Here is a 72,089-nt window from a genome sequence, read left to right as displayed (position 1 = left end):
GTAAAGGGAAGTTGAGTTCGAAAGTATCTCTATGGCTTTACCGCCAGAACTTGAGAAAATCCACAATGTATTTCATGTTTCTATGCTTCGGAGGTATCGATCAGATTCATCAAACATAGTTCCAGTTGAATCAATTGAAATTTAACCTGATTTGTCCTATTAAGAGGAAATGGTGGTAATTCTAGCCTGAGAACTAAATGAGTTGAGAATAAGTTAGTTCTGTTGGTAAAAGTTCTATTGTGAAGTCATAGCATTAAGATGCCACTTAGGAACCCGAAGAGATGATGCAATCACAATATCTTCAGCTCTTTCTAGGTAAATTTTGAGGATGAAATTTCTTAAAGGAGCGGAGAATTGTAAAGATCCAATTTTAGCCGGTGTTGAAAATTACATTTTGAAGTCAAATTTCTTAAGTCAAATTAGTGGAAATATTAATCGAGGACTCTACGTATCAAGTATAAAATTATAGTGTTGGTTTATTGAGTAATTAAATTGAGAAAGTTGTTGCTTATTGTACAGGGACTAACTTACAAAGTGGTTGCATAAGTGATATTTGATCAAGGAAATGTTTGAGGCCTTAAGTAACAATTTAATCAATGACCCAAATGAAATGAAACCATGATTAAGTGATATTAGTGGCATAAGTTGATCATGGCCATTCATTTTCATTAATGCTTATGTTTAAGAATGATGGCCATTGATCAATTTAATTAAAGGCTAATTAACTAATTAATTAAGATTATATATATGTTATGAGTCCATTGATCAATTTAATTAAAGGCTAATTAACTAATTAATTAAGATTATATATATGTTATTAGTGGGAGAGAGAAGATGAATGTCATCTTCATCTTTTCCTATCCAAAATTGTAGCTTAAAAAGGGAGAAAGAATAAGTTTTCTTTTTCATTTTCGACTACAAATTTCTTAAAGTAAAATGTTTTTTTATTATAATTTTTAATGGATTCATAATCACTTGAGCTTGGCATGTTGAACCCAACCATTAGATTTTTCTATAGTGAAGTTCTATTTAATATGCCATTGTTGATTTCATGGTGAAATGGAAGCTTGTATATTATGGATTGATGAGAATTAAGTTAGTTTATGTTAAGATCATGTTAAAAATCTAGAGGGAAGTGTTGATTTAAGCTTGAATTAAGTTTAAGCTATATGGTTATTTATTTGTTATTAGATACCAAATAGTAAAAAATGAAAGCTGATAGAAATAAATGCTATAGATCTATAGTTTGAAGTCCTTAGAAAATAAACACGAAGTCAGATTTAGATTCGATTGGGTATGTAGAGAATTATAAGCATTTAATATATTAGGCTTTGGAGGGACCTAATTGAATATATTGCATTTCATGTTTAATTAATATGTTTCTACATTTGATATGTGAAACTAATAAGTTTTTCGTTATCAAATTTATTGAACGTAGCTAAAGAAGATGTTGGGATGTCAAAGAATAAAGGAAAAGCTAAGGTCTTAGATGAATATCCCTATTTGGTTTGTGCTTTCATGATTTACTTTCAATCCATAGCTTATTGAATAGTAACTTGAATAAAGTAAAAATAATGCTTGATCTTATGAATGGTAAGTTAACTTGTGATTGTATGAATTGTTGAACTACTGAATGTATATGTATGTGTGATGCTTATGACATAGATAAAAGTATGAAAGTATAAATAAAACATATGTACGATATATGAATACATATAAATAAAACATATGGATGATATATGAATACATGTATATTATCATTATGAATCACCTATTAAACGGTCTCAGATAGAGTTATGGGTATAGTTGGCATGCCATAGGATTTGTTATCCAGGGATACTTTAGCACCAGATGCATATTACTTCAGGAGCAAATCTATTTGTGTTGGGAACATATTACTTTAGTACGTACCGATGAGCATTAGGTGCATATATAATTTAACGTCGAATGCATATCACTTTTGTAGTTCTCTAGAGCACTAGGTGTTCATAAGATCATATTGATGAGCATTTGGAGCATTTTAAGTATGTCAGTAGATTAATTTGTGTAAGTGGTCTTATGTTTTTGTTTGGTTAATAAGGGCGATAAATACGATTATAACATGTTATAAAATATAGAAATGAAATGTGATATTGATTGTGAAACTTGAATAGCATTTGAAAGACCATGCTAGATTGTGAGTTAGAGCTCCAAGAGCGTATTGATATGTTATTAAACAAGACATAAGTCAAATTGCGATGAATTTGAGAAAGTACTAAAGAATAATGTTTTGAAATAGTAGTATTTAGTAATAGCATGTTTATTTACTTATTATGTATATACATTGTTATTAAATTATGTAAGAATCACTAAGCTTCTTTGCTCAGTGTGTGGATTTTTTTGTTTCTATGCACAGGTGTCAACTTAGTTTTGGATTGATCGAAGAGTGATCGTAACATCAAAATCTCACATCTTAACTCAACTACATCTCTATAATGTTTCTTGTGTGTTTTGTGTTGTAAACGGCATGTACTTAGGTAAGTAGAGGGTTCTATAAGGTCCATGGAATGGCATGGATTGTTTATGGTTATGTTGAGACATATTTTGGCCATTGTATGGTCTTTCATGATGGTTTATAATATGGTATGTATAAGTTTTGATGTTGCTAAATAATTAATCTTGTATATCTTTGTATGATGCAATGGTTACTATGATTGTAGGTGTTTGTGATATGTTTTTGGATGCCAATGTGATGCTTTACAATTAAATGAGACAATGGTTGCATATAGGTATGATTTGGAGTCTTTAATTCTTGAAGTAAAGTTGTATGTTTAGCAGTTTTGCTATTTGGTCTTGAGACAATAAGGTTATTATCTCAAGATATCAAGAACAAAATGTTTGTTCATTGAAGTTTTGGGTATTGGTCTTGAAACTTGTTGAATATGTCTCAAGACACAAATTGCCTTGTCTCAAGACCCTTAGTTTCAAGACAAGTAAACATGGAAGTTAAATTAGATTTACCATGTTTCATGTCTCAATGCAAGAACCATTTTTTTCTCAAGACATCTAAACATCAAACTTAAAGTTCAAAATTTTTTAAAGAGTTGATGAAAATTTCAAAAACGTTTGACAAGACCTAATTAAAATTTTCAAAAATTTTGAAGAGCTTAATAAAAGTTTCCAGAATTTTGGGGGCAAGGCCTCCATTACCTTTATGGGACAATTACACGTTTATTAAACTATGAAAAGTTTTGTTTATTAAAATATGCTCTAAGTTTATGTACTTTTCGTGCATTTGAAATTTAGTCCCTTTAGTTTTATTTTAAGGAATTTATTTGCTCTATTATTTATACAGTTAAAATTATTTTATTAAATCTAGGTTCATTAGAACATCAATTTTTTATTTTAATGGCTACTGAGTAAGAATTTTTTTTTTTAATTTTAAAATGTCACATCAATAAATTTAACAAAAAAGTTAAAAGTGTTTAACAATTGGAGATGAATTTTAAAATTTAAAAAATAGAGCAACTAAATTCTATAAAATAAAAGTTCAGGGATAAAATTTCAAATTTATGAAGAATAAAAAGATTTATAGCCTATTTTATTTTATTTTTTTGGCTAAAATGAAAAATTACTATTTTAATCTATAATTGGAGTCTAGGATCATGAAAGCTACAATTTCATCATTAATATTTACGAATAAAGAGAAACTTTCACAAATTAAAGAAAAATTAATTGATGGGGTTAAGGCATTAAGCTGCATTTAGAGATGATTTAATTAATGTCGCTACTGCTGTATTTTTTACAAAGTTGCAAATTTAATCCTCAAAAAAATAAATCCTCTTGCATTTCAATTGAAAAATTATAGTTTAATAATTGTATTTATATTTGGTTAAAATTTACTTATTATCAAGTATGCTTTCTTTATAAGAAAATCATGAATCATTATGAACTTAATTAGCATATCAATAACATGGTCGAATGAAGTGTTCCATCAAATGAGGTGTAATGATTTTTTTCATCTTTAAAACGAAACAAAAATTCAGTTTCTTTCAATTTGGAAAATAATAATAAAAAGCACCGACCGACTTATGTTTTGTCCAATGAGAGAGAATGAATGTCATGTTGTTTTCCTATTATTAATGCTTTGGTCATTTTCTTCCCATTTCAACATCATTGAAGAAATTTAAAATATAAAATAAAAGCTTCTACTAAATATCAAAAGGAGAATTTGAGATGCAAATTTATTTACGGAACCTAAATTTTAGGGCTTTTTTTATTTTGGTCAAATTCTTATCTTAGTCCTCCTATTATGTTTAAACTTAAATTTTGTTTTATATATTTTAATTTGACATAATTTTGTCCTTTACAATTTTATTAATTAATCTAAATAGTTTATGACGCTAATAATTCCGGTTAGAATAATGATGTTTTCTTTTCTTAAGAGGTCCAATTATGAATTTCATCCTTCTACTTCAAGAAAATTTGAAAAGTTAAATCCTTTTATTTTAATTTGTCAGAATTCAGTCCGTGTACTTTATGATAATTGAAAAGTTAGTCCAACTGAGTCACATTGTTAAACTTTGTGTTAAATCACTAACCAAAAAATTAGCAGTTTAATAATTTATATGCAATGAACTAACAAAAATTCAACAATTTAACAATCAATATGCAACAGATTAGCAAAAATCAACATGAAAGGACTAGTTTCTTAGTTTTCATAAAGCACAGGAATCAAATTCTGACTAATTAGTGTAAAATGACTAACATTTTAGTTTTTGTACAGTAGAGGGATTAAATTCATAATAAGACCTCCTTAAAACTATTCCTTCCATCGCATAAATGTAAGTATTTTTAAGAAAAATCCATGTAAGTATTTTAAATCAAATAGTTAACGATGTTAATTATTTTGTGCTAGCTAAAGGTATTATAAAAATAAAGGGGCCAAATTGTGTCAAATTAAAGTATGTAGATTAAATTTCAAATTTTTTGTAACTAAGGTATTTTTAATATCCATTTTATGGCCTACAAAGACTAATCATTTTAGGATTCGTGATTGTCCTTCCTAATAACGTTATCTTTAAAGAGCCAGAATTTTCTCTATAAGAATATAACATACCTTACCGATACACTCAATACTTGTTAAAATTAAAATTTAATTTTAAACATAATACCACCACAATCATAATTTGACCTTTTATTTATCATCTTTTCCTACGACCTTTTATTCAAAGAGTTTAAATAAATATTTATTATATTTATTATATTATCATTCTTTCAATTTGCTTTACCAATGTGTCAAAAAGTTGACCAAGCTTACCCACTAGTCTTTTGTTCCAAATTTCAAATTCAACATCAGAGTAGAATTCGTCGATCATCTTGCAGTTGGAAAAAAAAGGGGCACACCAAAAGTGAGGAGCCAAAATTTAATTTAATTAGTCAGTATAACTGTGCATTTAATTTGAATACAAATTTAGAATATGTAGGGAGAGTGGTGCTAAATAATTTAGGGGAATGGATTATAGGTTTTGAGCATTCTTGAAACTGAGTTATGAGGCATTTTTTATGGTTGACCATATCACAAGATAGGGGCTTTGATAGAATTTTGATCTAAATTGATAGTCTGGAGGCATTCCAAGCAATTCAAGGAAGAACTTCACCAAACCCGATTTTAGCATTGGCCATGCAAATTTTAGAAGCTGATACAGAATAAAGAACATTAGGTGGTAAGCCATATATCTAAAGAGACTAATCATGTTGTTGATCGTATTATAAAGATGATTACTGTGAATGAAAAAGGGGTACATATTGTCGAAACCATTTTTAAGTTTTGAAAAACGTGGATCGACTTTAAAAATGTAAATGGAGTTGCCACCAATCTTTTCCAAGGTGAGATTGGGCCACCTTAAAATCAATTGTTTTAATAAAACATTTGGGCCTATTAAAACAATAATTCTTTTTGGTCTGCTAAGTTTGAGAAAATGGGCTCGGGAGTCGATTACGTACGAGGAAGGATTAGCACCCTCTTAACGCCCAAAAATTGGTACCTATTTGATTAGTTAATGCCTTGGTGTCAAAATTTGAAAAGACTTTAGAGTACGATCCTTTTATTAAAAAAACCGGAATAAATTGAATAAAATGTAAACACCTACTCATCTCGAAGGTGGAAAATGCCATATCCAGTAAGTTAGAGTTTAACATTTCAGACCTTCGGGACTAAGCTGGTTTTTGATTTTTAAAATTCATGGATGAAGGTTCAAGAGAAGGATATTCGGTCCTCCGGGACTCATGAAAAATTAGAACTCAGTAAGTTAGAGCTTAATCTCTCAGAACTCCCCAAATACCGAAGGCTGCCTTGATTTTGGAAATCACTATCCTCAATATAACGCGATGCCACACCTAGTAAGTTAGGGTGCAACGTCCCGAATTTCAAGAATAGGTTTTCATTTGAACCTCATACAATTAGATTTAAGAAGGGTACTCAATTATTTAGGTTCAACAAGGAAAATTGGAACCCAGTAAGTTAGGGCACAATCCTCCCGAGGATCCTAAATATCGAATATTGCCTTTATTTTAAAAACAATCGAGGATAATCTTTGAATAAAAATGAATTTGGGGCGGTTGAAACTTAACAAAAAAATGATAACATGCAAAATAGCCAAACAATAAACTTGACAGTGTATATATTAATACCCAGGATATAGTAAATATAAGGAAAATCAACAATAATTATAACAATAGTAATAAATGTAATAACATAACAAACATAGCAATAAAGATATTAATGATACGAAAAATGCATAATAGAAGTGAAAATAATATGTCGAATGATGATGTATATATAGTAAAATGATAGTAGTGAAAAAAATAAAAAAAAATATGAAAAAACTATATTTAAAATAATTAATAAAAAATGTATAGAAGAAAAATAATAATAACAATGTGATACTTTAAAATAAATAGTACAGAAGCAATAATTATTAGTAAACATAAATAGTATAGCCAATGGATATAAAAGATCAAAATAATTAACTTTTAAAAAAGGATTAATAGTAATAATATAATAGTTTAAAATAAAGTGTAAAAAAAAATTATTAGGGGAACCAAAACAATATACAAGTAATATAATAGATATAATGGATAATAGTATAATAAGAATAATAAAATAAATGGTAGGATAAAAAACTAAAAAAATAATAGGATATAATGAAATAAAATAGAAGAATAATATTACAAACAAAAAAATAATTAATTTTGTGCTAAAAGTGTTTAAATAATCAAAATGGGGATTAATTGAAATTAAAATGGGAGTTTTTGGGCCAAGATCGGAATAAAAAAAAGGTTAGGGGGACCGAAATGTGACGCGCGTCAATGATTGGGGACCGAAAAGGCAAATATCCCAAGCCTCCTAAACACAGCGTTTCAGCTTGTACCAAATTGAATCGGTGCGCAAATATTCAGGGCCAATTTTTTTTAAAAAAGAAAGAAGTACAAAAGGGCCCAATCAAGTGACCACACAACTGGGGAGGACCTAATGCGCAATAAAACCAAAAAAATGAAATGGAGTTGTTCCCCTTGCAATTAAAGGCGGAATAAATGATGGCTGTTTGCCATTTTAAAACTAAAATTAAAGAAACCGCCCCCATTTCTGTTCACTGAAATTGAAAGGAAAACAAAGGGACTTTCACCCTTTTTCTTTTGCTAGGGCCATGAACCATGCCCATCATCACAACCTTCAATCGCTGCCGCTCCACCACTGGATTTGGTGGCCAGCAGCACGCACAGGAGTCCAGGTAAGGCCCTCCTAAAATCTTTTTATTTTTTTTAACTCTGTTTTTCAAAAATGCAAGATAGATCCACAAAAAGCTCTAAAGATAAAAAAACTAAAAGAAAAGATTGTAACCACCTTATTCTATTCAAATGTATGAAAGCTTTTACTCAAAACTTGCTGTTTTCGTATATTTCTCTCTGATTTTTTGTAGTAAACAAAAACTGACCCCTTTACATTGTTTAAAATGGCTTTTATAGCCTAGAAAAACAAATAAAATCTTCTATTGGTTGCTATCTGTTTGCTTCCTGTTACAAGTGTTGTTACGGATATCTCGGAAGCACGAGGCGTGACAAAGAGGGACTGTTGGTAGCGCACGTCTCGGAGGTGCGGTGGATGGTGGAGGCACGTACGATGTGGGGATTGGGATATTGAGGTGAATTTTGTTTTGGTTTTGGGCTGTTTTGGGTTATAGGATTGGGCTAGTGGTTAATGGGTTTGATTAGTGGGCTAGGCAAAGAAAATTGGTCCAACAGCTACCCCTCTTTGCTCATTGTCGTGTAACGAGAATAAAGCAAAGACTTAGAAGGGCCAATTTTGCCTGGCCCCATCATGTCTTGATTTCTTGATTGCCTCTTTTCTTCAAGTAGCCTCGTTTTAACCCCCTGCATCCTATTACTTCCAGATGCTTCATTGCTACTTTGTAGATATACGATTTATTGAGACTTGATCCATTCCATTCCTGTTCAGTGGGGTGGGATCTGCTGAAATCTGATCTGCTTCGCTCCTGCTCAACGAAGATAAGATTTGCTATAATTTGATCTGCTTCACTCCTGCTCAGTGAAGATAAGACTGGTGGCTGAAATCTGCTCCATTGTCGATCCATGGAGATAAGATTCACCAAAATTTGATCTGCTCCGCTCCTGTTCAGTGAAGATAAGACCTGGTATATTTAGCCTGCTCCACTCCTGCTCAGTGAAGATAAAGCTGATGATTGGAATCTGCTCCATCGCCGGTACGTGGAGATAAGATTCTCCAAAATTTGATCTGCTTCACTCCTGCTCAATGAAGATAAGATCTGGTATTTAGCCTGCTCCACTCCTGCCCAGTGAAGATAAGGCTGATGATATCTGTAATCCTGCTACCTTGTCCACTGGGAATCCATCTGTAGAAGAGTGATATGCTTATGCTAGATGATTAGGTTGCCATGATTAATATGAATCAAATGCTCCTAACTACATGTATGATGGATGTTAAATGCACAAAATGCACAATGTCATGAGAATAATCCATTTTAACTTTTGGGCTGTCATCACTTGTTATTTACTAAGGTAACATCCCTGACATATGCCTTTTTGTTCAGCTCGGTAAAAGAGGACTTGAAGATGCGGTTAATCAATTATTTCTCACACGTTTCTAGCCCTTTTAAACTCGGTGAGTTCTAAATAATTATCCTGTTTCAGGTTCTCGTATTGTTTAGAAACCTTTCAGAGTAATATGCAAAACCTTCTTTTGAGAGCATTATTAGTTCATTAATCATTATTTCAATAAAAATACTCGAAAAAGATTATAATGATAGGTAGAACTGAAATTTATTCGAGTCAAAATTTGCGAAAGATGTATCAACAAAGAAAGTAGACATTGTTTGAGATATAAAAACGGATGAAAAGGAATAGAATAGGTGCCCCAGATTTCACAGTTTGAGCTTTCCTGTACGAACTCCTCGAGGACCCTTTTAAACTTGGCACACTCTTAAGGGATCTATAGCATTTTGTTGATGCCCCAAGATGTAGCTTATCGCTTCTTTGTCGATTCAAGTGTAGTGAGACTGCCGCTTGCCCCAGTTTGGATTGAAATTTGAATTGCCCTTTGTGGGTTTTCAATTCAAAAACCCCTTTGGTCTCAAGGCGCCCTTTTACAGGTTTTCACCTTGGCCTCTCCCTTTTTTTTTGCGCCCTTTACGGGTTTTCACCTCAACTGCTTCAAGCAAAATATCTTTTGACAGAATCCGAATTTATCGGGTTAGGCAAGCTCTTGCCATCCATCTCTGCTAGTATTAATGCCCCTCCAGAGAAAGCCTTTTTTACCACATAGGGTCCTTCCCAAATTGGCATCCATTTCCCCCTGAAATCTTTCTGCGTAGGGAGAATCTTTTTCAATACTAAGTCCCCCTCATGGAATACCCTAGGGCGAACTTTTTTGTTGTAGGCTCGCATCATTCTCCTCTGGTACATTTGACCATGACAAATAGCCTTCAGCCTCCTCTCTTCAATCAAGTTTAGTTGATTGTAACGAGATTGGATCCATTCTGCTTCGTCTAACTTCAGCTCTGATAAAACTCGAAGAGAAGGGATTTCGACCTCAATAGGTAAAACTGCCTCCATCCCATAAACTAATGAGAAAGGTGTTACCCCAGTAGAAGTTCTGACAGATGTCCGATAAGCATAAAGGGCAAATGGGAGCTTTTCATGCCAATCTTTGTAGGTCTCTGCCATCTTCCCCACAATCTTCTTGATATTCTTATTAGCTGCCTCAACCGCCCCATTCATTTTCGGGCGGTATGGTGACGAGTTGTGATGTTTAATGTTGAACCGGCTGCAGACTTCTGCTATTACGCTATTGTTCAGATTCAACGCGTTGTCAGATACGATTCTTTCTGGCATATCATAACAGCATACGATCTCTTTCTTCAAGAACTTGCTGACCGCCGACTTTGTGACATTGGCGTACGAAGTAGCCTCTACCCATTTGGTACAGTAGTCAATGACCACAAAAATGAATCGATGTCCATTGGAAGCCTTTGGCGAAATCGGCCCAATGATGTCCATGCCCCACATTGAGAATGGCCATGGGGAAGTTATAAAATGGAGGGGTGAAGGAGGCACATGGATCTTGTTTCCATAAATTTGACACTTATGGCACTTTTTAGCGTAATTGATACAATCTCCTTCCATTGTAGACCAGTAATATCCGAATCTCATGATCTGTCGAGCCATTGTGAAACCATTGGCATGTGTCCCACAGACACCATCATGGACTTCCTCTAGAATTTTCTTTGCAACAGCGTCAACACATCTTAGCAACACCTGATCTTTTCTCCTCTTATGTAGGACCTTACCGTCTAGGACATAGTCACTGGCTAACCTCCTCAATGTTCTTTTATCATTTTCGGTTGCTTGATCTGGGTACGTACGGCTCTTCACATATTGTAAGATATCATGATACCAAGGATGATCATCTCTCTCTTCCTCTTCATCGATATTACAGTAGTGAGCTGGAGCCTCATAGATACTCATTTGAATTGGCTTCATATCCTCTTGTCTATTTACTTTGATCATGGAAGCTAGTGTAGCCAAGGCGTCAGCGATCTGATTCTCGTATTGGGGAGGTAATGAAAGGTAATGTCATCAAACTCTTCAATTAACTCCAGGATTAGCTTTCGGTAACTGATCAATTTGGGATCTCTTGTTTCCCACTCGCTTATAAGTTGATAAATTACCAATGCAGAATCTCCATACACTTCTAGTACTTTGATTTCGCCTTCTATAGCTGCTTCAATTCCCATGATACATGCCTCGTATTCTGCCATATTGTTTGTGCAGTCAAAATCCAGCTTGCAAGTGAATGAATAATGATCTCCATTTGGGGATATCAATAGTGCCCTAACTCCATTTCCAACGGCATTTGATGCTCCGTCAAAATTTAATTTCCAAGAATGATCTTCAGGCATGTCTCCTTCAGCGATTGCTACATACACTAGATCTTTATTGGGGAAACTGAAATTCAAAGGTTTATAGTCCTCCAAAGCTCTACTGGCTAGGAAGTCTGCTATTGCAATCCCCTTCACAGCTTTTTGGTTTACATAGACTATGTCAAATTCAGAGAGTAGAATCTGTCATCGGGCCATCATTCCATTTAAAATGTTGACTCCATCATGTATTTGAGAGCGTTTAGCTTTGAGATTAGCCAAGTTGTATGGTACAACATGTATTGCCTCAACCTTCGTGTTGTCCAAAACAAAGCACAGCAGAGCTTCTCAATTGGCGGATACCTCATTTCACACACAGTGAATTTTTTACTGAGGTAATATATCGCTCTTTTTTTTCTCCCAGTCTCATCGTGTTGGCCGAGCACACACCCCATCGAATTATCAAATATTGTTAAGTACAGTATCAATGGTCTACCAGGGCTTGGTAGTGTTAACACTGGAGGACTGGACAAATATTGTTTAACCTTTTCAAAGGTTTCTTAGCATTCATCATCCCATACCCCAGGATTGTGCTTTTTAAGAATACGAAATATGGGGTCACACTTCTCAGTCAGTTGTGAAATAAACCGTGCGATATAGTTTAGTCTCCCTAGGAAACCTCAGACTTCTTTCTGAGTTCGTGGCGGAGGCAGCTCCTGTATAGCCTTGACTTTATCAGGGTCGACTTCTATTCCCTTTTCACTGACTACGAAGCCGAGTAGCTTTCCGGACATAGCTTCGAAGGTGTATTTTGACGGATTGAGCTTTAATTGAAATTTTCTCAACCTCAGGAATAATTTCCTCAACACTCGCACATGCTCCTCTTCAGTTTGGGATTTTGCAATCATGTCGTCAACGTAGACCTCAATTTCCTTGTGCATCATGTCATGGAACAAGGTTACCATGGCTTTTTGGTATGTGGCTCCTGCATTTTTCAACCTGAAGGGCATCACCTTGTAGCAAAACATTCCCCATAAAGTTATAAATGTGATTTTTTCCCTATCCTCATGATGCATCTTGATCTGATTGTACCCGGAGAACCCATCCATAATGGAGAACAATGAATAGCCTGCCGTATTATCCACTAGAGTGTCTATGTGAGGCAATGAAAAGTTATCCTATGTGAGGCAATGAAAAGTTATCCTTTGGGCTGGCCTTGTTTAAATCTCTGTAATCTACACACATCCACACTTTCCCATCTTTCTTAGGGACAGGGACAACGTTGGCCACCCATTCTGAATAATTGACCACCTGTAGGAATCCAGCATTAAACTGTTTATTGACTTCTTCCTTTATTTTCATTGCTACATCGGGATCTCATCCTTCGGAGCTTCTGCTGAACTGGCTTGCAATCATTTTTTGTAGGGACACGGTGCATTGCGACATCGGTACTTAGACCAGGCATATCCTAGTATGACCATGCAAAGACGTCCTTGAATTCTTGCAACAGTTCAATGAGGTTCTGTCTTGTTTTCTCGTTAACGCAAGTGCCAATTTTGACTTCCTTCCCCTCTTCCAGGGCCACAATCTTAGTAGTCTCTTTGTGTGGCAGGATCTGTTCCTCTTCTCGCTCCACCATCCTTAAAAAATCGGGAGATAAACCACAATCCTCGTCCTCTTTAAAATCCTGAAATCCCTCAAAGCACATGTCTCGCTCAAAAGGAGATTCCGGGCTCACATCAGCATTACTCATGACGTTGACATCCGGTGGCCTATTATGAGTATAAGAGAATACCCAAAGAAAACGAAATGAATAATTCCTTTGTATGGTATGATTGTGTATGAAATGAAAAAGAAGAAAGAATAATTGCTCGAACCGATATATGAAAATGCATTTTTTATTGAAAATAATAATGTTTGAACATGGGCCTATTTCACAAAAGATTCTTATTGTCCCTAGGCTAGAAGACAACAAGTGGGTTTTGAATATTACTCTGTGTTAGCTCTAAAGATTATAGGAATTTCTTCCTCTGTCCAGTTATCCAAAACACTCCCAGGCTCATACGGGCAAATTCCTGATAAATTTATTTCCATTGATTCCTCTTCAAACGTGGCGTTGATGTTCCAAATTCCCATCACATCCTCGACCATTCCTTCTTTTATCCTCTCCTGTATAGAATGAATAAACCCTCCAGATACAAATGTTTGAGAAATGTGGAGGAAGCTCATCGGTTCCCACCTAACTTCTGTCCCACTCAATCTCGCTCTCCGCTGTTCTTGTTTCCTTTCAAACTCCTTCTTCACTGGCCTGAATCCCAAACCGAAGCGATCCCACTTGCTAACCAAGACTGGCACTCTAATTTGTCCACGGAGGTGCCTCCCGAGTCCTCTGCCAGGTAACGCTCCTTTCCCAACTATCAGCTGCAGGCTCATTTTCGTAGCCATTGATATCTTAGGTATCGAAATCCTGCTTTCTTCAGCTATAAATGTTGCGTTTACAAACTCTAACGATCTAAATAAACATTCAACCACTTCGTTGTCATTCTCTACGTAGGGTGCATCACTGGTAACTGACGCAATAATGTCCTCATCTGCATTTATTGTTATTAGCTGACCCTCAGTAACCATCTTTAGCTTCTGGTGCAGCGAGGATGGCACTGCCCCAGCTGAGTGAATCCAAGGTCTTCCTAATAGACAGTTATAGGAAGGCTTAATATCCATAACGAGGAAATCTACCTCGTACGCATTTGGGCCAATCTGAAGAGGTACCTCTATCCTTCTAATTACTTTCCTTTCTGTGCCATCAAATGCTCTTACTATGTTCTGACACGTCTTCATATGGGAATTGTCTATAGGTAAACGGTTTAACGTAGCCCAAGGTAACACATTCAATGCGGACCCATTATCAACTAGCACTCCGAGTAGCGTATACCCCTTGCAACGTGTAGTAATATGCAGAGCCTTAGTAGACCCCCTACCCCCTGGCGGTATCTTCTCATCACTGAAGAAGATGAAATTGTCAGCACTTATGCTGCCGACAAGACGATCCAATTTGTTAACCGAAATGTCATCCGCAACATAGGTTTTGTTCAACACTTTTATCAATGCGTTGCGGTGGACCTCTGAATTTAACAGCAGAGCCAATACCGATATGCGATCCGGTTTTTGGTGTAGTTGTTCCACAACACTATACTCGCTGTGTCTTAGGAACTTCAAGAACTCCTTGGCTTCATTTTCTAGTACTGGCTCATTAACCAGTGGTTCTGATCTCTCGACTTCTTGCTTGAGCATGATGGGTTTCTCTTTTGCTGATTCGGCCTCTGTGTTTAGCGTGTCAATCGAACCCTCTTTCTCTGAAACTGCTATACTACAGTTATAATTCCAAGGCACCCTACGACTATCTTTATAAGGGGGAGCTATTGGCTTCTGGATTACAACTCTTGGTGTGACTCTTGCTTCTACTTCACTAACTCTGGGCTTCAAAATAATTATCACTGGATGGCTGGCTTTGCAGCCTTCTTCACTTGACTCTCCTCCTAGAGAGCATACATCCTCCTCTTCGACAGACTCGAGGAACTCCAATTCCTTATTATCCATTAGACCCTGTACTAGGGCCTCTTTGTATTCTGACTTGTGTTAGGCTCTCGCCTTGGTGTGGCCTGCTGGCATATGACTATCGTTCTCGATTGATTAACAGTGACAGGTTTTGAATAGCCTGAGCTCACGTTGCTTACCTCGTTTTTCTTTTTCTTTGGGGCTGACCTTCTCGTGCTTTCTCCTGTTTCTATCTTCCCGCACCTTATTACATTTTCTATCATTTCGCCAGACATCACTATGTTTGCGAAACTCTTAGTTGCGCTCCCCAACATATGATTAATGAAAGGTGCCTTCAAGGTATTAATAAAACGCATAGTCGTTTTTTTTTCCAGTAGTGGTGGTTGGACTTACGTAACGACTTCCCTCCACCTCTAGGCTTATTTCCTGAAGCTTTCACCTGACCTTTTCTCCATGTTCTGTAATGTAATCCTGTCAGGTGCTATATTAGTCATATGGCCATACTGTTTTATGAAGGCCTGCGCCAAATCCTTCCATGATTTGACTTGAGCACGGCTCAACTGATTGTACCATTTCGCTGCAGCCCCACTCAAACTGTCCTCAAAACAATGGATCAACAGTTGATCATTGTTGACATACCCCGTCATCCTTTGACAAAACATCGTAATGTGAGCCTTAGGGCAGCTAGTTCCGTTATATCTTTGAAATTCTGGCATTTTAAACTTTGGGGAAAGTATTAAGTCCGGGATCAAACTCAGTTCCTTTGCATCGATTCCGCTGTAATGATCAGCATTCTCTAACTCCTTGAACTTTTCCTCCAACCTTTTGCATCGATCCTCAAATCGTTTTGAGACCTCAGCCTTTATCTTTTCCACCTCTGCTGCGTCATCGAAGTCAGGGACCTGAGGGTTTGCTAGATTATCTCCAGGGTTGGTGCTCGATCCTGTTGGAAAGTTTACTGGTACCGAGGTACCAGTTTGATAAAGAGGTTGGACATTAACAGACACCCTTGGTGGTTGTGTTTGCATGTTTACTGGCGCAAAGCTTGTAGGACAAGCGGAATCCTCATTTTCATTTCCCATGACCCCCATAGGGCCTTTTCCTTTGTCAGACCCTCCCTTCAACAGCTGTGTCAGCTGGCTCATCATGTTGTTCTGTGACTCCAGCATGTTTTTCTGGGACTCCAGCATTTGATCCCTCATCTACTGCTGGATCCTAGCTAGCTGTTCTTGCATCTGAGCTTGCAGTTTCTCCTGCATCTCCTTTTGCATTTGTTCTAATTTCTCTAACCTCTGATCCATATCCCTTATTTTCCTCCGTGTATAGTAGCGATTTTCCAGGGTAACTAGATAAATTATCACTAATTAATAGGGTTCTTTTGTGCAACTTAATGTTTATGATGCTATACAATGCAAATGCATGACATGAATGCAAAAAGGTGTCAATCTGATTCAATTTTATTTAGAATAACTTTACTAAAAGACAAAATCTTTTACATAAAAAATAGACTACATATACGGCCTAGCCCTTATGCCTAGAGCTCTAACTTTTTAAAGAAGTTCAGCCATCTCTTAACCTCGGTTCGATATTGACTCATATTTTATACTTAATACATCAGCTTGGACTGCCAGGATTTTTAAATGTTCCGCCACTTCTCGAATCTGAACTATAGCTTCTCCCATGAGGTGATCTTTATCTCGAACCTTATTCTGAGACCGATGAAGTTGTTCCTCCAATTGCTTACGATTTGCTTCTAGTGATTCAATTCGGTGTTCACAATCCTGTAGCGCAGCCCCAACTTCTTCTATCTTCCCATTCAGATTCTCGATCTCACTTAAGCTAGCTTTTAATTCCATTACAGAGTTGCGACTATGATGCTGATGCAATGTCTTTTCTAACTCTGTTATTCGAGCTCTTAACGTCTCATTTTCACTTTGACTCTCTGATGTAGTTCTTTTAAGGACTTCCTCTTATGCTCGAGCATCACATAACCTTCTCTTCCATTGATCGGCCTTAGACTTTTCTTCTTGGATTTCTTGTTGCCATTGCTTCGATGTTTTTCCTAACCCGGTAGTTCTCATCGACATATGCAATTCCTTGTAATCATTCTTCAGACTGTCCAAGTCTTCTTCAGCTTTCCTTTTCCCCTTTCTCAGTTTCTCGGCGTCTAATTTCTGGACGTCAATGTCTAATTTCAGATATACCTTCTCCTCTTCGAGTTGCTCTATCTTTTTCCCCAACTCTAAACTTCTCTTCTCAAAATCCTTTTTTATAATTTCCAATTCAGAGAGAACTACTCGCAAATACTCCTCTATCGGTTGAGCACCCTCTAAACTTGACCCAGAGATATTGTCGTTAACTCGTTTACTCAATCATCCATCATACTCAGGGGTCGTCATCGGATCTGCAGCCAACCCTTCCATTCGACGAATCTGATTCCAAGCATTAGAAATCTCTTTAACCCTTTTCCATACAAAAATTCGCATTGAGCAAGCCCATGGGTTACCGGTATGAACTGTCTTACTGCATATTGCCTCAGCACGAGCAAGGGAGCATATCCAATGGTTCCCCAGATCCCAAGCAAAGGGACCCAATCAAAACTCCCACATCAAAAAAGAATTTTGTTAGGCATCCACCAAGGTGCTTTCCACTCAATGTCTTCTCCTTGGAGATTCCGCAGGAGCGCGATCCAGTTTTCTTCCGATATGTCATCTCTTCTGGATGTAGCTACTATCTCCTTTAATGGGGAATAATTCCCAAAGAAAGCTTTATAATGACCTTTGTCTATCTTCCAAAAATGACTGTGAAACCATACTAACAATAACTGTGCACACCCTATAAATCTGCCCTCGCCGGTCTTTCTACACACGTTCAAGGACCTGAATGTCTCAGCTAAAATTGCAGGAACTGGTGTGTCTCCCTTGTCTAGTCGGTCGAATAGATCCATGACCGCCTCATCAACATATCCCAATACCCTAGGGAAGAGCATCAACCCGTAAATACTCAAGGCAAAGACGTCAACTTTCTTCTTCATATCAGGATATGTTAGGATCAAATCTCACAAATTCTTCCATGGGATACACTTACACTTCCCTTTCTGCTTGATCCTTGCCGTAACCCACTGTTCGCTCATTCCAGTAATATTCATTAACTTTTTCGAAAATACCGGAACATGAGCAGCTCTCGAATAGGCCTTATCGACTTGTACCTTCGGACAATTTAATAAAGCTATATACTCCTCCACTGTAGGTACTAAATCCACCCTCCCAAATGTGAAGCAGCTATATGCAGGGTTCCAATACTGAGCAAGGGCCCGGAATAAGTGTTCGTCTATTTCGATACCAAGTAGGTACGGTAGATCTCTATAGTTGCAGTAGAATAATTGTTTAACCTCATCATCCCACTGATCCCATATCTCCTTCAATTCCCGATGATTATTTTGAGTCACGCTAATGCGAGTATAATCCCATAACTCAGATTTGTATCCCTTGGCTAGGCTGTCTCCCTTTTCTAATTGTGTTATCTCTGACCATTTACGGACAGCTGCATTATTTTCTACCTTATCAAGGAATTTGTCCCCCATGACGAGCTTTCTAATTCAGAAAATTGAACACGAATTGACACCTTTCAAATGTGGAATGACATGCAAATATGGCAAACAAAACACAGCAAGTTAGTATCATATATCAGAAACATAACTCAAAGTGAAGAAAATAAAAAAAAGCACCTATTAAGGGTAATCACTAGGGTTTAGCATAGTTCTTCCAAAGGTGGGCCCTTAGGGTTCCTCTATATGTGGTTTGGTTCTAGAGTTGAGGTACCTGAACCAGCAGATTCCTCGATCCTCACCCATTATAGGCTCATATAGACCGAGTTCAGTTCAGGGGGATACATTTCCCTATGGCTGCACGGAGGTGAAAACCTCACGAAGACATAGGTACGGATTTATCCCGAAAGCAATCCACTAACCTGCACAGAGGTGAAAACCTCACGAAGGAAATAGCTTCTCACTCCCACTTAAGAGGTGTGACTACAATGGTCATGCAATGCAATGACAGAAGATATGAAAGAACTTTGGGAAAAAAAATGCCAAAAAAAATATAACACCAAACAGATGAAATGCAATAAGAGGATCGTAGACTCAAAACCAACTTCAACTTTCGACAAAAGACAAAAAGTAATCAAATCGCGGCTTGACTCTCTTGTTGGTCCTCAGTGGAGTCGCCAAGCTGTCGAAACCATTTTTAAGTTTTGAAAAACGTGGATCGACTTTAAAAAAGTAAATGGAGTCGCCACCAATCTTTTCCAAGGTGAGATTGGGCCACCTTAAAATCAATTTTTTAATAAAACATTTGGGCCTATTAAAACAATAACTCTTTTTGGTCTGCTAAGTTTGAGAAAATGGGCTCGGGAGTCAGCTACGTACGAGGAAGGATTAGCACCCTCGTAATGCCCAAAAATTGGTACCTATTTGATTAGTTAATGTCTTGGTGTCAAAATTTGAAAAGACTTTAGAGTACGATCCTTTTATTAAAAAAGGGAATAAATTGAATAAAATGTAAAGACCTACTCATCTCGAAGGGGGAAAATGCCATATCTAATAAGTTAAGGTTTAACATTTCAGACCTTCGGGACTAAGCTGGTTTTTGATTTTTAAAATTCATGTATGAAGGTTCAAGAGAAGGATATTCGGTCCTCCGGGACTCATGAAAAATTAGAACTCAGTAAGTTAGAGCTTAATCTCTCAGAACTCCCCAAATACCGAAGGCTGCCTTGATTTTGGAAATCACTATCCTCAATATAACGCGATGCCATACCTAGTAAGTTAGGGTGCAACGTCCCGAATTTCAAGAATAGGTTTTCATTTGAACCTCATACAATTAGATTTAAGAAGGGTACTCAATTATTTAGGTTTAACAAGGAAAATTGGAACCCAGTAAGTTAGGGCACAATCCTTCCGAGGAACCTAAATATCAAATATTGCCTATAATCTTCGAACAAAAATGAATTTGGGGCGGTTGAAACTTAACAAAAAAAATGATAACATGCAAAATAGCCAAACAATAAACTTGACAGTGTATATATTAATACCCAGGATATAGTAAATATAAGGAAAATCAACAATAATTATAACAATAGTAATAAATGTAATAACATAACAAACATAGCAATAAAGATATTAACGATACGAAAAATGCATAATAGAAGTGAAAATAATATGTCGAATGATGATGTATACATAGTAAAATGATAGTAGTGAAAAAAAATAAAAAAAATATGGAAAAACTGTATTTAAAATAATTAATAAAAAATGTATAGAAGAAAAATAATAATAACAATGTGACACTTTAAAATAAATAGTACAGAAGCAATAATTATTAGTAAACATAAATAATATACCCAATGGATATAAAAGATCAAAATAATTAACTTTTAAAAAAGGATTAATAGTAATAATATAATAGTTTAAAATAAAGTGTAAAAAAAAAATTATTAGGGGAACCAAAACAATATACAAGTAATATAATAGATATAATGGATAATAGTATAATAAAAATAATAAAATAAATGGTAGGATAAAAAACTAAAAAAATAATAGGATATAATGAAATAAAATAGAAGAATAATATTACAAACAAAAAAAATAATTAATTTTTTGCTAAAAGTGTTTAAATAATCAAAATGAGGCTTAATTGAAATTAAAATGGGAGTTTTTGGGCCAAGATCAGAATAAAAAAAAAGGTTAGGGGACCGAAATATGACACGCGTCAATGATTGGGGACCAAAAAGGAAAATATCTCAAGCCTCCTAAACACAGCGTTTCAGCTTGTACCAAATTGAATCGGCGCGCAAATATTCGGGGCCAATTTTTTTAAAAAAAAAGAAGGAAAAAAGCACAAAAGGGCCCAATCAAGTGACCACACAACAGGGGAGGACCTAATGCGCAATAAAACCAAAAAAATGAAATGTAGCTGTTCCCCTTTACAATTAAAGGCGGAATAAATGATGTCTGTCTGCCATTTTAAAACTAAAATTAAAGAAACCCCCCATTTCTATTCGCTAAAATTGAAAGGAAAACAAAGGGACTTTCACCCTTTTTCTTCTGCTAGGGCCATGAACCACGCCCATCATCGCAACCTTCAACCGCTGCCGCTCCACCACTGGATTTGGTGGCCAACAGCACGCACGGGAGTCCAGGTAAGGCCCTCCTAAAATCTTTTTATTTTTTTTAACTCTGTTTTTCAAAAATACAAGGTAGATCCACAAAAAGCTCTTAAGATAAAAAAAAAACTAAAAGAAAATATTGTAACCACCTTATTCTATTCGAATGTATGAAAGCTTTTACTCAAAACTTGCTGTTTTCGTATATTTCTCCCTGATTTTTTGTAGTAAACAAAAATCGACCCATTTACATTGTTTAGAATGGCTTTTATAGCCTAGAAAAAAAAATAAAATCTTCTATTGGTTGCTATCTGTTTGCTTCCTGTTACAGGTGTTGTTGCGAATATCTCGGAAGCACGAGGCGTGACAAAGAAGGACTGCTAGTGGCTCACGTCTTGGAGGTACGGTGGATGGTGGAGGCACGTACGATGTGGGGATTGGGATATTGAGGTTAATTTTGTTTTGGTTTTGGGCTGTTTTGGGTTATAGGATTGGGCTAGTGGTTAATGGGTTTGATTAGTGGGCTAGGCAAAGAAAATTGGTCCAACACATATCTTACAAAAAGGCCCGACAAAATTACTTAAAGCCCTTGATAATGATAATACTAGTTATACTTTTAATTTTGTTAGTTTAATTTAATTCTCTATGATTTTTCTTTTTACACAAAAAGAAGAAAGAAGAAGTAGTTATATTTAGTAAGCTTGCAACTTAGAGAAGATATAGAAATTTTAAATATAGAATTTTAATAAAGAACAAAGTCAAACTTTTGTAATAAAGGGGGTGGGATTGAATAAAGAATTTTTGGCGGTGAAGATAAAATTTTGTCAAATTTTAGCTAACAATAACTATCACATCTAATTAGATTTATTAAATGAGCGCATTGAGTTAATTTTGGATGAAGATGATTTGGATAAATTCAATTCATGTTTTATTTTTTTTAAAATAATATTTAATTTTTTTGCCACATTAGTGCAGGTAGTTTTGGGCTCACTTTATTTTCAGTTTCTATCAATTTCAAGTTCAAATAATTTCAAATTTAAATTGTTTGGAGCTTGAATAATTTAGTGTTTAAGATCGTTTTGAGTTTGAGCCACTTCAAATTCATTGTTTTTTATGTTATCTATTTGGATCATTTTGTGTTCAGGTTCAAGTTCAAATTGTTACATGTTTGAATCAATTTCAAGTTTAGTTAGATTAGATTCAATTTAATTTAAGTGTGGGTTGAATGTGTTTGGATTGTTGAATTTTATAGTCAAATTAGGTTGCGTCAGGTTTAGGTTTATGAAGTCTGATTTTTGAATTCAAGTTTTAATTGACTAGTTTACTTTGATGGAACCAAAGAGGACCAAAGTTCCTATCTACTCATGTAAACCACATTTGAATAAGGAGATGAAATATATTTAACTAGTAATGTATGAAATTAATATTATAGTGTGGCTATAGGCTTTTATTAATTTGAAGTCTCGGTTGATATTAGGCTAGGTTTCGAATTTGAGCAACCCACATCCCTTTCCTTTTAATGACTTGATTTCAAATTTTTAACTTAATTTTCATATAATTATTGGTTGTATGAAGATATGTTCATTTTAGGAAAAAAAAAGTGGAATATGAAGGTCTAGATGATTTCTCTGTATATGGAATGTATCAACATAAAATTAAACTATTCTTGAGGAAGAATGCTAATGAGGCAAATTCGATGAGTGAAGGGACTAGGGTAGGACATAAAGGTGATAACATTACATTTGGTGCAAATAATCGATTTTCTCCTTGTATGATTGCTTGGAGGAGACAAAAGCGTTTCAACAAATTAAAATCTGCAAGTGCGACATTGCTATCACATGAAAACAGATTGTTCAAGATTTTTATAATGAGTGAAATTGAGGAGTTGTAACTAGTTGACTCAGTAAGAGTTAAAATGGAACCGAAATAAGGGTAGGTTGTTCTATAGCCTTTGAAGGATGCTTTTGGTGGATCTTCTTCAATTTGATCTAAAGTATGGAAAGGAAAATTGAAAGTGCTTTCTAATTGTTAGAATTAAGTGACTTGAATCCTTCTTTAAATAAAATAAAGTGGTAAAATAAAATAAAAGTAAAATCCATATAGAACTACACTTCTTTTATTTTATTTTAGAATGAGGTTTTTAAACCTTATTAAACTCCATCTATTTGATATTGATTAAAATAAGGTGTTTCAATCTTACTACGCTTCTATTAGAAATATGGTTTTAAAAGCCTATAATAGATATAGTCTACTCCTCTTCTAATCATTCGACTTCAACATAGTGAATTTTCTTCTCCTCTGCCCGTGATTTTTTTTGAAAGGGTTTTCACGTAAAAATCTGTGTGTTCTTTATTTTTATTTCTCTTTTCTTTGTGATATATTGTCATTGTCGACATTCTATTTATTCTACAAATTGGTATCAAAGCTTCCGAGTTGTTCATCTCGAACATGGTAATGGCGTTTTTGAAGTATGAAATTTTGCTGTTAGATCGCAACACTAGATTTATGTTGTAGCAGATTAAGATGCAAGCAGTTCTTGCGCAGATGGATTTGGAGGATGCCTTGCTAGGGATAGATAAGATGCCTTTGAAATTAACAGATAAAGAGAAGAAACGTAAGGATCGAAAAGTGTTAACACAATTACATCAGCATTTGTCTAATGGAATTTTGCAGGATTTGATGGAGGAGAAGACTGCCGCTGCATTATGGAAGAGGCTAAAATAAATATGTATGTCAAAAACTCTAACCAGCAAGTTGTATATGAAGCAGCGTCTTTATGCTCATCGTTTTGGAGGAAGGTGCTTCTATGCACGAACACTTAATAGTGTTTAAAGAAATTATCTCAAACTTGGAGGCCATGGAGGTTCAGTATGATAATGAAGATTTAGGGTTGATTCTACTTTGTTTGTTGCTCCCGTCTTATTCAACCTTTAGAGACACGATTTTATATAGCTGTGAGTCTCTCACAGTTGATGAGGTTTATGATTCTTTGACCTCGTATGATAAAATGAAACATGTTGTGGTTAAACCCGACTTTCAGAGAGAAGGTCTCATTGATTGTGGGAGACAAGATTGAAATGCTGATGATGATCGTAAAAGAACACAGGAACGAAATCCTCGCAATAAATCTAAAGGTAGATCAACGTATTCAAACAGAAGAAAAACTTGTAACTTCTGTAAGAAAAACGGGCACATTAAATCTAAGTGCTATAAGCTGCAGAATAAGATCAAAAGAGAGGCTGCGAATCAAAAGGGAAAACCACCAGAAAAATTCGGTGAAGCTGATGTTGTAGAAAACTACAGCGATGGTGATCTTTTAGTCGTTTTTATCAACAATTCTAAAGTGAGTAAGGAGTGGATCCTTGATTCGGGCTACACCTTCCACATAAGTCCCATCGGGATTGGTTTACAACTTATGAAACAGTGTCTGAAGGTGTTGTTTTGATGGGAAATAATGCTTCATGTAAAATTGCAGGTGTTAGAATGATTAAAGTTAAGATGTTTGACGGAGTTGTTAGAACACTTAGTGACGTGCGACATGTTCCAGAATTGAAGAGAAATTTAAGTTCATTGAGTACTCTTGATTTAAAATTGTACAAATACATAGCTGAAAATGGGGTTTTAAAGATTTCCAAAGGTTCCCTTGTTGTGATAAAAGAGCAGAGAAAGACTACCAAGTTATTTGTTTTACAGGGTTCTACTGCTACTGGTGATGCATCTGTCGCTTCCTCTTCTTTGTCAGATGATGATATTACTAAACTTTGGTAGATAAGGACAATGACATGACAGAATTGAGCAAAAGAGGACTTCTTGATAGATAAGGAATTTGCAAACTAAAGTTCTATGAGTATTGCGTTTTTGAGAAGCAAAAGAGAGTTCGATTCACTAGAGGAATCCATAACATGAAGAGAATGTTGGAGTATATTCATTCTGATCTGTGGGGCCCATCGAGAGTGCCTTCGAGAGGTGGAGCGAATTATATGCTAACTTTTATTAATGATTTTTTTAGAAAAGTTTGGGTGTTCTTTCTGAAGCAAAAAAATGATGTGTTTTTCGCATTTAAGTCTTGAAAAACTATGATTGATAAACAAATGGGAAAACAAATAAAATACCTCTGCACAGACAATAGCTTAGAGTTTTGTTTTGATGATTTGAATAAATTGTGCAAATCAAAAGGGATTGTGAAACACTTGACAGTTTGTCATACTCCACAGGAAAACAGTGTTGTAGAACGAATGAACATAACGACTATGGAGAAGGTTTGATATATGTTGTCAAATGCCAACTTGCCAAAGTCATTTTTGGGCCGAGGTAGCCTCTACTGCATTTTTTGATTAACTAATCCCCATCTATTGCTATTGATAAAAGGACTCCACAAGAGGTATAGTCTGGTAATCCTGTTGACTATTCTGATTTAAAGATCTTTGAGTGTCCTGCGTATATTAATGTTGATAATGGAAAATTGGAACTGAGATCCATTAAATATGTATTTCTTGGTTATAAAGCCGGTGTAAAAGGGTATAAGTTATGGTGTCTTGAAAATATAAAAGTTATGATTAGCAGAGATGTTTTTTATGAAATTGCTATGCTACCTGACTTATCTCTTAAAGACTCTTCCAATAAAGAAAATCAAAAGTAGGTAGAGTATCAGATTAATCCAGAATCTACAGCAGAGTTGACTCCTAAAGCTTATACAAAAGTTCATAATAGATTTTCTTCTTCACTACAATACTTTATCGCCAAAAACAGAACTACAAGAAAAATTAAACCTTCAAAGAAGTATGCCGAAGCTGGTCTAGTTGCTCATGCTTTAAATGTAGCTGAAGATATAGATGCAAACCAAGAGCCATCTAATTAATCTGAGGCAATTAGTTGTGAAGACTCAGAAAAGTGGATGTTTGCTATGCAAGAGGAGATAGAATCACTCCACAAAAACAGCACATGGGATCTTGTAAAACTTCCTAAGGTAAAAAGGTTGTTCCTTATAAATGGGTGTTTCAAAAGAAAAAAGGGACTTTATGAGTTGAAAAACCCAGATATAAAGTGAGGCTTGTTGCAAAGGGTTGCAATCAAATTTCAGGAGTGGATTTCACTGATATGTTCTCCCCAGTTGTGAGCATAGTTCGATTCGAGCTTTGCTGGGTATTATGGCCATGCATGATTTGGAGCTTGAGTAGTTAGATGTAAAAACTGCATTTTTGCATGAAGAACTTGAGGAGGATATTTACATATAACAACCAGAGGGTTTTACAGTGTAAAAAAAAGAGGACAATGTTTGCTTGCTGAAAAAGTCTCTTTATGGTTTGAAACAGACACCAAGACAGTGGTATAAGAAGTTTGATTCCTTTATGACTTCTCATGATTTCAAAAGAAGTAGCTTTGACAGTTGTCTTTACTTTAAGAAAAATAGTGATGGTTTTTTTGTATATCTACTCCTTTATGTTGATGACATGTTGATAGCAGCAAAAGATAAATGAGAGATAAGAAAGGTCAAAACCCAACTAAATGAAGAATTTAAGATGAAAGATTTGGGACCAGCAAAGAAGATACTTGGTATGGAGATTTTCAAAGATAAAAAAGCAAGTAAATTCAACAGGCCTAGGAAAGAAAGAGAACTGAATCATCAAACTTATTCGTAATAAAGATATAGAAACCAGGGAAAGGGGGCTTAGGGTTTCAACGTGCCAAATCCCATTCCTTCCTCCGTAGAGTAGAGTACTCGTATCCTATCTTTCTGGCATATCTCTCTTTTTGTGCCTAGACATCTGATGATGGATGCCCATTCCCGGGATTTCTGCCATGATATTGAGTAGAATAGCGGACTTTCTTTCTGAGGTGTGGTCTATCCGAATAGCTAGAAGCAGAGCGATAAGAAGAAGAGCGGTGGGTTTTCAAGAACCGGAGATGGTGTTCTCTTGGTTATCCCGAAAAGGGACTCCCTCCAAAAAGTAGCTTTTGACTAAGCATATGACGAAGGATCGGCCTTAGCTAGAGCTAAGTGGCTGGGTCAGGGTAAGTATTGAAAGCATTGGTCGACTTAATCCGGATTGGTTCATTTCGTGACTAACAGCCTATAGACTGGATGGAAATTCCCATGGAGACTTTTTGGTAGTACCGGTGAACCAGATGGCCGCGACGATGGAATCTGGGACGGAGGACTCGTAGTATCTCTCTAGATCTGGCAAAAGCGAAAGACCCCCTAACGTAATTCGAATGGAGGCTGACCGCTGAGCCCGCTCTGGCCTCGCAGGGCGGGCCCTTGTGGTTGCGAGCTGGAGCTGCCATAACTTATGGCTAGAGTAATGAGAGGGGCCCCAAGGAAGGGGCCTATCAAGACTAGAAGTTTTCGGGACCACATAGCCTTTCTTTGCCCTTGTCCTTTGACATAATGGGTACCCTTTTTTGGAAGTACTATGGGCAGCAATAAAGAAAAGTAATCAGGAGAGGAATCGGGTGACGAAGAAAAAGATAGGGACATAGATTACCTCAGTCGGATGATGGTCGGAGCCGAAGACCGATATCCTCCTATTGAGAAGGAATGCCTCGCATTAATGTGAGCAGTACAAAAGTTGCGACATTACTTGATGAGCCTTTTGTCAGTATTTTCTTTCGCTTTTCCAGATACACCAGCGGGAGCTTCAATCAATCGCAATCGTCAGAATCAGAATAAGCGTATTGGCCTATATGAATCCCAAAGATAGAAAAGCAAGTAAATTGTGCTTAAATCAGAAGGGGTACATTGAGAAAGTTCTTTGCAGGTTCAATATGCAGAGTGCTAAGCCTGTTAGTACTCCTTTAGTTGCCCATTTCAGACTTTCATCAACTTTGTCTCCACAATTAAATGATGAGGTTAAGTACATGTCACATGTTCCATACTCTTGTGCAGTGGAATCTCTCATGTATGCTATGGTTTGTTCCCATCCAAATTTATCATATGCAGTCAGTGCAGTTAGCAGATACATGGCAAATCTCGGTAAAAAACATTGAAAAGTAGTTCAGTGGATTTTAAGATACTTACGAGGTACTGCTGATGTTTGCTTACAGTTTGGAAGAACAAGAGATGGACTCATTGGGTATGTTGATACTGATTTTGCTGGAGACCTTGAAAGAAGAAGATCTCTTACAGGTTATGTCTTTATAATCAGAGGTTGTGCAATCAGTTAGAAAGCCACTTCGTAAACTACAGTCGCTTTGTCTACCACTGAAGCTGAGTACATGGCGATTACTGAAGCTTGTAAAGAAGCTATTTGGTTGAAGCTTGTAAAGAATCAATACACTATTTTGTATCAGTTAGAGTGTCATCTTCCTTACAAAAGATCAAATGTTTTATGAGAGAACAAAACACATTGATGCTCGGTATCATTTTGTTCATGATATTATTGCTCGTGGTGATATTGTTGTGAGCAAAATTAATACTCATGAAAATCCTCTAGATATGATGACTAAGTCACTTCCTATAACCAAGTTTGAGCATTGCTTAGACTTGGTTGGTGTTCATTGTTGAAGTTAAACCCTTAAGGGGTTTTATGGAAGAGGTAGAGAACTTGTTCGTTGAGAGTTCGCAATGAAGAACTTGTTTATTGAGAATTTGTGTTAAGGTAGAGATTGTTAGAATTAAGTGACTCGAATCCTTATTTAAATAAAATACAATGGTAAAATAAAATAAAAGTAAAATCCATATAGAACTACACTTATTTTATTTTATTTTAGAATAAGATTTTTTAAACCTTATTAAACTCCATCTATTTGATATTGACTAGAATAAGGTGTTTCAATCTTACTACACTTCTATTAGAATATAGTTTTACAAGCCTATAAATAGACATAGTCTACTCCTCTTGTAATCATTCAAATTCGACATAGTGAATTTTCTTGTCACTTGTCTTAGTGAATTTTCTTCTCCTCTGCCCGTGGTTTCCCAAAAGGGTTTCCATGTAAAAATCTGTGCGTTCTTTATTTTTATTCCTCTTTTCTTTGTGATATATTGTCATTACCGACATTCTATTTATTTTACACTAATATTACAAATTGTTGTAGTGTTTAGTGTATGGACACATGGATCTTCTACTTTATCATTCAATACGGCAGTTTTTTCATATTCTCTTCCTATGTATTCACCTTTGAACACAATGAAGGATGTTAAATTACTCAATTTGAGTGGGTTGGATTCTATTCTAACTCAAGTTATGGATAGTTGGAATCAGATTAATGTAGATTGTTTGAATATTTTCGAATTGGGGGTAATGGGATGTCTGACATTAATCCAAGTCCTGATTTTTAATTCGGGAAATCAAGTTATGGTTGATTCAAAAGAACTTAAGATCAAGGATGATGAAGAGGTTAGAATGGGAGATGATTGTTAAGTTCTAACTCATTTTCTATCTCAATATAAGATATTATTGTTGAATGCTAAGGGAGTGAGGAAATGGAGGTAAAGATTTTTTTAGGTACATTTTTTTCTTAGTTAAAGCTTATAATCTTGAGCTAGTTAGTAATATGGAAACAAAAATTGCCGAAGAAAGAACAGATTCTATATTAAGATGATTGGTTTTTCAAAATAGGGAATGATGGAAAAACATGGCTTTGTAAGGGGAATTTGGTTTTTGTAGAGGGATTAGTAGGTCGATTAGTAATTGAAGGTAGCTTAGTTCAAGCTTTCATTGCTTCTCTTAATAGGAGAAATCAACCATTTTTGGTGATGATAGTTTATGGTAGTCTTATCCAATATGTTTGATAGAATCTATGGGATTATATGATTAATCACTAATAAGGTATAGGGAGCATGGATAATTGGGAAGGATTTTAATGAAATTGTTACTTCAACTAAAAAATTCAACACTAAAATTTCAAATTGTCACAAATGTAGAAAGAAGTAGAAATTGCTTGTAACACCCTACACCCGACCTAAAAATCAATCAAATCCAAGAAATGCATTTGTTTTCGAAGCAACTAAAACAATCACTTAACACAATCATCAAATAAAAAAATAAAACAAACATGGAAAGTAAAAATAAAGGATGTTATGATTTTTAAATGCATATAAATGAAGTCTATTGTGCCCGGATATAATAATTCAAGGTTGAATACTGTTAAACACGAGGCCATGTTGCAAATCTCAAGTCAAACAAGCAAAATGAAGGCAATGTTTTGAGCCAGAGAAGCCATGCCTCGATACATGCTTCCCCTGTTTCATGATTTAAACTTCTAAGTTTGAAGTCTCGAGACAAAGACCCTTTATGTCTCGAGACCTTAAATTAAATAATCACTAATTTAGCTTTTGATGTTTTATGTCTCAAGACAAGGTCACTATGTATCGAGACTTTGTACATTATGTCTTAAGACAATCAAAAAATGTCTCGAGACATGCACCTAAAAATGTAAAAAATTTAAGTTTTTTGTTCTTGAGGTCTCAAGACATATTGAGGTCTCAAGACAATCAAACCAGGTCTTGTAACAGTCCGATTTTTAATGGTATCAGAAACAGTGATTTTGAACCATAATCCCCAAAAAATATTTCGTGACAATTGTTTAATTAGTATATTTATGAGGTCTCTAGAGTCATATTAAATTTTGGTTGAGAAATTTAATTGTTTGGATAGTTTAATAAGTAAAAAAGACTTAATTAGTTGAGTAGTTAAATTAAGGGGACTAAAAGGAAAATTTAGCCATGGGAAAATTGTTAGTGGGATTTGATGAGATTATGATTATTATAGTTATTAAATTAGGCTTAATTAATGCATTATAAAAGCTTAATTAAGAACGTTAAAGTATTTACAAAAATGTCATAAGTATATATATAATTAAACTTAAAAATTTGGAGAAAATTCTCATTTTCTTCATCTTTTCCACGGAAAAGAGAGGAAAGGTTAGGGTTTTTCATTTTTAATCTTTAGACCTTGATTTGGAAAGTGTGTTGATGTCCGTTTTCAATAATTTTTATATTTTTACGTTCATCTCAATTTAGTCCATCTATATCAAGGACCGATTTGTGAAACTGTTAAATGTTATAAAAGTTTTCATTGATGAATGAGGTTATTTATTAGGTTTTATGATGAAACATGAAACTTTTCTAATAGATTTAAATGTTCTGAAAAGTGATTTTTGATGATTTTGATGTTTAGGGACTAAATTGATTAAATGGTAAATTGCATATAATTGAGGTGAAATAATTGCAAACAGGGGCTTATTTGAAGTATAGTATGTTGGGTAACATGGGTCTTTAGAAAAGAATGGATAATTTGCATGATTAGTGCCTAAGACTAAATTATATAAAATGAAAGATTATGGGGTAAATATGTAAATTTACCTAAAAGGACTCAATTGCATGAAATGGATTAAATTAAATTTACCAAAAAGGACTCAATTGCATGAAATGGATCAAATTATGTTGTTATTCTAATCCATGGAATGAAATTGTTATTCTAGATCAAGAACGAGCGGTTGATCTGGCCTTTTTGTAAACACAATTTATTGTCCTTGATCGAGCCAATTTCTTGTCCACATGGCCTGAGACACGGGCGTGTGTCTTAGCCGTGTGTGACAGACGGCCATGTGACACGGCTGTGTGTCCCCTATAGGTTTCAAAGGGTTGCAAGTCAAGCAGTTACAAGGCTTGGCACACGAGCGTGTGGCTTGGCCGTGTGACCCAAGTTAGAAAGTTACACGGGTAAAAACACGGGTTGGGACACGGCCGTGTGTCCCTTTTTCTAATGGTACATGACCTGAGGTTGAGACACATGCCCGTGTGACCCTTGTAGTGTGAAAGTTTTTATCTTTTTCTATAAATTTCTAAATGTTTCTGATTTAGTCCCGAATCGTTTCTAAAGTGTTTCTAAGGCCTCGATGGCTCGAATAAGGGGCGATATGCATGTGTTTGAATGAATTATGCATTGATTTTAAAATGTTTGGAATTAAATGTTTTAAGTTACAATTTTAAGGTAATGCTCCGTAACCTTATTCTGGTGACGGATACGGGTTAGGGGTATTACAAGTTTAATTACGAATTACAGATTAAATTGACCCTAAATCAAATTTTCTAGAGGGTGTGTGGCCCACACGACCCAAATGACTAGTTCATATGGCTCACATGAGCTACCTATCCTACCCTTGTGATTTCACATGCCCGTGTGTCCCACCCGGCTTGATTTGCCCATGTAATTGCATACACCCATATGCCCCCACACGGCCTAACTTATGGTTAGACACACGATCGTGCGACACACACGGTTTGCCACACGGCCAACCATAGAACTAGGTGACGAAGAACAATTTCAAATTTCTTGGGGTTTTTCCAGATTTATTATGGAGGTTTTGAGTTAGAAACACACACCTGAATATTTTTCGATACGAACTCAATCACGAGACTACAAGAACCTAAAAACAACATTTAAGACACTAATTTAGTAACGATTTACCAATTTTCAAGTAACTCATTCAGTCAATAATCGCTAACACGTGCATTAGTAATCTGGAAATTAATCTTTTAGGCGTTTGAAAACTTACCCAAATGATCACAACAGCAATCCTCAACCGCGATTACAACACTGGAGGAGTTAATGTTTCACCAATTTCATCTAGAAAAACCCTACCACTATTAGAGGTGACTAAATGCATTACAGAACATATACAGCCACGAACTAACAAGACTAAAAATAAAAATAAACACACTTGCTATAGAAGAAAGAACCTAATGACACTTGCACCGGTAAACAATAGTGCGATCACGCTCCAACAAAGATTGAATTTGCAAAAAGAAAAGGGTAAAAGATGTTTCCTTGATTAAAATTACGACCAGACAAGCAGGGATAAAAAAAATAAAGAAACGATAATAAGGAAAAGAAGAAAAACTAGGAAGGTGGGGGAAAAGGGACATGAAATAGTGTCAGAGAGAAAAGTGGGGATTAAAAATCTTTTTATTTTCAATCAATCAATTTTCAAAATTTTTTTCTAAGAAATAACTAAATCCTAACCAAACTAGTCTTCTAACCGTCACTTAATAGCTTAATCCAATATTTGAATTAAATTCAATATCTGACACTTGGACGCACAAACATGAGAAACAGCAAAAATAATCTCATTTTGCTCAAGCAGTGATTCAAACACAAGACCAAAGAGCAAGCTAACACCTTACCACTAAACCAACAAGCTCATTCTATTACAAATTGAGGGAAATAGAATTTATGTCAAATACTTAAAGATAAAGATAGGAACAAAAATAGCAACAATTTCTAAGAGTGAAATAGTGTCGGAGAGAAAAGTGGGGATTAAAAATCTTTTTATTTTCAATCAATCAATTTTCAAATTTTTTTTCTAAGAAATAACTAAATCCTAACCAAACTAGTCTTCTAACCACCACTTAACAGCTTAATCCAATATTTGAATTAAATTCAATATCTGACACTTGGACGCACAAACATGAGAAATAGCAAAAATAATCTCATTTTGCTCAAGCAGTGATTCAAACACAAGACCAAAGAGCAAGCTAACACCTTACCACTAAATCAACAAGCTCATTCTATTACAAATTGAGGGAAATACAATTTAAGTCAAATGATTAAAGATAAAGATAGGAACAAAAATAGCAACAATTTTTAAGAGTGAGATTTGAACATAGGACCTCAAACATACATCAGAGCACTAAACCACTAAAGCAAATCACTTGACTTGACAAATTTTAACAAATCAAAAACTCAAAAACCCTATTGCAATTTATTTGGAAAATCCCTTAAATTTTGAGAGTTTAAAATTTTTTCTGGCTTGCCTAGTATAATCTTATTATGTCTAATTCCAATAGGAGAGCTCACAAGTTCACTAATGATGAGATTTGTTAGCTTTATGGGTGGTAAAGAGAAGTCATTGTCCATATATTAAGGAACTACCCATTTATTAATAAGCCTACTATGAGTTTAGCAGATAAATTGCAATATTATATATAAATTTTAATGAATTGACTACTGTGGGTGGCAAAAATTCTACTTTTGATTGTTTAAAAAAGTTTTACTGTGTTGGGAAAGGCCTACTCAAGGCTGTGCTAAACTCAATGTAGATAGGAATTGGGATCAACCCAATAATAAAGCAGGAGTAGAGGGAGTGATTTGAGACCAATGTTTTAAAAACCATATTAGTGATTGAACTAGTTAGACCATCGAATTTTTATTCGATTAATTCAACTATCGGTCTAAAAGTAATTAAAAAAATTAAAATTCATAAAAAGTATAAATTTATAAACCGGTTCAACTGCCTATTTTTTCTTCACATTTTTTTATTTTTACCAATTTCAAACGATTTGATCAAAGGTTGATTCAATACCTTTACTTAGACTAATATACTAGCTGGTTCTCTGTAACACCCCATACCCAACCCGATCGCCAGGTCCGAACTACAGGGTGCTACACTCCATATTTAAATTTAACCAATACTTTTTATTATTGCATTCCACAAATCATGTTCACTTAATAGAAATATTATTTAATCACGGTTAGCTAACTATAACTTCGCAACATACATGAATTTATTTCAATTATATAACTTTAATTTAAGATACAAAAATTTCACGAAGAAACATTAACATATTGAATATTTACTTAGTCGTGAAATTAATCTTCTAATCATATCTAATTACAAATTTGACTATAACCTTGAGGATCCGCCTCTAGCCACCCCACTGTATGTACATTAAAACTAAATAGTATGTTCATTTGAGCACGGTAGATCTGGTCTGGTCCCTCCTCAAATCCTCAAATTTCCTTTTTACCTTAAATACGTAATAAAATATACTTATGTTAAAATTAAACTTAGTGACTTATCCATACCGCATATAATCACAAAACTTATATTTGCATGGACTTCATGGTTCTAAGTTTATGTTGAATTTATCCGTACTAGGACTTATATTAAAACTTAGTGACTTTTTCAGATATTGTTTCTGATTCAAACAAAGCTTGCCTCTCTGTCTATCTCTACTTATCTCCATGCCGAGAATCTTCGTGGCCTCACCTAGATCTTTCATCTCGAACTCTTGATTCAACTGAGCCTTCAGCTTATCTATCTCTTTTTGGCTCTTCGAAGCGATTAACATATCATCAACATACAAGAGTAAATAAATGAAAGATCCGTCATGCAGCTTCTGCAAATACACACAATTGTCATATTTGCTTCTTGTGTACTTCTGCCTTCTCTTAAAGCTATCAAATCGCTTGTACCACTACCTTGGGGATTACTTCAATCCATATAGCGATTTGTTCAGCTTACAAACCCAATTTCTACCACCAGCATCTGTGTCTCCTTCGGGCTGAGTCATATAGATCTCCTCTTCTAACTCACCATGTAAGAAAGCCGTCTTAACATCAAGTTGAGCTAGCTCCAAATTCAACTGTGCTACCAAGGCCAACAAAATTCTGATGGAGGAATGCTTCACAACAGGGGAAAATACATCATTGTAGTCAATTCCCTCCTTCTGAGCGTAACCTTTAGCTACCAATCTTGCCTTGTAGCGAATATCTTTCTTGCTAGGAGATCCATCTTTCTTTGCGAATACCCACTTACATCCGATTGCCCTTTTACCTTTCGGTAATTATGCCAACTCCCAAGTATTGTTCTTCCGAAGAGACTGCATTTCTTCATCCATGGCGCATTTCCATTTGTCACTTTCTAAGCTTTGCATTGCTTCTTGATAAGTGACAGGAATATCATTATCAACAACGGGAAGGGCGTAGGCCACCATATCAGTAAATCGAGTAGGTTTACGAATTTCTCTCCGTGGCCTTGCAACTGCAACTGGTTCTGGTGTACTTAATGGTTCTTGGGTCAGAACCTCTTCAACCTCTAATTCCTCCATTGTGGTTGGAGAATTAGACTTATTAACTGGGCAAATCCCCATCTGCTCAAACTCTACTTGTTTTGGAATACACTCCACCTGCTGTGGAGTATCGCTTTCTGAATATCTTCATCTGCTACCTTTTTCAATGTAGCAGATTCATCAAAGGTAACATCTCTGCTACAAATCATTTTCTTTGTGCTTAAGCACCAAAGACGAAATCCCTTCACTCTAGAAGTGATTCCCATAAAGAGAGCTTTCTTTGCCCTCGGATCTAACTTTGACTCCTTCACATGGTAATATGCAGTGGATCCAAACACATGTAAGGAATCATAATCTGTAGTCGGTTTTCCAGACCATACCTCCATAGGAGTTTTTCTTTCTAATGCAGATGATGGCAAACGATTAACAAGATGGCCAGCGTATGTCACAGCCTCAGCCCAAAATTGCTTGCCCAACCCAGCATTGGACAACATACATCGAACTTTCTCCAGCAATGTTTTATTCATACGCTCTGCCACTCCATTCTGCTGTGGTGTATCCTTAACTGTGAAGTGTCGAACAATACCATACTCTTGGCACACATCGAAGAACGGATCACTTTTATATTCCCCTCCATTGTCCGTCCTAAGCCGCTTGATTTTCTTGCCAGTCTGGTTTTCGATCATAGTTTTCCATTTAAGAAAAACTCCAAGCACTTCATCCTTAGTTCTCATGGTATACACCCAAACTCTTCTGGAAAAGTCATCAACAAAAGTAACAAAGTGTGTTTTCCTCCCAATGAAGGTGTCTTGGAAGGCCCCCATACATCTGAGTGAACATATTCCAAAATACTTTTTTTATTATGGATAGCAGTGCCGAATTTCACTCTCTTTTGCTTTCCCGGAACACAATGCTCACAAAATTTTAATTTGTAAGCCTTTGCACCTTTCAACAATCCTTGCTTTGCCAGAATTTGCAAGGATTTTTCGCTGGCATGTCCCAACTTCATATGCCACAACTGTATTGAGTCCAATTCTTTGTTACCGGAAGCTGCAGCGACTGCTCCAATAACTGTACTACCTTGGTAGTAATACAAGTTATTTTTCCTGATGCCCTTCAATATCACAAGTGCGCCAGATGTCACTTTCAAAATCCCATCTCTCATAGTAACAACTGAACCATTGGATTCCAAGGCTCCCAATGAGATAAGATTTTTCTTCAAACTGGGCACGTACCGAACATCAGTCAGAACTCTGGTTGATCCATCTTGATTCTTTAATTGGATTGAACCTATCCCAACAGTTTTACAGGCATTGTCATTACCCATATAAACAACTTATCCATTTAGTTCTACTAAATCAGAGAACCACTCCCGGTTAGGGGACATATGATAGGTACAACCCGAATCCAATATCCACTCATCTGAATGGGACGGCGATGATAATGCAACCAGTGATAGTTCAAAGTCACTGGTATCATGCTTTGCAACACAAGCATCTACAGCAGCTTTTCCCTTATTCTTCAGCTTTGGACAATTTTTCTTCCAGTGGCCTTTCTCATGACAGAAGGCACATTCATCTTTCTCGAGTCTGGACTTTGACTTTGATCTCCCTTTCTGAGTTTTCTTCCGAGTGTATGAACGACCTCTGACTACTAAAGCTTTTGTATCTCTGATTAAGTTTTTCTGTTTGTCTTTCTTTCTCTGTTCATAACTGTATAAGGCCGCACAGACTTCGCCCAGAGATATATCACTCCTGCCATGAAGTAGAGTAGTTTCTAGGAACTCAAACTCCTCAGGAAGTGACCCCAACAGCATCAAAGCCAAATCTTCATCTTTGAATGTCTCATCCATATTTAGCAAATCAGTGACTAACTGATTAAATTTGGTGATGTGATCATTCATTGTGGTACTTGGGACGTAGGTGAAGCGAAACAGTCTTTTCTTCAAGTAGAACTTATTTTGATTGTTTTTCTTCAAAAAATTTTCTTCAAGTGCCACCCACAACTTATTTGCAGAAGTTTCCTTTGAAAAAGCATACCTCTGCTCTCGAGAAAGGTATGATCGAATTGTGCCACATGCCAACCGATTGATCGCCTTCCAATCTTTCTCCTGTACATCATCTAGTTTCTCTTTATCAATGGCAATGTCTAGACCCTGCTGAAAAAGGGCATCTAGAACCTCACTTTGCCACATACCAAAATGGCCCGTGCCATCAAAGATCTCCACGGCCAATCTTGCATTTGCAATTGTCGGTCTTGTCCACATGGACGATGTTGAAGCTCCTACACCGACCGTTTTCTCCATAATCTTTCAATATACCTAAGGAAATCTTTTCTAATATGGAAGATCAGTTTAAACTGCAACCACAGAGCATACTACGATTAACCTTCGGCTCTGATACCACTTGTAGTTCCAATAGGGTCGGAAGCGTGTAAATTATTGTACTAAAAAATCACACAAAGTTCAATTCCCAGGGAAGAGAGGTGGATCACATGGATCTCTTAAATACCAAGTCTTTCCTTAGTCAGAATATTCCTTCTATAGTAATTTAATAGCACAATTAAATACTGCTATTATACCCTCAAATATTGAAAGAAAAATAGGACAAGAAAAAACACAAGAGTTTTAACGAGGTTCGGTAAATTATACCTACGTCCTCGGGTACTAACACCAGATGATAACTTTATTATCTCCAAAATAATACAAACAAATAGAATTCCTTAAGAATTCTCAAATGGGAGAAGAGAGAAAACTAAGAGAGAAAGATTGGTTGGGATAGTTGAAATGAAAAATGAGAAGGTCTATTTATAGTTGAAATTCAGGGACTAACTTGCAAATGGCCTAAAAAATTAGGGACCAAAATTGCAATTATCCCATTCAACTTTTCAACATTCGGTGCAACTTGCTTTACTTTTTTAACAAGTTGCTTCCTACCTTTGTTGACTTTTCAACAAGAACAACATCAGAGAATAACATCTCTCCCTTATATAATACTCTTGCACTTCCTTCATAGAACTAAGGGTTGAAATTCAGCTTTTACTATCCAGTTCATTGATTGCTCTTATTTACATTAGAGCCTACCTAAATAGAAAAATTTTAAATTTAGTCCCCAAAGTCACTATTACAATTTGAACTTTAACTTTTCCTGATGTGAAATTCTCGATCCAACTAGTCTAGTCTGATCTAGTTCCAACAATATTGTTCGAGACAATGTAAGTAAATGGATTGTTTATTTTCATAGCTTTTGTGGAAATAGAAGTGTTGGCCTTGTTCACTTTGGAGTCGTTTTAGTGGGATCAAGATTTCTTAAGATAGGGGTATTAGATCTATTGAAATTGAGTTTGACTCTTTTAGTTCTCTTTTTTATTTTAAAAAATTGCCTACACAATAATCACAGTTTTTGTTGCTTAAATCGGGAGATACAAGAGTTGTTGAAAAAAGGATTAGTATTGGGAACTAAAATCTATGTCTGGTCAAAAGAAATTTTTTGTAGACTGAATGGCCAAAGAGAGTCTCAATTAAGATGAAAACCTCCTTGTTGTGGAGGAACTTTTGTATAGAGTCGCTAACCTGTTTACAACGGATGTTGTAGGGGTTTTCTTTCCTCTTATTGTTATTGTTTGTATTTTTTAAAAACAAATGTTGCAGTTCAAATTCAAAGTTCGTAGCTATCGTTTCCAATAACATTGTCTTAAAGGTTAAAACTTGCATCTCCCCTTAAAAGTTTATTTGATTAGGGCATATGCCCTAAAAAATGGCAGCATGAAAGGAATTAACAAATTCATTGAAATGAGGACAAAACTTCCGTGACTTTTTTGGCCCTATAACTTTACAAAAAAAATCTTTTTAGCCTTCCAATTTATTTTTGGTTTTTTTATCCCTTAAACTTGTGTTGTTTGTCAAATTACCTCAAAATAGATGGGAAAATGTTAACTTTACTAAAAAAATAAAAAAAGAAAAAAGAAATATTTTAAAATTTTAAAAATTATAAAAAATTAGATATTTTTATTTTTTTAAAAATTAATTAATTTCTGACGTGACATCCACGTGACAACCCTCATAGATATCTTTTGAGATGATTTAACGAACAATGCAAATTTAAATGCTAAAAGAGGCAAACAAAAATTTAAATGAAGAGGTAAAATGATTTTTTTTTATAAAGATGGAGGGCTAAAAAATCATTATGCTTTATAAGAATGGTAACTAAACTTTTTATTTGGTTATAAGTGGTAACTAACTAAACTATTCTTCTATTATCTATTTTACACAAAGATATTATTATATTTATTAAAAATATTTCAACCAATAATAAACTTTCTCGTCCTATAAAACTTTAAAAATAATTTTTTTTTATTTTCTTTCACATTATTTCTCTCTCTCTCTCTTTTTTTTATTCCCTGGTTCAAATCGATGTTAACTATGCTATTCTAGATTTTAAAAAATCAAAGACTTCCAAAAGATAATTGATTCTACCGTTTTAAAATCGGTTTGATTTTTATGTTATTTTTACTAATTCAAATATAATATATTTATTTTATATTATAACGAATTATAAATTAAATAAAAATATTCAACTTTGTTTGAATAATTTTAATTTTTTTTTAATTTGTCGAACCAAAATTGTAGAAAACATTTCTGTTAAAATCGGTTTTCGATCTTTATGATTATAACATTGTATGTTAAAGTGCTTTAGTCATGCATTTTACAGCAAAATTTTTTAACACATCCATAAGAAGAGAGTTCGTCATATTCATATTCTATTAAAAGTTACTCATAAAAAGAAAAGCTCAGAGTTTTTCATCCATCGAGTTTTTGTTTTCTTTTTTAATCTAAGTCTAGAATTTAAATCTAAAGACCTTAATATAAAATAACAATGATGTACTAATATGTTTTCAGTGGTATCGAAAATAGTAGTTTCAAAATCTCGTTTTTTGATTATTGAGTCTGTAGATATTAATATTTAATAATCATTAGTTTAATATAGTGTTATATAAATTTTAGTTCAGAAAATTTGATTGATTAGAGAATTAATCATAGTATAAGAATGAAATCGTAAACGTGGTAAAAGTTGACCATTATGAATTTCTTTTTTTTCTAATGACAATACATTAATCGATTAGGGGCTAAAATGATAATTTAGCCATTTTTATTGATAGTGGATGGACAGATGTTGGCATTACTTATAATCATGTTAATTTTAATTAATAATTAAATTAGATATATGTAAACAGGCCAATTTGCCTGGCCCCTCTGAAACCCAAAATAAATAAATAAATAAACAAAAACCCAAATAATTAATAGTCCTTGGATGTCTAATTACATAACCCAACTACATAACTAATACAACCCAACTACATAACTAATACCCTACAGCCCAATATCAAAAACCGACCCAAATTACAAGCCCGATAGGCCCAATGTTTTGAGAAAAGAAACCTTAGGGTTTCCTCCTCACTTTTGCGCCGCAACCGCAGACGAGCCCCAGCCCTCGCGTCGTACGACCACCACGCACGCCTTCGTACGCCTCACGCCAAGCGCCAGCACAGCCTCCGTAAGATTCCAACGCACCCCGTACCTGCGAAGAAACCAAAAAAACAACAGCAGCAACACGAAAACAAAGAGAAAAAGAAAAAATTGTAATTTATTTTTATTCTTTTTTGGAACACTCGGCTATAAAGCCTTTCGTTTTGCGATTGTAAAGTCTTCTGGAGGCATACAGAAGCAATAGAAAGCAAAAAAAAAAAACAGAGCAAGGTGATTTCCTGTTTTGAATCTCTGGGGTTTATTACGTTTTTTCTCTCTTGATCTGCTCCCTCTGATTTTCTTTTTCATTCTTTGCATCTAAAAATAAAAGAAAAGAGAAAAATGAAGCCTTACCTCGTGAATCCGCCATTGATTCTTCCTTGCCTCGTTGAAGTCGAAGGTGGAGGAGGAATCACGGGGTAGTAAATCGATCGGTTGTAGGTTGCGATGGGGCCATGGCCAAAGGGGTTTGGCTTAGTTCGGCTGGAGAAAAGGGGAGGCTAGGGTTTGTTTGGTCGAATGATTTAGTTTTCGGTCTTTTTAAAGGGTCGAATACGACGCCGTTTCAAGCCTGTTTCAATGGCTCAAAAACGACATCGTCTAGTCACGCCCGACCCGATCCGGTTTGCTGCCCCGATGACTAGCGTGTGTTTGCGGTGAGGGTTTATTTGCAATATAAATCCTTCCCTTTTCGCCCCGTTTTCAAATCAGTTAATATTCGTATTTTTTTTCTTTTTAAATTTTACCCATAATTTGCGTGTATTTATATTTTGGTCCGCGCTTGTGTGTTGCGTTTTGGGGGTCTAGAATATTTCCATTTTAAGTCCCTACACAGCTGCGCGCGTTACCTATAGGTCCTTTTATAATTATTGATTTATTTTCAAATTACCCCGTGTGTTTTAGTTTAATTTTAATTGAGTCTTTTTATTTTATAGCCCTTTTTATTTTCTTTATTTATTCATTTGTACATTTTAAGCAATTTTGATAATTGTTTCTTCATTGTTGTAGATTCGTTTTTGTAATATTATTATCATACTTTGTATACTTTAAATGTTTATCTCCTTTATATTATTATACATATACATATTTTATAACAAAGTTAACGTATTTTCATGCATATAATGATTTTGACCCTATCCATGTATTTTGGTATATATATTTTTGTTATTCTAACATGTTTTGTATATATGTTTTACGTAAAGTTTAAATTATTTTTATACTTACTTATATTAGTACACATATTTGATATATATATTTCTAAGTCGATACATTTTATACCTATAGTTTTCTTACATCTATAGGCACGTTCTTAAGTCTATTGTGAAATGTATAATAAAATTAATTTAATCTTGTATGTCTTACATGTTTTTACAAATAATTACTTCTAAAGTTATATATATATTTGTAATCTCTTCATATTTGGTACATAATTTAAAATATTTATGAAAATTGTTAATTTTAAGCTAATATTCTTCAATATTTTGTATGTCATTCGATTAAAATATTTATTCCATAACATATAGTTTAATAATTATACATATATGTGAAACAATTTTAGAAACCTCATTTTTTTGTAATTATAAAATTATTATTTTTAGATGTTCCTTTGTATTAACTTACTTTGTGTTTTATATAGCCTATTATTTAAATGTTTTGATATGAAGGCATGTATAATTTTTAGACTAACTTAAAATTTATATATATTATTATTATTATTATTAATCTCATTCTTTTTATAAATTTACATGTACATTTTTTATAAATCTATTTGGGTATTATGTCTTGTCATGTATTTTTATTATTCTTTTGTACATATATTATTCAAATTATCATGTACTTTGTAAACATTTAAAGGAGTTTGTATTTAAAATATTTACATGCAATTTGATTCAAAGTTTTATTCTATAATATTTCTTTCAATGATTACATATTCTTAGTTTCTACGCAAATTTATCAACTTATATATTATGTATTTTAAAAAAAGATTCATTCTACAATATATATTTTAATGATCGCATATGTATATTAAGCTTGCCTTTACAAATGTTTTATTTATCAATCCATCAATTCATATAGTGTGCATCGTTTATTTATCATTGTTTTAAAATAGTTTTATACCATATTACTTCTTTGATTTGCATTTTGTTTTGTGTATCTAGTAGTAGTCATATTACATTATGCCATGCATGTTACCATTGCATTATTTATTTATTCATTGTTTTGTATTGTCATGTTAATTATTCTCCATGCATGATTGAAATTGAGCTATATTTCCAAGTTAGTTATACTTAGTTGTAAGTGTTTGTTAGTTGGTTAAATAAATTGTATTACCCCCCACTCTTCCATTGTCGTATTTTATGCATATACATATTACCCCATATCATCGTTTTCCACTTGGTTTATGAAATGTGGTTTTATAAAATCTAAATTTTTATGATTAATTTCGTTTTATTTCGAGTCGCATTAATATGTTTTAAGCTATTTTTATAATTATTCGTTTAAAAATTCTTTAAAACGAAGGTGATGTTCGATATTTGACAATTCGCGGAATCGTGCCCTAACGTGCTGAGTTGCAATTTCTCGTTTGCTCAAAATAATCGAATATTCCTTCAAATTTTCACTCATGTCTCTTAAAAATCCTTTAAAACGAGGGCGATGTTCGATATTTGACAATTCGCGGAATTGTGCCCTAACATGCTGGGTTGCAATTTCTCGTTTGTTCAAAATAATCGAATGTCCCTTTAGAATTTCATTTACGTTTTCTAAAAACTCTTCAAAATGAAGGTAATATTCGAAGTTTGGCAATTCGGGTAATCGTACCCTAATGTGCTGGGTTGCAATTTTCTGTTTGTCCAAAATGATCGAAGATTCCTTTAGAATTTCACTCATACTTTTTAAATTCTAAAATAAGGCAATGTCTGATATCTAGAAATTCGAGGAGTCGTACCCTACTGCGCTGGGTTTCGATCTTCTCGTTGGACTAAATAATTGGGCATCCTTTTACGATTTTCAACGTATAAATTTTTGGAAGTCAAAATTTGTCATGCTTTCGAGGGCATGAAAGATCGTGTCTTATCGTGCTAGATGTGGTGCTATATGCCTCTTAAGCAAGAGAATTTTGATAACCAACTCGGGTTATTCAAATATTATCAAAAGGGAACCACATTTCAAAAACATTTTTAAATCTTAGACATAAGGACAGTATTTAATCGATTTGGTACCAATTTTGAGCGTAGTGAGGGTGCTAATCCTTCCTCATGCGTAACCGACTCCCGAACCTGTTTTCTCAAAAGTTCGTAGACCAAAATCATTGTTTTAATAAACCAGAAATGTTTTAATAGCCAAATTCTTTGGTGACCCGATCACACCAAAACAAAAAGATCGGTGGCGACTCCATGTTTTTATTTTCAAATAGTCGATTCTCCATTTTTTATTAAACTTAAAATTTTAAATAAAAAGATGGTTTCGATAGTTTGGCGACTCCACTGGGGACCGGTTAAGAGAGTCTAGCCATAAAATTGATTATTTGCTGTCCTTTTGTCAAAAATCAAAAACTTGTTTTGAAAATCATGATCGCATTTGTTTGTATGGTTGTTATGGTTTGAATGTCGTAGAATAATACTGCATTTCATTGCATGACCGCTGTGGTCACAGCTTCTAAGTGGGAGTAAGAAACTACGCTTTCGTGAGCTTTTCACCTCCGCATGGGCTAGTGGATTGCTTCCGGGGTACATCCGTACCTATGATTTCGTGAGATTTTCATCTCCGCATGGTTATAGGAAAATGTATCCCCCTGAACCGAACTCGATCTATATGAGGCTATAATGGGTGAGGATTGAGGGATCTGCTGGTTCGGGTACCTTATCTCTAGAACCGAATCACATATAGTGAACCTTAGGAGCTATCCTCGAGTGGAGCCGCGTCAAGCCTTAGTACTTACCCGTATATGCGTTGTAATTATCGTTTATATACTTGCATTTTATCGCCATTATTTGATACTAACCTATGTTTTGTTTTGATTTTTTTTGCATGACATTGCATACTAAAGGAGGTGTTGATTCGTATTCAATTGCTAAGTTAGAAAGTTTGACATGGAGAATGAATTTCTTAGTAAAGTCGAGGATAATGCGGCCGTTCGTGCATGGTTAGAGAAGCTAGAATCAGAAAAAGGGGATAGCCTGGCAGAAGGATATATATCAGAGTTGCAAGAATTCACTCGCGTCAATGTAGCACAGAATGAGCTACAAGAGTTGAGAGATATTTGGGCTAGTTGGGATGAAGGGACCAAGCAGTTGTTTTATCAAAGCTATGGTGATATATCCTACTTGCTAGACATTAGAGTGGATAAACATCTGTTCCGAGTTATGGTGTAGTTTTGGAATTCTGCTTACAAATGTTTCACTTTTAGAGAAGTGGATTTGGTATCTGCAATCGACGAATACACTACTCTGCTCAGGTGTCCAAAAATTCAGATCAGAAAGACTTATGCCCGGGTTTTCAGTGGTCAGACTTTTATGAAGAAATTGATGAGCATTTCAGGGATGAGTGAGCCTTGGGTCACTGCTCAGATTCAACAAAAAGGAGATAGTAAATGTATCCCTTGGGAGAATTTGCGAGATTTGATTTTGACGTATCCAGATGAAAGAAAGAGGGTCTATATCTTCGCCTTAAGCATCTATGGATTGGTAATTTTGCCTAAGGCTTTGAGGCACGTGGACAAGGCAGTCATTGACTTATTCGATCGCCTTAAGAAGGGAATCACATCGGTACCAGCGATATTGGCTGAGACGTTCAGGTCTTTGAGCTCATGTCAAAAGATAGGTGAGGGACGGTTTATTGGGTACGTACAATTATTGATGGTATGGTTTCATGGGCACTTTTGGAAAGTAGACAAGGTTTCTTATTGGGTCTTTTTCGAAGGTTATTCCCCGTTAAAAGAGGAGACAGCCATACAAAGGAGAGAAGATATCTCGGAGGAGAAGTGGATAGAAATCCTCCAAAACCTCAAGGAGGGGGATATAGAGTGGAGAGCTTATTGGATGGTGCCTGATGAGATCATGTACCGATGTGGTAATTTTGATTGGGTGCCATTGTTAGGATTTTAGGAGCTACTGGGTATACTCCATTGCTTACATTGAGGTAATATAAGTCGAGGCAGTTTGTACCTACGACCTACGGACTTGCTTAGTGTGAATTCTCCTTTAAAGTTGCTCACTATAAGAAGAAAGTTCGGGAACTATCGGATGCTTGGAAACAAACTTGTTGGATGAAGAGGTTGGTCGTTGGTTTCATGGTAACGTCCGAGTATGACGGATGGTTTAAAAAAAGGGTTAATGATAATGTTCCTAGGCCAAGCTTGGAAAATACTTGACCTATGGAGGAACAATTGCAAGTCGCCCCGTCAGAGTTGGAAGTTATAAAGTAAAACTTCGAAAAGAAGAGTTCGGAGCTTGGAAAAAAGATCGAACAATTGGAGGAAGAGAAGATGCACTTGAGATTAGACGCTAATGTCCAGAGGTCAGAGGCTAAGAAGTGGAGAAAAGGGAAAACTAAGGCCGAAGAAGATCTAGACAGCTTAAAGACTGACTATAAGAAGCTGCGCCTGTCTATGAGGACTGCGGGGTTAGGTAAGACTTTCGAACAATGGCGCCATAGAATTCGAGAAGAAAAAACCAAAGCCAACCGATGGGAAAGGAAATTTCGAGAAGTTTAGGCGCGAAATGAAGATTTAGAGAAGAGTCTGTCAGAAGGCAGAAATAAAGAAGCGAATTAAAGGCTAGAGTGGCAGAACTTGAGAAGTCTCTTTATTAGTACCGAAACCGCAACACTGCAATGGAATTGAGGGCAAGCTTGAGCAAGATAGAAGAAATGAAAGGAAAAATAGAAGAGTTAGAGGTGTTACTGCAAAACTGTAAGATGCGAATTCAGTTTTTCGAGGCGAATGAGGACCGTTGGGAAGAGCAGCTTCACCATGCGCAAGACCAAGTCAGAAACAGGGATTACCTTATGGGGGAAGCCATAACTCAGATTCGAGAGGTAGCTGACTACTTGCAAGCTTTAGCGGTATAGGCAGACACACTGAGCGTGAAGTATGAGTTGGAGTCAGATCGCGGATAGGAGCTGGCCTCGTTGCTTAGAAAAATTAAGACATTAAGTGTTAGAGCAAAATTTTATTTGTACTCAACTTTATGTAAAATAATTTTATTTTCTAGTGAAGTTTTCTAAAGGGAATTGAATCAAAATTGATGCCTCCTTTGTATTCATGCATTTGCATTACATCATATCACTATGCATTAAAGGTCATAAGAGGTTTCTAATTAATTAATTAAAAATCATTTCAGTAACCTGGAAACCAATGAAAACCAACCAACTACACACCCCTACGGTATAAGGAAAAAGTCAATGGATAAAAGACTTGAGAAATTGGAGCAAATGCAAAAGGACATGCAGGAAAGAATGCAGTCCTAGATGCAAGAGCAGCTAGCCAAGATTCAGTGAGAGATGAAGGAGCAAATGATGGAATCCCAGAGAGAAATGATGAGTCAGTTATCCCAATTGCTATTGGGAAGAACGGATAAGGGAAAGGGCCCCATGGACAACGTTGATGAAACTAATGAAGATCCTCAATACCCCCTAGCTTCACTCCGACATAGGCACCGATGCAGCCCGAGATTAATCTATAAAAACCATCTATTACGATCATGCCTTAGTAGATTCAGGCTGGAGCTTCGATACCAATAAATTTCTAACCCGGCTCAAGCTCTAACCTCATTAATAACCCAAATTATTTACCCGTTCCCGATTTCGACGAAGCTACTGAAGAAGAATAGGCGAAGATAGATTTGCAGAAACAATTGGAAGAACGGTGTAGATGCCTCGAGGAGAAATTTAGAGCTATGGAAAGCGCGGACAAACGTCAAGGGGTTGATGCTAAGGACCTGAGTTTGGTCCCAGATTTGGTCCTTCCCCCCAAATTCAAAAAGCCCGAATTCGAGAAATGCAATGGAACGAGCTGCCCTGAAGCTCACATCACTATATTCTGTAGGCGAATGGCGGGATACGTTAACAATGACCAGCTATTAATGCACTATTTTTAAGACAGTCTGGTTGGGGCGGCATCTAAGTGGTATAACCAATTAAGCCGCGCTAAAATTAACTCGTGGAAGGATCTGGCTCAGGCCTTTATGAAACAATACAATCATGTGACAGACATGACCCCCGACAGAATTACTCTCCAGAACATGGAGAAGAAGTCAAATGAAAGTTTCAGACAGCACACACAAAGATGGAGAGCACAGAAAGGCCGCAATTCACCCCTATACCCATGACGTATAGGGAGCTGTACCAGAACCTGTTCAACACTCATGTAGTGTCCCCTTTTTACCTGAAGCCACTACAGCCCCCGTATCCCAAATGGTATGACACAAACGCCCAATGTGAATACCACGCGGGAATCACTGGGCACTCAATCGAAAACTGCACAGCATTCAAGAAAGTAGTCTAAAGACTCATTAAAATAGGGATCGTGAGGTTTGACGACCCATCCACACCTAATGTAGCAGGAAACTCACTCCCCAATCATTCTGACCAAGGAGTGAACGGGATAAGCGAAGGTAGGAACAAGAGGATCAAAATGAGGTTGCAGAAGTCAGGACCCCATTGAGACGGGTGTGGGAGGAGATGGTCAAGAGAGGGTTGATCTCGTTGGATTTAAGGAAAGAATCTAAAGAAGAGAGGAACTATTCGAGTTCCACAATGAGGTGGGGCATGAAATCCAAGAGTGTGTAGGTTCAGGGCCCTCTTGCAAGACTTGATAAACAATAAAGAGATTAAGTTTTATGAAGAAGCTAAAAACCCTAGAGAGGGAGATATATACGCATCAGATGGAGAATCGACGGTGTAGAATCAAGCAGTTAACTACCCCGTGGTCATCATATCGCGACCCAAAAATAATGAAGCTGGAGTGCGAATGCCACCGAGGGTTATAATCCAAAGACCTGTAGTCTTCCTCTACAAAGACAGCAAAAGGGTCCCATGGAATTATGATTACAACGTAACGATTTCAGGAAAGCAAAGCCCGGTTGACACTTCAAAGAAGAACCAAGATGGGGGCTCTTATATACGTAGCGGGAAACGTTACGATACAACAAGCAAAAAGGCACAACTCGTAAAAGGAAAAGCCCTAGTGGTCGAAAAGATGAAGGAAAAAGTGACCAAGTCTAAACTTCCTGTCAATGAGCCAGTTAACGAGGAGGAGGCTAAGGAGTTTCTAAAATTCCTAAAGTACAGTGAGTACAGCGTGGTGGAACAGCTACGTAAACAACTAGCTCGTATCTCGGTGCTGGTCTTACTTCTAAGCTCGGAAGTTTATCGCAGCGCGCTGATGAAGGTCTTGAATGAAACATATGTTGCCAATGATATCTCCGTTAACAAACTGGACCATTTGGTTAGCAACATAAGCGCCGACAACTATATCTTCTTCAATGACGACGAGATACCACCCGGGGGCATGGGGTCGACTAAAGCTTTCCATATCACCAAACGCTGTAAGGGATATACGCTGTCAGGCATACTCATTGACAACGGATCGGCCTTGAATGTTCTGCCATTGACCACGCTTAACAGATTACCTATAGACAGCTCTCACATGAAGGAGTGCCAGAACATAGTGAAAGCATTCGATGGCACGGAGAGAAGGGTGATGGGCAGAATTGAGGTACCTCTTCAGATCGGGCCAAACACGTATGAGGTGGATTTCTTAGTAATGGATATCAAGCCCTCATACAATTACTTATTTGGAAGGCCCTGGATACATTCAGCCGGGGCAGTGCCTTCATCGTTGCATCAAAAGTTGAAGCTGGTATCAGAGGGGCAGTTGATAACGATCAATGCTGAAGAGGATATCATTGCAACTATAAGCAATAATGTGCCTTATTTGGAGACAGATGACAAAGCAATCGAATGCTCATTTCGATCTTTGAAATTTGTTAATGCAATGTTCATCGCCGAGGGAAGCAAGATTCTGGTGCCAAAATTGTTCAAAACTACGAAGATGAGCCTACAGTTGATGGTTGGAAAAAGGGCTCTACCCGAAAGAGAACTTGGGAGACATATCCAAGGAAGGGTTAAAACGCCAATATTGAAGGACAAAAGAGACCGCTTCAGCTTAAGATTTAAACCAGATGCGAAACAAAGGAGAAGGGAGCTAGAAAAGAAGCAAGAAAGAAGGAGAGTGCGGTTAATGGGGGAGGAAATCAAATGGGAGCCAATAATATTCCCCAATATATCGAAAACTTTTGTGTCCGGAGGAATCGTCCATCCCAAGAGAGGCACGCCAATGGAGGGAGCCATAGAAGAAAGGTTGGAAAGCTTGGACATCAACGCCACATATGACGAAGAGACTGGAAGAGAAAATTTGTCGGGCATTTGCCCCTATATACCTGGAAGTGTTCTGGATAACTGGACTGCGAAAGAGATTCCTATAGTTTTTAGAACTGATTTAGAGTAATGTCCGAAACACACTTATTGCTCTAGGCCTAGGAGTAATAAGAATCTTTTGTGAAATAGGTTGATGTTTAAAAACGTTATTTCAATGAAATACACAATTATTATCATTTTTGAGCAAATGTTCTCTCATTCTTTCAATTTCATCCATAATCCTACTATACAAACGATTACTTTCGGATTCTTTTATTCTTTAAACATTATTCTAGATATTCTTTCATTCGTCATTCATAATCATACCATACAGATAAATGTTTTTGAATTCTTTTGATTCTTTGTATCTGCCTTCATCCTTATAACAGGTCCCCAGATATCAATGATATGAGTGACACCGCCAGTGACTCAGAATTTCCTTTTGAGCGAGATGTGTATATGGAGGATTCTCAGGATTTTGAAGATGACCAAGATGGTAACCTATCTCCTGATTTGTTGAGAATGGTAGAACAAGACGAGAAACAAATCCTACCTCATAAGGAATCAGTAGAAATCGTGAGCTTAGGAGAAGGACAAGAGGTGAAGATCAGAACTTGTATCACCATGAGGATGAAGCGAGACCTTATTGAATTACTTCAAGAATTCAAAGATGTCTTCACATGGTCATACCAAGATATACCCGGGTTAGACACTGATATCGTGGTACACCGACTCACCATAAAGGAAGAATGTAAGCCGGTTCAGCAAAGACTCTGAAGAATGAGGCTCGACGTCTTGCTAAAAATAAAAGAAGAGGTTCGAAAGTAGTTCGACGCTGGATTCCTGAAAGTGGTAAAATACTCAGATTGGGTAGCCAACATTGTCCCCATCCCTAAGAAAGATGGAAAAGTGCGAATGTGTGTGGACTACAGAGATTTGAACAAAGCCCGCCCGAAGGACAATTTCCCACTACCTCATATTGACACCCTAGTGGACAACACGGCAGGACACTCACTGTTTTTATTCATGGACGGTTACTCCGGATATAACCAGATCAAGATACATCCTGAAGACATGGAGAAGACCATATTTGTAACCATGTAGGGCACGTTCTGCTATAAGGTAATGCCGTTTAGACTGAAGAATGTGGGGGCAACATGTCAAAGGGCTATGGTAACCATATTTCATGACATGATGCACAAAGAAATCGAAGTTTATGTCGATGATATGATCGTAAAGTCCCGAACCGAGAAGGAGCATGTACAAGTCTTGAGGAGGTTGTTCTTAAGGTTAAGGAAGTTCCAGCTAAAACTCAACCCCGTCAAATGTACCTTCGGAGCCAAATCTGGAAAGTTGCTCAGATTCGTGGTTAGCGAGAAAGAGATTGAGATTGATCCAGACAAAGTCAAAGCCATACAAGAGCTATCCCTGCCGCGTACCAAGAAAGAGGTTCGAGGCTTTCTAGAAAGATTAAATTACATTGCTCGGTTCATTTCTCAACTAACCGAGAAATGTGACCCTGCCTTTCGCCTCCTCAAGAAACACAACCCAAGTGAATGGGATGAAGAATGCCAAAGGGTTTTCGACAAGGTCAAATAGTACTTATCCAACGCTCCGGTGCTAACGCCACCTAGCCCCGATAAGCTATTGATACTGTATTTAGCAGTATTTGAGAATTTCATGGGATGCGTATTGGGTCAGCATGATGATTCAGGAAGGAAAGAAAAAACTATTTACTATCTTAGTAAAAAGTTCACTGAATGTGAGACAAGGTACCCGCCAATAGAAAGGTTGTGTTGCGCCCTGTTTGGACAACCCGAAGGTTGAGGCAATATATGTTGTATCACACTACTTGGCTAATTTCAAAACTAGACCCTTTAAAGTACATGATAGAGTCGACAGCTTTGAATGGAAGGATGGCCCGATGGCAAATTCTGCTCTCCGAATTCGACATAGTCTATGTGAACCAGAAAGCAGTAAAAGGGAGTGCAATAGCAGATTTTTCGGCTAGTAGAGCTTTGGAAGACTACGAGTCTTTGAATTTTGATTTCCCGAATGAAGACTTGATGTGTGTTATTATTGCTGAAGAAGGTGATCCGGAAGAACTTCCTTGGAAACTGAACTTCGATGGAGCGTCAAATGCTGTGGGTAATGGAATCGAGGCAGTCTTGGTATCCCCAAAGGGAGATCGTTATCCATTTACTAGCAAATTGGATTTTGATTGTACGAACAACATGGCAGAATACGAAGCGTACATCATAGGTATTAGTGCAGCCATAGAACACAAGATTAAAGTGCTAGAGGTGTATGGAAATTCTGCGCTAGTGATTTATCAACTCAAAGGAGAATGGGAGATCAGAGACCCCAAGTTGATTGATTATCGAAAACTAGTCCTTAAATTGATTAAAGAGTTCGATGACATTACTTTCTGTTACCTTCCACGAGACAAAAATTAGATGGCCGATGCTTTGGCCACCTTAGCTTCCATGATCAAGGTGAACAAACAAGAAAATGTCAAACCCATCTGGATGAGCATTTATGAAACTCCGGCCCACTGTTATGATATTGAAGAAGACGAAGAAAAAGATGATCACCATTGGTATCACGATATATTACAATACGTGAAGAATCGTGAATACCCGAACCAGGCAAGTGAGAATGACAAAAGAATGCTGAGAAGATTGGCCATCGATTATGTCTTAGATAGGGAGATTCTATACAAAAGAAGAAAGGATCAAGTACTATTAAGATGCGTAGACGCCGTAGAGGCTAAAAAAATCCTAGAAGAAGTCCATGAGGGCGTCTGTGGGACACACGCTAATGGTTTTACAATGGCCTGGCAAATTATGAGATTCGGGTATTCTTGGTCCACTATGGAAAGAGACTGTGTCAATTACGCTAAGAGATGTCATAAATGTTAAATCTATAGAGACAAAATTCATGTGCCTCCTTCGCCGCTACCTGTCATGACTTTCCCATGGCCTTTCTCGATGTGGGGTATGGATGTGATTGGACCGATATCGCCTAAGGCTTCCACTGGGCATCAGCTCATCTTTGTAGTTATTGACTACTTCACCAAATGGGTAGAAGCCGCTTCGTATGCTAATGTTACAAAGTCGGCAGTGAGCAAATTCCTGAAAAAAGAGATTATATGTCGATATGGGATGCCAAAAAGGATCATATCTGACAATGCATTAAACCTAAACAATAGTATGATAGCGGAAGTCTGCAGTCAATTCAAGATCAGACACCACAACTTGTCACCATATCGCCCAAAAATGAATTGGGCAGTAGAAGCAGCAAATTAAAATATTAAGAATATCGTGGGGAAGATGACCGAGACCTACAAAGATTGGCATGAGAAGTTACCATTCGCCCTTCTTGCTTATCGAACATCAGTCAGAACCTCAACTGGGGCAACGCCTTTCTCTTTGGTCTATGGAATGGAAGCGATCTTGCCAATTGAAGTCGAGATCCCGTCCTTTTGAATGTTGTCAGAACTAAAGTTGGATGAAGCAGAATGGATCCAGTCTCGATATGATCAATTAAACTTAATTAAAGAAAAGAGGCTAAGAGCTATCCGTCATGTTCAGATGTACCAAAAACGAATGATGCGAGCATATGACAAAAAGGTTCGCCCTAGAGAATTCCGCGAGGGAGACTTGGTTTTAAAAAAGATCCTTCCCACACAGAGGGGATTTTTGAGGAAAATGGATGCCTAATTGGGAGGGGCCTTACGTGGTGAAGAAAGCTTTCTCCGGAGGAGCATTGATTCTAGCCGAGATGGATGGTAAATACCTGCCCCATCCCGTAAATTTGGATTCTGTCAAGAAGTATTTTACCTAAAGAAAGAAAGGCCAATGCGAAAACCCGCAAAGGGCGCTTTCAAAAAAAAATGGAGAGGCCAAGGTGAAAACCCGCAAAGGGCACTTTAAGACCAAAGGGGTTTTTGAGTTAAAAACCCGAAAACGGGCATCTCAAATCTTGAATATGGGGCATGTAGTGGTCTTGTCCTCCCAAAATTAACAAGATAGAAGAACAGTACATTTTGGAGCAACAACAAAATACGCGGGATCTCCTGAACACACATTTGGTTCGAAAGAGCCTTTGAGAAATTAGAATAGTGAAGCTCGTGCTGCGATATCTGGGGCACCTTTTTTTCTCATCTTATTTTGTGCCTTAGCAGATTTGCTATTCTGTTTAATGTATTCACTTCGAGTTTTTACTCAACAAAATTCCATCTTGTCCATTATGATAATCTCTTTCGAGCATTTTTGTTGAAATCACGATTTTTGGACTTATAATATTCACATAAAAGAAGTTATGCATATTACTCTGTAAGGTCTCTGAATAGTACAAGGACCTGAAACAGGGCTACTAGTCAGGACTAACCAGGTTCAAAAGTTGGAAATATTGGAAAAGAATAGTCCAAATTATGGCTACTTCTTCAAATTCTCTGCCAAAGATAACGGCTAAGCAAGAAGACCCAATAGCGCACCGATGATGGAACCCTGATGAACTATGAGCAATGATACCTTAAGCGTTTAAAAAGGAAATACTCTCATCACATTTACACATTCATAATCATTCACCTAGTTAGGAGCATCTGACTCATTTTGATCATAACATCCTAATTATATGGCATAAGCATAGATACAGGAAACCAATTCAATAAATCATGTCCTTAGAAGACAGTGTAGCGACATTGGTGAATTCTACAGATCTTGTCTCCCTGAAGTTGCAGTAGAGCGGATCGACGACGACGAATCGTGTCTTCCTAAAATTGCAGTGAAGCAGATTTAAACCACCATCCTAGCTTCCTAAAGTTGTAGTGGAGTAGGCTGAAGATTGTAAATCTTATTTCCCTAAAGTTACAATAGAGTAGATCGAAGATGGCGAATCATGTCTTCCTGAAGTTGCAGTGAAGCAGATTTAAGCCAACACCCTATCTCCTTAAAGTTGTAGAGGAGTAGGCTAAAGATTGCAGATCTTGTCTCCCTGAAGTTCCAGTGGAGAAGATCGAAGAGAACAAACCTTAACCCCCTAAATAGTAGGGCAACAGGCCGAAGATTGCAAGATCTTGTCTTCTTGAAGTTGCAGTGTTGCAGATCGAAGTCACAATCATTATCTCTTGGAAGTTGCAGTAGGCCAGGATAAAAACACGCGAACCATGTCTCCCTGAAGTTGCATTGGAGCATATTAAAGCTACCTAAAGAAAAGAAGCACCAAAGAAGTCATGATTCCGTGAAACCGGGCAAAATTGGCCCTCTTTGAAGTCTTTGCTCTATTCTCGTTACACAACAATGAGCAAAGAGGGGCAGCTGTACACAGGCCAATTTGTCCGGCCCCTTTGAAACCCAAAATATATAAATAAATAAACAAAAACCAAAATAATTAATAGTCCTTGAATGTCTAATTACATAACCCAACTACATAACTAATACCCTACAGCCTAATATCAAAAACCGACCCAAATTACAAGCCCGATAGGCCCAATGTTTTTAGAAAAGAAACCTTAGGGTTTCTTCCTCACTTTTGCGCTGCAACCGCAAACGAGCCCTAGCCCTCGCGCCGTACGACCGCCGCACACGCCCTCGTACGCCTCACGCCAAGCGCCAGCACAGCCTCCGTACGATGCCAACGCACCCCGTACCTGCAAAGAAACAGACAAAACAACAGCAGCGACACGAAAACAAAGAGAAAAAGAAAAAATTGTAATTTATTTTTATTCTTTTTTGGAAAACTCAGCTATAAAGCCTTTCGTTTTGTGATTGTAAAGTCTTCTAGAGACATACAGAAGAAATAGAAAGAAAAAAAAACAGAGCAAGGTGATTTCTTGTTTTGAATCTCTTGGGTTTATTACGTTTTATCTCTCTCGATCTGCTCCCTATGATTTTATTTTTCATTCTTTGCATCTAAAAATAAAAGAAAAGAGAAAAACGAAGCCTTACCTCGCGAATTCGCCATTGATTCTTCCTTGCCTCATTGAAGTCGAAGGTGGAGGAGGAATCACGGGGCAGTAAATCGGTCGATTGTAGGCTGCGATGGGGCCATGGCCAAATGGGTTTGGCTTAGTTCGGCTGGAGAAAAGGGGAGCCTAGGGTTTGTTTGGCTGAATGATTTAGTTTTCGGTCCTTTTAAAGGGTCAAATACGACGCCGTTTCAAGCCCGTTTCAATGGCTTAAAAACGACATCGTCTAGTCATGCCCGACCCGATCCGATTTGCTACCCCGATGACCCGCGTGTTTTTGCGGTGAGGGTTTATTTGCAATATCAATCCTTCCCTTTTCGCCCCATTTTCAAATTAGTTAATATTCGCATTTTTTTCTTTTTAAATTTTACGCATAATTTGTGTGTATTTGTATTTTGGTCCGCGCTTGTGTGTTGCGTTTTGGGGGTCTGGAATATTTCCAGTTTAAGTCCCTACACAGTTGCGCGCGTTACCTATAGGTCCTTTTATAATTATTGAATTATTTTCAAATTACCTCGTGTGATTTAGTTTAATTTTAATTGAGTCTTTTTATTTTATAGCCCTTTTTATTTTCTTTCTTTATTTATTTGTACATTTTAAGCAATTTTGATAATTGTTTCTTCATTGTTGTAGATTCGTTTTTGTAATATTATTATCATACTTTGTATACTTTAAATGTTCATCTCCTTTATATTATTATACATATACATATTTTATAACAAAGTTAACGTATTTTCATGCATATAATGATTTTTGACCCTATCCATGTATTTTGGTATATATACTTTTGTTATTCTAACATGTTTTGTATATATGCTTTACATAAAGTTTAAATTATTTTTATACTTATATTAGTACACATATTTGATATATATATTTCTAAATCGATACATTTTATACCTATAGTTTTCTTACATCTATAGGCACGTTCTTAAGTCTATTGTGAAATGTATAATAAAATTAATTTAATTTTGTATGTCTTACATGTTTTTACAAATAATTACTTCTAAAGTTATATATATATATATATGATTTGTAAATTTATTATGTTTCTAAGATTATATCTTATTATATATATATTTATATATTTGTAATCTCTTCATATTTGGTACATAATTTAAAATATTTATGAAAATTGTTAATTTTAAGTTAATATTCTTCAATATTTTGTATGTCATTCGATTAAAATATTTATTCCATAACATATAGTTTAATAATTATATATATATGTGAAACTATTTTAGAAACCTTATTTTTTGTAATTATAAAATTATTATTTTTAGATGTTCCTTTGTATTAACTTACTTTGTGTTTTATATAGCCTATTATTTAAATGTTTTGATATGAGGGTATGTATAATTTTTACACTAACTTAAAATTTATATATATTATTAATCTCATTCTTTTTATAAATTTACATGTACATTTTTTATAAATCTCTTTTAGGTATTATGTCTTGTCATGTATTTTTATTATTCTTTTGTGCCTATATTATTCAAATTATCATGTACTTTGTAAACCTTTAAAGGAGTTTATATTTAAAATATTTACATGTGTTAGAATTAAGTGACTCAAATTCTTATTTAAATAAAATACGATGGAAAATAAAATAAAAGTAAAATCTATATAGAACTAGACTTCTTTTATTTTATTTTAGAATAAGATTTTTAAACCTTATTAAACTTCATCTATTTTATATTGATTAGGATAAGGTGTTTCAATCCTACTAGAATATGGCTTTACAAGCCTATAAATAGACATAGTCTATTCCTCTTGTATTGATTCAAATTTTCGACATAGTGAATTTTCTTCTCCTCTGCCAGTGATTTTTTTCACAAATTTGTGTGTTCTTTATTTTATTTATTTATTTTATTTTTTCACAAATTGGTATTAGAGCTTCCGGGTTACTCATCTCGATCACGGTAATAGCGTATTTGAAGTATGAAATTCCGCTGTTGGATCGCAACACCAGATTTGCGTTGTGGCAAATTAAGATGCAAGCAGTTCTTGCACAGGTGGATCTGAAGGATGCCCTGCTAGGGATAGATAAGATGCCTTCAACATTAACAGATGAAGAGAAAAAGTGCAATGATCGAAAGGCATTAACACAATTACATTTACATTTGTCCAACGAAATTTTGCAGGATATGATGAAAGAGAAGACTGTCGCTGCATTATGGAAGAGGCTAGAACAAATATGTATGTCGAAAACTCTAACAAGCAAGTTGCATATGAAGCAGCGTCTTTATGCTCATCGTTTGGAGGAAGGTGCGTCTGTACATGAACACTTAACAGTGTTTAAAGAAATTCTCTCAAACTTGGACGCCATGGAGGTTCAGTATGATAAGGAAGATCTAGGGTTGATTCTACTTTGTTCGTTGCCTCCATCTTATTCAACCTTTAGAGACACAATTTTATATAGTCGCGAGTCTCTCACAGTTGATGAGGTTTATGATTCTTTAACCTCGTATGATAAGATGAAGCATCTTGTGGTTAAACCCGACTCTCAGGAATAGGGTCTCATTGTTTGTGGGAGACAAGATCGGAATACTGATGATGATTGTGGTAGGACACAGGAACGGAATCCTCGTGGTAAATCTAAAGGTAGATCGAAGTCTTCAAACAGAGGTAAAACTTGTAACTTCTGCAAGAAGAAAAGGCACATTAAATCTGAGTGGTATAAGCTACAAAATAAGATTAAAAAGGAGGCTGCGAATCAAAAGGGAAAACAACCAGAAAATTCTGGTGAAGCTGATGTTGTAGAAGATTATAGCGATTGTGAACTTCTAGTTGCTTCTATTAATGATTCTAAAGTAAGCTAGGAATGGATACTTTATTCAGGCTGCACCTTCCACATGAGTCCCAATCGGGATTAGTTTACAACTTACGAAACAGTGTCTGAAGGTGTTGTTTTGATGGGAAATAATGCTTCGTGTAAAATCACAGGTGTTTGGAACAGTTAAAGTTAAGATGTTTGATGGAGTTGTCAGAACACTTAGTGAGGTACGACTTGTTCTAGAATTGAAGAAAAATTTAATTTCGTTAAATACTCTTAATTCAAAAGGGTACAAATATACAGCTGAAAGTGGGATTTTAAAGATTTCCAAAGGTTCCCTTGTTATGATGAAAGGGCAAAGAAAAACTTAGAAGTTCTATGTTTTGCAGGGTTCTACTGTTACTAGTGATGCAGCTGTCGCTTCCTCTTCCTTATCAGATGATGATATTACTAAACTTTGGCATATGCGCCTAGGGCATATGAGTGAGAATGGCTTGGTAGAATTGAGTAAAAGAGGACTTATTGATGGGCAAAGAATTTGCAAACTAAATTTCTGTGAGCACTATGTTTTGGGGAAGCAAAAGAGAGTTCGATTCACTAGAGGAATCCATAACACGAAGGAAATATTGGAGTATATTCATTCTGATCTGTGGGGGCCATCCAGAGTGCCTTCGAGAGGTGGAGCTAATTATATGCTAACCTTTATTGATGATTTTTCCAGAAAAGTTTGGGCGTTCTTCCTGAAGCAGAAAAACGATGTGTTTTCCGCATTTAAGTCTTGGAAAATTATAATTGAAAAACAGAAGGGAAAACAGATAAAATACCTCCGCACAGACAATGGCTTAGAGTTCTGTTCTGATGAGTTTAATAGATTGTGCAAGTCAGAAGGGATCATGAGACACTTGACAGTTCGTTATGCTCCACAGCAAAACGGCGTTGCAGAACGAATGAACAGAACGATCATGGAGAAGGTTCGATGTATGTTGTCAAATGCCAACTTATCGAAGTCATTTTGGGCAGAAGCATCCTCTACTGCATGTTTTTTAATCAACCGATCTCCATCCGTTGCCATTGAGAAAAAGACTCCACAAGAGGTATGGTCTGGTAATCCTACTAATTATTCTGATTTAAAGATTTTTGGGTGTTCTGCGTATGCTCATGTTGATAATGGAAAATTGGAACCGAGATCCATTAAATGCGTTTTTCTTGGTTATAAAGCTGGTGTAAAAGGGTATAAGTTATGGTGTCCTGAAAATAGAAAAGTTGTGATTAGCAGAGATGTTGTTTTTGATGAAACTGCTATGCTACCTAACTTATCTCTTATAGACTCTTCCAATAAAGAAAATCAAAAGCAGGTGGAGCATCAGATTAATATAGATCAACTCCTCAAGCCAGAACAAAAGTTGAGAATAGAGTTGCTTCTTCACCACAATACTCTATCGCCAAAAACAGAACTAGAACAGAAATTAAACCTCCAAAGAAGTATGCCGAGGCTGATCTAGTTGCTTATGCTTTAAATGTGGCTGAAGATACAGATGCGAATCAAGAGCCATCTAATTATTCTGAGGCAGTTAGCTGTGAAGACTCAGAAAAGTGGATGTTTGCTATGCAAGAAGAGATGGAATCACTCTACAAAAACAGAACATGGGACCTTGTGAAACTTCCTAAAGATAAAAATGTTGTTCATTGTAAATGAGTGTTTAAAAAGAAAGAAGGGACTCTAGGAGTTGAAGAACCCAGATATAAAGCAAGGCTTGTTACAAAGGGTTACAGTCAAATTCCAGGAGTGGACTTCACAGATGTGTTCTATCCAGTTGTTAAGCATAGTTCGATTCGAGCTTTGCTTGGTATTGTGGCCATACATGATTTGGAGCTTGAGCAGTCAGATGTAAAAACTGCATTTTTGCATGGAGAACTTGAGGAGGATATTTACATGCAACAACCAGAAGGTTTTATATTCTCAGAAAAAAGAGGACTATGTTTACTTGCTGAAAAAGTCCCTTTACGGTTTGAAACAGTCATCAAGACAGTGGTACAAGAGGTTTGATTCCTTTATGACTTCTCATAATTTCAAAAGAAGTAGTTTTGACAGTTGTGTTTACTTTAAGAAAAACAGTGATGGTTCTTTTGTGTATCTACTTCTTTATGTTAATGACATGTTGATAGTAGCAAAAGATAAAGGAGAGATAAGAAATGTCAAAACCCAACTAAGTAAAGAATTTGAAATGAAAGATTTAGGACCAGCAAAGAAGATACTTGGAATGGAGATTCTTAGAGATAGAAAAACAAGTAAATTGTACTAAAGTCAGAAGGGGTACATTGAGAAAGTTCTTTGCAGGTTCAATATGTAGAGTGCTAAGCCTGTTAGTACTCCTTTAGCAGCCCATGTCAGACTTTCATCAGTTTTGTATCCACAATCAGATGACGAGATTGAGTACATGTCACATGTTCCATACTCTAGTGCAGTGGGATCTCTCATGTATGCTATGGTTTGTTCACGTCCAGATTTATCATATGCAGTCAGTGCAGTTAGCAGATACATGGCGAATCCCAGTAAAGAACACTAGAAAGCAGTTCAGTGGATTCTAAGATACTTACGAGGTACTACTGATGTTTGCTTACAGTTTGGAAGAACTACAGATGGAGTCATAGGGTATGTTGATGCTGATTTTGCTGGAGGCCTTGATAAAAGAAGATCTCTCACAGGTTATGTCTTTACAATCGGAGGTTGTGCAATCAGTTGGAAAGCCACTTTGCAGTCTACAGTCTCTTTGTCTACCACTGAAGCTGAGTACATGGCGATTACTGAGGCTTGTAAAGAAGCTATTTGGTTGAAGGGACTCTTTAGTGAACTCAATGAAGACCTTCAAATCAGCACAGTATTTTGTGACAATCAGAGTGCCATCTTTCTTACAAAAGATCAAATGTTTCATGAGAGAACAAAACACATTGATGTTCGGTATCATTTTGTTCATGATATTATTGCTCGTGGTGATATTGTTGTGAGCAAAATTAGTACTCATGAAAATCCTGCAGATATGATGACTAAGTCACTTCCTATAACCAAGTTTGAGCATTGCTTAGACTTGGTTGGTGTACATTATTGAAGTTAAACCCTTAAGGGGTTTTATGGAAGAGGTCGAGAACTTGTTTATTGAAAGTTCGCGATGAAGAACTTGTTCATTGAGAATTTGTCTCAAGGAGGAGATTGTTAGAATTAAGTGATCCAAATTCTTATTTAAATAAAATACGATGGAAAATAAAATAAAAGTAAAATCCATATAGAACTAGACTTCTTTTATTTTATTTTAGAATAAGGTTTTTTAAACCTTATTAAAATTCATCTATTTTATATTAATTAGGATAAGGTGTTTCAATCCTACTAGAATATGGCTTTACAAGCCTACAAATAGACATAGTCTATTGCTCTTGTATTGGTTCAAATTTTCGACATAGTGAATTTTCTTCTCCTCTGCCCGTGGTTTTTTTCCCGAAAGGGTTTCCACGTAAAATTTGTGTGTTTTTTTATTTTATTTATTATTTTTTTATTTTTTCACAACATGCGATTTGATTCAAAGTTTTATTCTATAATATTTCTTTCAATGATTACATATTCTTAGTTTCTACGCGAATTTATCAACTTATATATTATGTATTTTAAAAAAAAAAGATTCATTCTACAATATATATTTTAATGATCGCATATGTATATTAAGCTTGCCTTTACAAATGTTTTATTTATCAATCCATCAATTCATATAGTGTGCATCGTTTATTTATCATTGTTTTAAAATAGTTTTATACCATATTACTTCTTTGATTTGCATTTTGTTTCGTGTATCTAGTAGTAGTTATATTACATTATGCCATGCATGTTATCGTTGCATTATTTATTTATTCATTGTTTTTTATTGTCATGTTAATTATTCTCCATGCATGATTGAAATTGAGCTATATTTCCAAGTTAGTTATACTTAGTTGTAAGTGTTTGTTAGTTGGTTAAATAAAGTGTTTTCCACTTGGTTTATGAAATGTGGTTTTATAAAATCTAAATTTTTATGATTAATTCTGTCTTATTTCGAGTCACATTAATATGTTTTAATTTATTTTTATAATTATTCGTTTAAAAATTCTTTAAAACGAAGGCGATGTTCGATATTTGACAATTCGCGAAATCATGCCCTAACGTGCTGGCTTGCAATTTCTCGTTTGCTCAAAATAATCGAATATTCCTTCAAAATTTCACTCATGTCTCCTAAAAATCCTTTAAAACGAGGGCGATGTTCAATATTTGACAATTCGCGGAATCGTGCCCTAACGTGCTGGGTTGCAATTTCTCGTTTGCTCAAAATAATCGAATGTCCCTTTAGAATTTCATTTATGTTTTCTAAAAACTCTTCAAAACGAAGGTAATATTCGAAGTTAGGCAATTCGGGTAATCGTACCCTAATGTGCTGGGTTGCAATTTTCTGTTTGTCCAAAATGATCGAAGATTCCTTTAGAACTTCACTCATACTTTTTAAATTCTAAAATAAGGCAATGTCTGATATCTAGAAATTCGAGGAGTCGTGCCCTACTGTGCTGGGTTTCGATCTTCTCGTTGGACTAAATAATTGGGCATCCTTTTACGGTTTTCAACGTATAAATTTTTGGAAGTCAAAATTTGTCATGCTTTCGAGGGCATGAAAGATCGTGTCCTATCTGCTAGATGTGGTGCTATATTCCTCTTAAGCAAGAGAATTTTGATAACCAACTCGGGTTATTCAAATATTATCAAAAGGGAACCACATTTCAAAAACATTTTTAAATCTTAGACGTAAGGATAGTATTTAATTTATTTGGTACCAATTTTGAGCATAGTGAGGATGCTAATCCTTCCTCATGCGTAATTGACTCCCGAACCCGTTTTCTCAAAAGTTCGTAGACCAAAATCATTGTTTTAATAAACCAGAAATGTTTTAATAGCCAAATTCTTGGTGACCCGATCACACCAAAACAAAAAGATCGGTGGCAACTCCATGTTTTTATTTTCAAATAGTCGATTCCCCATTTTTTATTAAACTTAAAATTTTAAATAAAAAGATGGTTTCGACAGCTTGGCAACTCCACTGGGGACCGGATAAGAGAGTCTAGCCATAAAATTGATTATTTGCTGTCCTTTTGTCAAAAATCGAAAACTTGTTTTGAAAATCATGATCGCATTTGTTTGTATGGTTGTTATGGTTCGAATCTCGTAGAATAATACTGCATTTCATTGCATGACCGCTGTGGTCACAGCTTCTAAGTGGGAGTAAGAAACTACGCTTTCATGAGCTTTTCACCTCCGCATGGGCTAGTGGATTGCTTCAGGGGTACATCCGTACCTATGATTTCGTGAGATTTTCATCTCCGCATGGTCATAGGGAAATGTATCCCCTTGAACCGAACTCGATCTATATGAGCCTATAATGGGTGAGAATTGAGGGATCTGCTGGTTCGGGTACCTTATCTCTAGAACCGAACCACATATAGTGAACCTTAGGAGCTATCCTCGAGTAGAGCCGCGTCAAGCCTTAGTAATTACCCGTATATGCATTGTAATTATCCTTTATATGCTTGCATTTTATCGCCATTATTTGATACTAACCTTGTTTTGTTTTGATTGTTTTTTGCATGACATTGCATACTAAAGGAGGTGTTGATTCGTATTCAATTGCTAAGTTAGAAAGTTTGACATGGAGAATGAATTTCTTAGTAAAGTCGAGGATAATGCGGCCGTTCGTTTATGGTCAGAGAAGCTAGAATCAGAAAAAGGGATAGCTTGGCAGAAGGATATATATCAGAGTTGCAGGAATTCACTCGCATCAATGTAGCACAGAATAAGCTGTAAGAGTTGAGAGATATTTGGGCTAGTTGGGATGAAGGGACCAAGCAGTTGTTTTATCAAAGCTATGGTGATATATCCTACTTGCTAGACATTAGAGTGGATAAGCATCTGTTCCGAGTTATGGTGCAGTTTTGGAATTCTGCTTACAAATGTTTCACTTTTAGAGAAGTGGATTTGGTATTTACCATCGAAGAATACACTACTCTGCTCAAGTGTCCAAAAATTATGTTTCTAAGATTATATCTTATTATATATATATTTGTAATCTCTTCATATTTGGTACATAATTTAAAATATTTATGAAAATTGTTAATTTTAAGCTAATATTCTTCAATATTTTGTATGTCACTCGATTAAAATATTTATTCCATAACATATAGTTTAATAATTATATATATATATGTGAAACAATTGTAGGGCATGAAAAATCGTGTCCTATCATGCTAGATGTGGTGCTATATTCCTCTTAAGCAAGAGAATTTTGATAACCAACTCGGGTTATTCAAATATCACCAAAAGGGAACCACATTTCAAAAACATTTTTAAATCTTAGACGTAAGGATAGTATTTAATCGATTTGGTACCAATTTTGGGCATAGTGAGGGTGCTAATCCTTCCTCATGCGTAGCCGACTCCCGAATCCGTTTTCTCAAAAGTTCGTAGACCAAAATCATTGTTTTAATAAAACAGAAATATTTTAATAGTCAAATTTTTAGGTGACCCAATCACACCAAAACAAAAAGATTGGTGGTGACTCCATATTTTTATTTTCAAATAGTCGATTCTCCATTTTTTATTAAACTTAAAATTTTAAATAAAAAGATGGTTTCGACAATATATATATACTGTAACATAATGGACAGAGTGAAGAAAACTCATTTTTTTCTTTCTTTCATTCTCTCTATCATCATCTTTCTTCTTTGTTAAGCTAGGAAAGCTCGGCCAAGCTTTGTGCTCTTGCATGGTAAGCTAATTCGAGCCTGTTTTGCTTGGATTTGATGTTTTTGAAATTGTTGTACTTCAATCTAGCTAATAGTGGTGTTTGTTTCTAAAACTGTTAAAGATTTCATGAGATTACCATTGTAGAATGCTTGAAATTGTGGTGGTAAATGATTAGTTTAGAAGAGGGTTTATGAAAAAGGATTACTTGGTATAATGAGAATTTGTTAGTTTTGACTATCAAGATTAGAGTGTAGACATTTCAAAACCAGCTTAAGATTCTATAAACTTTGTTATAAAAGGTTTGATTGTTTAATATGTTAGGTTTAAAGGAATCTAGAGTGATAAAATTGAACTAACTAATATGTTTCATAAATTAATGAATGATAACGGTTGATAAAAATTGAATTAAATTATATTATAGATCAAGTTTTGAATCGGCCGAGAGAAGATCGTGCGAAAGGAAAAGTTGTTGAATAGACAAATATGTTTTATATATACAGTCTTGGTTAGGCTTTCATTGTGTCAATAAAGGTTTAGCTCGAACAGGTAACCTGACACTCCTGTACATGATTAGCTCGAACGAGCCTTTGAAAGCATACCTGCATTTTGAGTTCTTTTACGATGTTCATCAGGTAATATAAAACATGCGAGATGTGGAGCTGGTAAATTAAGAAATAAGGGGTAATGGAAAATGTAACACCCTAAGCCTAGTCTAGACGTCTAGACCAAGTTTGGAGAGTTACATCATCCGTATTAAAGTTCATACTATCATAATGCAATCGAATTGAGCTATTCATTACGTAACACTCATCACCACAAAATTTAAAGCACATAATCTTCATAAGTTCCATAACATCACAGAATAATAAATCTTAGTAATGCTTTAAAGAAAGGTAAAGGTTTGACCAAGCTTCTGCGACCCTAACCCGATCAAGACTAGAAACCACCTGAAATCCAATCAATAAAGGAGTAAGTTGTGAACTCAGTGAGTAAAATAAGTTTATTTATTAGATATCATTTATAGCGAAATTCCAAATTCAAGTATTTAGTTCATTTCAGAAGAGTGATAGTTTAAATTCAGAGCAGACCAGTTACATGTATACGACATCGATCAGATTCAGATGCAATTTTTCTATTGACGTCCGCTACACACCATCTTCCGCCATCGCAACACACCATTAAGGACATTCAATGCCCAACCAATCCTTCACACCATTAAGTGTTCGTTGAAACTTTTACAGAAACGCAGCTTAGCTGCTAATTCAGTATGCGACAAGCGCCAGAATCAGATTACTCTTAGTGGCATAGCCACGATTTCAGAACAGGTTTCTTCTTCCTTTACAATATCCCACCCCATACCTACCGTAACACATGTTTAGTCATACAAATACATTACATAATTAATAAAATAGTTAAAATAATAGAGTGGTATTACAGTGCATATTCAAGTATGTGATTCACAGATCAGTCTCAATGTATCAGACAGTTCTCATATAAACAAATTCAGTCATTCGCACATTGAGGAAACCAATATCAAAGTTTAGCAACATTCTCAACCTCAAAAATAGTTCTCCGACCTAACATCCTGCAACACAGCTTGGGCACACGCCCATGTGCCTTGGCCATGTGGTTTTTAAGCACAAACAATGAGATACACGGCCTGGGCACACGCCTGTGTCTTTGGCTGTGTGGTTTTTATACCTCAAACAATGAGTTACACAGCCTGGGCACACGCCTATATACCTAGCCATGTGGTTTTTATACTACAAACAGTGAGTTACACGGCTTGGGCACACGCCCGTGTCCCTGGCAGTGTGAACCCTGAACTAGCATGGCCACACACGGCCTAGACACACGCCCGTGTGGCCTTAATTCAGTAAATAATGAGTTACACGGTCGTTCACACGGCCGAGTGGCCCACACGACCTAGTTACCCGCCCGTGTGCCTAGCTGTGTAGCATTAACAACCACCATTTTTGGTGATCCGAAACTTGCAAATTAAGGTTTTCGGTACGCACCTGATTTCGTTTTGACAGAGAAATAATACGGAGACTCCCCGAAACCTAATTAGTCATTCTACAATTAATTACACTATCAATTCCAACATTTAGCAAAATCACTTATCGTTAAAAACATGTCGAAAGGTTCGACACAATTCTATTCCAATTTGCACACTCACCTCATATGAAACAGGAGAATTCAACCTAACACGGCGGATTACCATCTTTTGCAATATCATTGCCTAAACAAAGTGGCCAATAAAGTGTTTAACAGAAAATCAACTAAACGAGCAAAGTCTCGTTTTGACAGAAAAATGTTAACAAAATGAAAATCACAACGAAAGGAAGTTGCAACGGAACTTACACAAAATTGATCTCACAGGCAACAAGACTTCACAATCACACAAGATCAATTGCAAAAAAGAAGAAAGAAGAAAAAAAATTGAAAAAAAAGGAAGAACAGCAAAAATTAAAGAACTAAAATTTTGAAAGAAAAAGAACTATAACTTTTCTTAAATTGTTTTAAATTAACCACCACCCTTCTCGACATTTGCAAAGAAAATATATTCCTAATGCGTACAACGGGATTTGAACTCGGAACCAAACAGAATACAAACAAATGCTTAACCAGTGAACCAGCAGGCTCATTCTTGTCACCATTTCACACTGAATTGAACTTAATCGGGTAACGCAGGCTCATGGGTTGATTTAAAAACACAACAAAACTTTCAATAAAGCGACTCGAACTCCAAACCTTAAACCTAGAAGCAGAGCACAACACCAGAAATACAGAAATTAATTACTACAGATTCTCACAATTAAATTCTTAAAATTTTGGGGCGTTATAGAAAGCCTGTCTATTAAATTAGAACTCGCCCCAATAAAAGGTATGTGAATGAATTAGAAATGAATAGTGTTATTGCATTATGTTGTGTACTCGATATATTGTATGTGATAAAGTATACACACTAACCTTGTTGATGAGTTGTGTTGGCTGATAGGTAAACTGTGTTTGCATATTAAATTATCATATAATTATTATGTGAGGTAAGTTAGCTATTGAATTTGTATGAGCTTACTAAGTATTCTTAATACTTATGCCTAGGTTGCTTTTATCTTGTAGATTTTGAATGTTTAGAGCATGACAATTGGATTAGCAAGAAGTTCACACTCTCCGCCCAAAATTGTGGTAGACTCTTGATTTTGTTTGGGTCGATCTAGGTTGTTTGTATATAGAAGTTTGGTTATTGTAAGCAAATATGTTAAAATTTTGAAGGTAATTTCTTTGAACTATTTGGATGTATGTAAATAAATTGAACTCAAGTTCTGTTATGTTCCGCATTATAAATTCCTCAAGTCCTATCACAGTGTAGGGCATCCGTGGAACAGTCCGCCATATAAGTATTTGCAGAAAATTATAAAATTTGATATTTGCCTTACTTTCTGCAATATTTGTGTCCACGGGATAATTTGCAGTTTAGCCATTTGCAATCCAGTAAGCAGATGGATGACCCATAGGACCAGCCCGTCACATATTAGTTTGTGGCACGGCTTGCCATGTATGTATGAAGTATGTGTTTGTTTTGTGAGTTTCGTGTGGTAACCTTCTCTAGCTCAAGTCCAGCAACCGGAACGAACTAGGGGTGTTACAAATAAAATGAGTTATAATTGTCCGTAACTCTAAAGACAGTGAGCAAAGTCTCACCCAAAAAATTTCATCCACTATGTTGAATTAGACCTGATCATGGGTTGGGTCGGGTTCAGACCGGGTCGATGTTAAATTTTATGTCCATTTTCTAGGTTCGGCTCGAAAAATAGATATGAAATTTTGCCAAAATCTGGCCCTGATAAAAAATGCTAAGCCCAACCTCGGCCCACCTGTATTAAATTTTTTTATATTATTTTTATATAAAAATAATATAAAAAATATAATACATCAAATACACTAAAAACATTAAAATAAATGTTTTCCAATAAATTGAAAATATATTAAAATAAGTCTTTTATAATTAAATAACACTAAGTTAGTTGCAACTTAACAAGCAAATGCCTTTAAAATAGTAGCAAAATTAACAATAAAATAATAGTTATATAATATTTAAACAATAACAATAAAATAGTACCAATATAATAGCAAAATGATAGCAAAACAACAACAAAATAGCAGCAAACAATTTTTAGGCAAATTCGGACCGAGCCCGGGCCAAAAGAATATTACCTAAGGCTCGGCCGTTTAAAAAATGAATTTTTTTTTCAAGTTTATTTTTTAAGTCTATTTTTCTCAAATGCTTCCACTTTTTAAACAGGCCTTCGAACTTGGACAAGTGAACTCACCATTATCAAGTTTATGTTGAATACATACCAATTAGAAGTGTAGATAGGTAGGAGAAACGGCCTTCGCTCATTGGCTAAATAGGAAATTTACTTTTAGGCCTTTCTAAAAAATCGAAATTGTTATTGTTAGCCTCTTTAACCTTAATTAAATAATAAAATTTGTATTTTGAAAAAATAAATTTTCAATTTAAAAATTTCTAATGCAAAATTCTTAATTTTAATTCCTAAAATTTTATAATTTCATTTCGATGGTCAGAAAAAATTCGTGACTTGGGAATTGGGCAATCCAAGTGCAGTTAAACCATTTTGGTGGGTCACCAATTTATGTTTGATTCTTAGACAAGTATGAAAGTTTAAAATGGCTGCATTAATTTTGGGTTGACTAGAAGTCCATATGAAGCCGAAATTTCTGAGCAGCCAAACAAACGTTTATGGGATTACCACTTGAATCTGTTGTCTTGTCTGTCACTTGCAACAATGAAATCCAACATTATCATGCTTTGTTGCCATATACTGCATAATTGTTCTTGTGTAATTATTTCTTCTTTTGTTGTATATATCAGAATCCTGAAAATCAGACAAAAAAAAAGTTTAATGTATTAACTTTTAAGAGTTTATAAATAGAGTTAAACTAATACAAAATATAAACGTACAAAAAATCGAAATATAATCAGATAAAATTCACTCATGATGATTAGGTTAAAAATCTAAACATGACAATTATATACGATGAGTTACTTAAGGTTTCAGCCTTTGCATCCAATGCCAAATCCTCATTGGCATTTTTTTTCCTAATTTTAAACATGATAAGGATTTTGATTTTCAAAATTAAAATTGTATATAGTATTTTATTGATAAGCGTCAAAATGCCTCATTTTCATTTAACTAAGGGACTAAAGGGGTTTTGATTGAATTATTAATGTTTAATAAGGATAAATATACAAAATTTCATTTAATTAAGGGGTTAAAAGGGTTTGAATTTTTTTAAAGTGCGATAAGTACAATCAAAGTACAAATATAAATTTATATTTGAATAATCGCAAATATCAAATTATTACAACATAGATTATTCAAGGAATCACAAAATAAAATCAAACTATTACAGCACGATCGAACTAAAAACTGGTACTATCCAAACTAAAATCATCAAACTGAACTAACTGGACTAAGCCCACATATGGCAGTTGCACATAATGGGACTTCGAGACTCGGGCATAAAATTGCAAATGGTGAGTCTAGAACCTAGATACTTAAGTACCAAAAGAAAAAAGAGAGAAATATTAATCAAGTAGACCTATCCATGGGTCAGG

General features: G+C 35.7%; 1 protein-coding gene and 2 long non-coding RNA genes across 3 annotated transcripts; 2 read left to right on the top strand and 1 right to left on the bottom strand.

Annotated features, from left to right (window-relative positions):
- The first annotated feature begins 20,749 nt into the window (after window positions 1-20,749).
- Window positions 20,750-21,772, top strand: LOC107963893 (uncharacterized). The gene is made up of 2 exons (XR_001702070.2): window positions 20,750-21,188; window positions 21,484-21,772. It is a non-coding gene; the product is annotated as an uncharacterized lncRNA (long non-coding RNA).
- A 19,402-nt stretch (window positions 21,773-41,174) lies between these two features.
- Window positions 41,175-42,405, bottom strand: LOC107963894 (uncharacterized). Its single transcript, XR_001702071.2, has 2 exons — window positions 41,828-42,405; window positions 41,175-41,525 (listed from the first exon to the last, which is right to left on the bottom strand). It is a non-coding gene; the product is annotated as an uncharacterized lncRNA (long non-coding RNA).
- Window positions 42,406-49,442: 7,037 nt separating this feature from the next.
- Window positions 49,443-50,981, top strand: LOC107887520 (uncharacterized). Its single transcript, XM_016811781.1, has one exon. The coding sequence runs from the start codon at window positions 49,443-49,445 to the stop codon at window positions 50,979-50,981; it is 1,539 nt and encodes a 512-aa protein (XP_016667270.1).
- The last annotated feature ends 21,108 nt before the right edge of the window (window positions 50,982-72,089 follow it).

This window comes from Gossypium hirsutum, chromosome A03 (assembly GCF_007990345.1).
Source record: "Gossypium hirsutum isolate 1008001.06 chromosome A03, Gossypium_hirsutum_v2.1, whole genome shotgun sequence".
In the NCBI taxonomy this organism is placed as follows: Eukaryota; Viridiplantae; Streptophyta; class Magnoliopsida; order Malvales; family Malvaceae; genus Gossypium; species Gossypium hirsutum.
Note: the sequence above shows the minus strand (reverse complement) of the source record. Positions and strands in the feature narration are given on the sequence as shown.

Bases quoted from the DNA above. Each gene is read 5' to 3' on its own strand.
- LOC107887520 (XM_016811781.1), top strand. From the start codon at position 49,443: ATGCCACCGAGGGTTATAATCCAAAGACCTGTAGTCTTCCTCTACAAA.